The 72,089-nt window shown below is 46.5% G+C and overlaps 1 protein-coding gene across 2 annotated transcripts; it reads right to left on the bottom strand.

Annotated features, from left to right (window-relative positions):
- Window positions 1-36,239: 36,239 nt before the first annotated feature.
- On the bottom strand, window positions 36,240-70,652 carry LOC140395408 (phosphoinositide-interacting protein-like). Of its 2 annotated transcripts, XM_072483132.1 has the most exons (4): window positions 70,455-70,652; window positions 57,384-58,335; window positions 55,261-55,302; window positions 36,240-36,709 (listed from the first exon to the last, which is right to left on the bottom strand). In XM_072483132.1, the coding sequence occupies exon 2, from the start codon at window positions 58,328-58,330 to the stop codon at window positions 57,899-57,901; it is 432 nt and encodes a 143-aa protein (XP_072339233.1). In that variant the 5' UTR covers window positions 58,331-58,335; window positions 70,455-70,652; the 3' UTR covers window positions 36,240-36,709; window positions 55,261-55,302; window positions 57,384-57,898. The 2 variants fall into 2 exon arrangements, 1 of the variants encoding a protein (XP_072339233.1); XR_011936180.1 differs by lacking the exons at window positions 55,261-55,302; window positions 57,384-58,335; window positions 70,455-70,652 and adding an exon at window positions 45,873-46,486.
- Between the last annotated feature and the right edge of the window lie 1,437 nt (window positions 70,653-72,089).

Here is a 72,089-nt window from a genome sequence, read left to right as displayed (position 1 = left end):
GGAAATATTAGAGGCAAATACCAGGATGCACAAAATACTGGGAGGGACATAAAGCACTAATTGAGAGAATAGTAGGTTAATAGGTGAAGTCTGAGTAAGGGTGACTGTGCATTTATGTGAATGCACAACGTATAGTAAATAAGATTGGGGAGTTACAGACACAGATTGCCATGTGAAAATATGATGTTGTGGCGATAACAGAAACCTGGTTCAAGGAAGGGCAGGGCTGGGTGTTAAATACTCCCATGTACAAGGTGTTCAGGAAAGATAGAAAAGGAAAGGAAGACAGATGGCATATTGGTTAATGAGAGTATTGCAGTGCTGGAGAGAGAGGATGACCCAGAGGGTTCAGGGACAGAATCCATTTGGCTGAGCTAAGGAACAAAATGGGTGCAATTATACTGCTCGCCGTAATTTATAGACCACCAACAAGTGAGAAGGATGTAGAACAAATCTGCAGGGAAATTACAGAGAGATTAAAACATTATCGAGTAGTTATAAATGGAGACTTTATTTACCCAAATATAAACTGGGACAGTGGTAGTGTAAGGGGTGGAGAGGGGGTAAAGGTTCCTAAATTGTGTTCAGGGCAGTTTTCAACAGCAGTATGTGTCCAGTTCAACAAGAAAGATGCACTGTTGGACCTGGTTCTTGGAAATGAGATGGGCCAAGTAGATCAAGTGTCAGTGGGGAAACATTTATGAGACAGTGACCATTGTATGGTAAGCTTTAGGACGCTGACAGAAAAGGAAATTAGGCAATCCAGAGTAAGAATAATTAATTGAGGCGAGCTGATTTCAATGGGGCAAGAATGGAGCTGGACCGGTTGGGTTGGAAGGAATGATTGGCAGGAAAGACTGTAGCTGAACAATGGACTACCTTCAACACAGAAATGGTCCAGACACAGTCAAGGTATATACCCTTAAAAAGGAAAGGTAGGGAAAACAAATCCAGAGCTCTCTAAAAAAAGGAGATATTAAGATAAGGAAGAAAAAGTGCGCTTATGACAGGTGTCAGGTAGAAAATACAGTTCAGAACCAAGCGGAATACAGAAGGCTCAAAGGGGAGGTGAAAAAGCACATTAGAGAAGCGAAGAGGGATTGTAAGAAAAGACTGGTAGCCACCATAGAGGGGAATTCCAAAGCCTTCTATAGGCATTTGAATAGTAAAAGGGTGGTAAAAGGAGGAGTAGGGTCAATTTGGGAACAATAAGGGAATTTACACATGGAGGCTGGGGTATTGTTGAGGTATTAAATTAATATTTTGCTTCCATCTTTACCAAGGAGGTAGCTGCTACACAGGGCCAGCGTGACAGATGAGGAAACTCTGTCCCTCGAAGGATTGAAAATTGATAAGGAGGAAGTGCTGAATAGACTGTTGGTAATTAAAGTTGACAAGACATTGGGACCCGATGAGATGCATTCAAGAATATTGAAGGAAGTGAGAATGGAAATTGCAGAGGTGCTGGCCATAATCTCCCAGTCTTCCCTAGACTCAGAGGAGTTGCCAGAGGAATGCAGAATTGCAAATGTATTGCCCCTTTTCAAAAAAGGTTGTAAGGATAAGCCCAGCAATTACAGACTAGTCAGTTAACTTCAGTGCAAGCTTCTTTGGGATAGAAGTGTCACATGGAAAAATTTGGGTTGATTAGAAGGAGCCAGCATGGATTTTTAAATGGTAACTTGTGTTTAACTAACTTTCTGGAATCTTTTGAAGAGGTAACAGAAAGGGCCGATGAGGGTAATGTTGTTGATGTGGTGTACATGGAATTTCATAGAGTGCGAACAGATCTGTAAGAAACATTGTAATTCATGGAACAAAAGGGACAGTAGCAATGTGGATACAAAATTGGCTGAATAATAGAAAGCAGAGAGTAATGGTCAATTGATATTTTTGGGGCTGGTGGAAGGTTTGTAGTGGTGCTCCCCAGGGGTGGTATTGGGATCCTTGCTTTTCCTGATATAGATTAATGATCTAGATCTTGGTATGCAATTTCAAAGTTTATGGATGATATTAAGCTTGGAAGCATTCTTAACTATGAGGAGGACAGTGCAAAACTTCAAAAGGACATGGACAAGTTGGTATAGTGGGCAGATAGGTGGCAGATGAAGTTCAGTGAGAAGTGTGATGCATTTTTGTCAGTAAAACATGGAGGGGACAATATAAAATAAGGGATGCACCTCTTAAGGGGATGCAGGAACAGAGGAATCTGGGTTTATATGTGCAAAGATCATTGAAGGTGGCAGGACAGGTGGAGAGAGCAGTTAATAAAGCATGTAGTATCCTGGCTTTATTAATATTAACAGAGTAAAAGGGCAAGGAGGTCTTGCTGAACTTACGCAGGACACTGGTTAGACCTCAGCTGGAATATTGTGTATGTTTTTGGATGCCACATTGTAGGAAGAACGTAAACACATTGGAGAGAGTGCAAAAGAGATTTACAAGCATGGTTTCAGGGACAAGAAATTTCAGTTTTGAAGATAAATTGGAGAGGTTGGGGCTGTTGTCCTTGAAGAGAAGAAAGCTAAGAGGAGATTTGATAGAGATATACAAAATCAAGAGAGGGTTGAACAGAGTAAATAGGGAGAAACTGTTCCCCCTTATAAAAGGATGAAGAAGGCACAGATTTAAAGTGATTTGCAAAAGAAACAAATGTGATGTTAGAAAAACTTTTTCACACAGTGAGTGCTTCGGGACTGGAATGCACTGTCTGGAAGTGTGGCGGAGGCAGGTTCAATTGAGGCACTAAAGAAGGTATTAGATGATTAATTGAATAGAAACAATGTGCAGGGGTACTGGGAAGAAGCAGGGGGATGGCACTGAGTCGGAATGCTCATTTGGAAAGCTGGTGCAGACACGATGGGCCAAATGGGCTCTTTCTGAGCAATTCGGTGATTCGCCACTGTGAGTTCTTCTCAATGTTTAACCTTTTCCCTTTATCTTTCTTTCCAATGATTTGTTTTTTGTTGACACAGTGAATGCCAGTTTGTAGTTGTGCCAAACAAAAGAATGCCAATTCTTCCTACAAACACTGTGCAATGGAATATGTTATGGGAATGTCTTTCCGCAAAATAGATGAAAACATTTACCGCAAAGTACAATGGTTGAATAAATGCATTTACGTGAATGAATTATCTTGAGAACCAGATTATAAATAAATTAAGAGAGCTATTTTTAGGAATTATTGGAAACTTAAGCCATGGACTGCAGTTTATAACAGTGTATATTGCTTCAGCTGCCTTAAAGTGTTGAGCTCAGTGATTCCTGCCATCTAATGCCTTCAATGATCAGAATAAATGGGTGGAACTTTCTGGAAAAATGACAAAGAGTCAGGCTCTGACTGAACATCGGCAGCTTTCTCCTCAGAAACACCTCGATCTGCTGACTCTTCGTCAGAAAAAAATCGGTGGTCGTGTTTTGCGGTGTCACTCTGGTGAGGTGGAGCCTCCTAGAGCCAGCAAGCCCGGCTACAGAGAGATTACTCCCCCCCTTCCCTGCACATTCTCCGGCTCGTGTCCCACTTCATTCCCACCCTGTGTGTTCTCCGGCATGCCCCATTCTGCCCTCCTCCACACATAAGGGAAAACCCCTCTCCTCCAATAGAAAGAGATTTTTCCCCTCTCAGTATCCCCAGTGCCCCCTAGCAATGAACCATGGTACTGCCCTCTGACAATTCTCCCACGGCACTGTGCCTGGCAGTGCACCCTGGCATTAAGGGGCAGTGTCTCCTCATCCCCGGGGCTTCCAGGTGCCTCCTCAACCCCGGTGTGGTCATCATAATTTCAGAAACCAGTAGTGACTGGCGCCGGTGTGATGTCACGTCACGGGGGGGGGGGGGGGGGGGGATCATCACATGGGGCTGGCAGATGCAGCATTAAGCCATTTAATTATAATTAAATTTATTTAAAATAATAGAATTCAGGTTCTCGCCCAAAAAAGACATGATCCCGAGATCTCCCTAGTGCCAGAGGGGGATTTACAATGAATCACACCTTGCCTAGGCACAGGGCCCTGACCAATGGGGGGGTGCCCTGTGCTGGCCAGTGTCTGTGGTCACCAATCAGAGCCTGATAATTCTACATTTGCTGATAGGCTCAATAAATACAAATGAGCTTGTCAGCAGGCAATGCAGAGTGACATCAGACTCTGATTGGTCGAGTACCCTCAGAATGGGAAAACAGACTGGTCTGACCATTGAGGCATGTGAGGAACGAGAGGCGACTAGGCGAGGGGGGAGAGAGGCAGAGGCAGACGGTCCTGTGTTTATTTTGTGGAAAAAGGTGCAGCCAACAGATTCTTGATCCAGAGCCGTGGGCAGGCCAGCCAGCAAGAGTGAGACAAGGTGTGAGGCACCAGGCGAAAGCCACGAGCCAAGCTGAGCAAGCCGTGAAGCAGCGAGGGCAGCATGCGAGGGGCGACTTGACCCAGCCAGGGCTGAGGGCAGTCCAGCCAGCAGCAGCGAGGCGTGAGGCGCTGAATCAAGCCTGACCAGCATGAGGAGATGACGGGTGAGGCAGAAGGCTGCCTTGAAGATGCCAGGCGAGTGAGGTTAATGAGATCATGAGAAAGGGACAGTATGAGGGTTGGGGGAGATTGCAAGGAGATGGGGACGGGGGACGGGGGGTGGGGGGGGGAGATTATTAGGGTGTGGGAGAACTGAGGGAGGCGAGTGAGTGAGGAGGAGGGCGGTTAGCCAGGGTTACAGACTTGCAGGGAAGGAGAGTGTGCGGGGTTGCATTTTGGAGGGAGGAAGAGTTTGTTAGGGAGGAATGGGCAGGAGAAGAGTATAGTGAGTATTGTTATAAATCCAGAGTCACGGTTCATAGTTAAAAGATGAATTCAATTTTTGCAGAGCTGGAATTAATGTGGGATTGACTGTGTGCAAAAGCCTGCTCTTTCAGAAAATACATTAAAATGAAGATAGTTTCTTTAGCAATATGAAGAGACATTATCAATCTGGCTGTCAAAAATACCGAAAATTGAAGGTGAGGCAAGCGGGCGAAGCTAAGCAAAAAGACAGTTGGTCATTTTACTTTAAGAAGTTCAACATATTGAACTGTGCACAAACTGCATATTCACTAAAGCAGTGAATGCTTGTGGCTTGAGCCTTTGGATTCTATGATGGGTGGATGGGTGGGTTCGGGAGGGGCGTGATGTCAGAGGGAGGGGCGGGGCCCCACAAAGTGTAAATCCATCTCTGCCCGGCGCAACTCCCGTTATGGCTTTCTTGCAAGATTTAGCGGTCATTACGGGATTTGCATGTGCATGAAATGGGCCCGAAAACTTGTGCCGAATAATTCAACTCAAAAGCCTGTAATTCAGGGAACCTTGTAACTTAATATATATATAACATACAGTGCAGAAGGAGGCCATTCGGCCCATCGAGTCTGCACCGACCCACTTAAGTCCTCACTTCCACCCTATCCCCATAACCCCTCCTAACCTTTTTGGTCACTAAGGGCAATTTATCACGGCCAATCCACCTAACCTGCACGTCTTTGGACTGTGGGAGGAAACCGGAGCACCCGGAGGAAACCCACGCACACACGGGGAGAACGTGCAGACTCCGCACAGACAGTGATCCAGCAGGGAATCGAACCTGGGACCCTGGCGCTGTGAAGCCACAGTGCTATCCACTTGTGCTACCGTGCTGCCCCAGAACTTGTTTCTTCTGTTGCCGTATTATTTAGCCCTGTTACCCTTCTGAGAAAGACTTTGCAATCACAGTTGTTATTCTGATTGCACATTGTCATACATATTTCATTTTCAAAATAAAGGCATCCAAAAAATTTTCTGATTAAGAAGATTCCTCAATGGTCAGTGGTAAATGGAAGGAGCGATCTGGAATGTACACCTGAAAGGTGGACACAGATTCAGGAATAACTTCCAAAAGCGGACTATACCTTAAAGGGAAAACTATTCACGGTTCTGGGGAAAGAACAGGGGAGAGGGACTGATTGTGCCTCGATGACGCTTTGAAAAACAAACCAATGGGCTGATCTCCTTCTGTGCTGTCCAGTCAGTTGGTATGTTTGATCTCTGTTGGGAGAGTGACAGGGATTCGAGAATTGGCTCTAAACTCGAGTTAGACACAGGAAAAAGAACATCAGCAAGATTACATGCTGTGGAGAGGTTTGGGGTGGGAATTCAAGAGCTTAGGGCTCGGGCAGTTGAAGGCACGACCATCTATGGTGTGGCAAAAGAAATCGGGAATTCAAAGGAATCCAGAGTAGGAGAAGTGCAGGGTTTTCAAAGGGTTGTGGGGTTGGAGAATGTTACAGAGTTCGGGGTGAGGCCATGGACGGGATTCCCTCAGCCCGGGGCCGGCGAATCCCCGCGACTGGCGCGAATCGCGCCACACCGCCCCGACGCCGCCATTGACGCTGGCATGGTTGGCACGGCGCCGGTCACGGGCCGCTCTACACGGCCGGCTGGCCGATTCTCAGGCCGGGATGGGTTGAGCGGCCGTCGTGGAAGCGCAGAGTCCCGCCGGCGCCGTCCACACCTGCTCTCAGCCGGCGGGAACTCAGCGTTGAAGGGTCGGGTGGTGGCCTGTGGGGGGGGGGGTCCAACCCCGGGGTGGGGCCTCCCATGTGGCCTGGTCCACGATCGGGGCCCATCGCGCCGGTGGGACTGCACATGCACGGGTTCGCGCCGGACCCACTGCGCATGCGCGCATCCCCCGGCACCCATTCCACGGCCGGATCAGCAGCTGGAGCGGCGTGAACCGCTCCAGCGCCGTGCTGGCCCCCTGTAGGGGCCAGAATTGCTGATCCTGGGGCCGTGTTGACACCATCGAGAAACGTGGCGGCGCTTCCGACAGCGTCAACACTTTGCCTCAGGATCAGAGAATCCCGCCTTATATAGGGGACATTATTTAACAATAAAGGTTCTCCCATTTAAGACAGAGATGAAGAGGAATTTCTTCTCTGAGGGTCATTAGTATTTGGAATTCTCTTCCCCAAAGAGCAGTGAAGGCTAGGTCGTTAAATATATTGAAGGCCGAGTTTGACAGACTTTTGATTGGCAAGGGAGTTAGAGGATTATGGGGAGAAAGGCAGGAAAGTGGAGTTATGGTCACAATCAGATCAGTCATGACCTTACTGGCAGAGCTGGTTCGAGGGGTTGATTGGTCGACTCCTCTTCCTATGTCTTAAGATCTCGGGCGGGATTCTCCGGCCTCCCAGCCATGTGTTTCTCGGCAGCGAGAGGCAGCGCACTGTTTTCTGGCAGTGGGATTCTCTATTCCTGCTGCTGTCAATGAGAATTCCCACTGAAGCCACCCTAGGCTGCTGGGAAACTCGCATGAGGGGAGTTGAGGGTGGGAGGAGGTGGCGGGAGAAGAGAATCCCACTGCTAATGAACGGCCAGAGAATTCTGTCCCCTGTGTTCTTCATTTATGTGACTCCCACATGAAGATTGGTGACATGAAGTAGTGGCGAGCTGCTGGCAAGAATTAAAACTTTTCAGGAAAAGGCGTGAGGCCGAAATCAGGAAAGAGAAATACCACAAGACCAACATTCTGGAACTCTGTCCTTAACAGCACAGTGCCTACACCCACATGATCGGTTCAAGAAGGCCACTCACCAAGCCTTCTTAAGGGCAATTGGACTTGAGCAACAAATCCTGGCCTTGCCCATGAAGCCACAATGCTTGAATGAATAAATAATGTCGAGAGGGAAGTAGGAGCCAGAAGATGAAGCAAGCTCCACGTTTTTGTCTTTTGCTTCTTTTCACTCAACAATTCTTTTGCCATTTTTTTGTTTTGTTATCATTTTAAAAAATCCACAAATTTTACCTGAATTTAAACTTTATTTCAGCTTCATGAATACCTAATTTTCCCTTCCTGCTCTGACAGAGTATTTGTTTCTATTTGATCTGCAGTCACTTCCACTAACCCCAGAGTGGATAGTATATGACTGAGATCAAAGAGGATTTTGCTGTTCTGTGTAAATTTGATGCAGGAGAGATCATAGAATTTACAGTGCAGAAGGAGGCCATTCGGCCCATCAAGTCTGCACCGGCTCTTGGAAAAAGCACCCTACCCAAGGTCACCACCTCAACCCTACCCCTATAACCCAGTAACCCCACCCAACACTAAGGGCAATTTTGGACACTAAGGGGAATTTATCATTGCCAATCCACCTAACCTGCACATCTTTGGACTGTGGGAGGAAACCGGAGCACCCGGAGGAAACCCACGCACACACGGGGAGGATGTGCAGACTCCGCACAGACAGTGACCCAAGCCGGGATCGAACCTGGGACCCTGGAGCTGTGAAGCAATTGTGCTATCCACAATGCTACCATGCTGCCCGTCAAAGAGAGCAAGGCACTTGTGAAAAATGTCAATTTCAAGTTGACTGCAGAGCAGTTCTCATTGAGGGAATAAGGGGACTGGCCCTTGGCCACCAGGTAACATCCTAAACTGGGAACTAAAACACGGAGCATTACAGTTGTGTTCTTTCAAGTGTGGCTATGAGAGACCAGAACACACATTATGAATGAGTTTGTTTGTGTAAAGTGCTTTGTTGGATAACTCATATATTTAGCTGTGAAGAAGCATTGGGGCTGAACTTACACTGTGGGAACATTGGCAGCACGACCATTTACTCTGATGTATTTCATACATCCACTGCGGGAACTCGGCTGATAATCCCACTGTCCCTCATTTAAAAACAGCTAGTAATCTCTCAGCATGGTTTAACCATTGGGGTAAAAGGCGCCTCAGCTGATGCAGCTTTTTAAGGTGGGAGCTGTACTTTTTGTTGGTGGCAAACTTCCATGTCAGGCACCTTCTAATTGAGGTTTGTGATTAAATGTATTCCTGGAGGTTTGAACACATGACCTAGCTCCTCCCCCCCCCCCTCTCATCTGGAGCCATTAATCGGTCAACGTATTCATCCTTGTGATGTAATGCCTTCCTGATCCAATTGGAAAGCAAAAAGACTCATTACCCAATTGGATGATGCTTGACTGTTGTTGCAGGGTGTTTGCTATGGATTGGAAGGTACAAAGAAGTCTTCACAGTCATACGTAGGTTAACTGTAAGTTTTTATTGACACTTAGAACCACAAATATACAGTAAAAGGTACAAGGTAGGAGTGGCCCCCATGCTTTCTTGTACACACAGCTCGGTCCAATATGTGACTGAACTTGCGTGCAGCTAGTTCATGTGCTCTCTTACGTCACTGTGTGGGTGGTGCTGTATTTAGTCCTATATTAACGCTATATGTGCCATGTCCTAATAGCACACCACCTCACAAGTCTTTCTCCAATGCATTTTAAGTGATTATAGTTTACCTTATGTCTTACATTGTTATTACGATCACACATTTACATTCTCATTACCACATTATCATTACTCCATTTTTCCCCTTCAAGTCCTTGAATTCCAAGGTTCAGGAAGTCCGGAGGCTTTATAACCCTTCCATATCCTGTTTACACTGCTGTTGGATGAATGGTAGGCTCTGTTGCTGCTGGTTCTTCCTGCATGTTTGGAGTTTGCTCTGACATACGCATGTCTTTTCATTGGAGCTTGAGGTTCAATGGACTCACTCACTCACTTACTCTTACATCCTCCACTGGAGGCATCACAGTTACCTCCTGGATGGATCTGACCATTGTAGGTGTTCCAGCGCCTTTAACAAGAGTGGACAAACCAGCTCCACAAAGAGACAAGACAGTTCAGAGCTGAAGTCCCAGTCAGGATACTCTTTTTTATTTGAGTACTTGGAACTTCCAGTTCTGCATACTTAACGACAATGCTTGTCTTGACATCTTCTGCCATTTTGAGGAGATTTATGGTTAGACAGACATCTCTGCTGAGGGAAAGAAAGACTGGTTACAGATGACATATATCAGCTCAAAGGTTTGTTTGTTGCCATAGCTTAATGGTTCCAGAATCATACCCATGACTGGAAGCTGATTCCTCTGGGATCATAGAGTGGTGTCTGCTATTCATAGCCGAGTTCTTTTAGCCATGGTTCTGTCTGACAGGACTGTTATGCTGGCTCCTGTGTCTAATCTAGAAATGTTAAATATGGGCAATGACTCAAATGTCTGCATTCCATGACCTCACCCAGGAAGCATTGCTGTTTCTGGATTGTTCAGTGTTTTATTTAAAGTTGTGAATTTGTTGAATGCTGCTGAATTGCTTTTACTCTGCTGAATTAGTAATCCCAATTCTCCCAGATTTTTAAATTATTTTTTCCATTTCAAAGTGATTACAGGTGCCTTGGGCTGGATTCTTCTGCCCCGGCCGCCACAAGATCGTCATGGGCAGGACGCGGACCATGTAAAGGTCCATTGACCTCGGGCAAGAATTTCCGGTTGCTGGGCGGGCGCAGCCGAAGGATCCCGCCCCAAGTGTTCATGCACCAACTTGAGGATTGGGTTTTCGCAATGGGTTTCTCCAACCTGCACTTCTGACTGAATTCTTTTAAGATTTCACAGGACTTGCTGTAACCTGGAATTTAAAAAGATTTAGCTCATCTCTACTTGGACATCTAATTCTGCACTTTGGGAATTGAGCTAGACTTCCAACGAGATTTAGTGGAGTCTTATTTTATTAGGGAATTTTTAATTTCTGCCTTCAGCTTCCAAGTCTTTCTTCGGAGCCTTTACTTGGTGATTTTTTAGCAATGCCTCTGCTTCTGCAGGTTCTTTTCATGTTAGAATGCTTTATTAGATTTTTTGCAGTTTTCCTGCATTTTAGCTTTTTTTTGCATTTTCTATGAATTCTTGGGCCTTTCTACAAGCTGCCACCATGTTGTATAGAGCTTGTTATAGTTCAGTAGTCCCTAAACCCATAACCTCTGCCATCAAGAAGGACAAGAGCAGCAGATACCTGGGAATATCACCACCTAGATGTTTCCCTCCAAGTTATTCACCATCCTGACTTGGAAATATATCACCGTTCTTTCACTGTCGCTGGTTCAAAATCTTTGAACTCCCTCCTGAACAGCACTGTGGATGTACCTACACCTCAGTAACTGCACCACCAGCCAAGCTAGGTTTTGGTGCTGGTTTGAAAGGTTTGATGAGGCATTTTGCCAAATGACTTTGACAATCTGTTCAGGGAACCATCCAACAATAAACCATTTCCTTTCTACATAAGGCTTCCAGGATGTTATGTACAGACCACTGACTAATGGACTTGTGGTCTAACGTGTTTCTCTACATAGATATTTTGACAAGGGACAGGTGGTATAGCATGGTCCAACTACTTTGAGCGTTCCACAGCGGCATGGCCAGACCCATCCTTCATAACACTAGGGACAGGTAGAACCACAGCACGTAGTGGCACTTGGTGTTTGAATATTGAGGGTCTATGCACAGCTTGATATACCCACACACAAAGGTGGCCATCAGGATTAGGGCAATGTTTGGCATTTCCACCCCCCCCCCCTTTATCTAGAGGTTTGCACATTGGGACGGCACTTCCTCACAGTGCTAGGGACCCAGGTTCAATTCTGGCCTTGGATGACTGTCTCTGTGGAGTTTGCACGTTCTCCCAGTATCTGCGTGGGTTTCCTCTGGGTGCTCCGGTTTCCTCCCACAGAGAAAGGATGTGCAGTTAAGTGGGTTAGCCATGCTAAATTGCCTCTAGGTGGGGTTACGGGGTTAGGGAGGGGCATTGGGCCTAGGTCGCGGGTCTTTCAGAGGGTCAGTGAAGACTCGAATGGCCGATTGGCCTCCTTCTGCAATGTAGGGATTCTATGATTCTATGATTGCGGCCCTTCAAACGTGGTCCATTTTTGACCTTCAGATGAAGCAGAAAACTGCTCGGGTGATTGTCACAGCGCAGGAATGAGGAATGCGCCAGACCTACGCCACGTACACCAACACCGAGAGTGCCTCACACGTGATGACCAGGTGCTTACCTACAATGGAGAGGGAGCATCACTCCCACATACCCAGTTCTTGGTTCATTATACCTACTCGACCTACCAGTTTCCAGCCCTAGTCCCTCGGAACCATATCTCCAGCACCTTCAGGCCATCTAATCTGATGGTGAAGGGGACAAGGGATCGGTCAGCCCATTTCCCAAAGAACATGGCCTCGCTCTTGCTACGATCTACCTTTGCACCTGAGGCCATTTTGAACTGTTCGCAAATGTTGATCAGCCTGTGCACCGACAGTTGATTCGAGCAGAAGATGGTGACAGGGAGGCTTTGACCTGAGGGCGTCTGCTACCTGGGATCGTCACTCCTCTTATGCCCAAATCCTTCATGATGGACTCAGCAAAGGGTTCTGTACAACACACAAACAAGATGGAATAGAAAGAGAGCAGCCCTGCCTGTCTCCAGATTTAATTGGAAACATTTTTGATTTCCACCCATTGAGTGAAACTGTAATGCTGATGTTTGTGCAGAGCAATTGGACCCAATTGCGAATTCCTTCCTCAAGCCCCATTTTGGAGAGAAGATACATCATGTCATAGAATTTACAGTGCAGAAGGAGGCCATTTGGCCCATCGAGTCTGCACCGGCTCTTGGAAAGAGCACACTACCCAAGGTCAACACCGCCACCCTATCCCCGTAACCCAGTAACCCCACCCAACACTAAGGGCAATTTTGGACACTAAGGGCAATTTATCATGGCCAATTCACCTAACCTGCACATCTTTGGACTGTGGGAGGAAACCGGAGCACCCGGAGGAAACCCACGCACACACGGGGAGGATGTGCAGACTCCGCACAGACAGTGACCCAAGCCAGAATCGAACCTGGGACCCTGGAGCTGTGAAGCAATTGTGCTATCCACAAGGCTACCGTGCTGTAGATGTGCGATTTTCTATCAAAGACCTTCTCCTGGTCCAGGCTGATGAGGCAGCTATCCACACCCCTGACCCACATATCGGCAATCCTATTCCTGTGTATTGCGAGGCTATTTGATAACTTTCTGCTGGTTGCAGAGCAGGACAGGTCTGGAGGAATCACCAACTCCAGAGCAGCCCTGACCTGATTGGCGATGTCCTTGGCTAGAATGTTATAGTCCACATTCAACAGTAAAATGTGTTGCCAATTTCTAATTTCTTCCCTTTCCTCCTTCCACTTGTAGGTACGGGTAATGATGCCTTTCCTCATGGATTCTGACATGCTCCCAGTCAGAAGCATGCTCTAGTATACCTCCGCAGGTCTGGGCCAATTCAGTCCCACAGAGCTGAATACAACTCAGCCAGTAAACCATCACTTCCAGGAGTTTTACTTTACTTGAAGGCCTTAGTCAACTCATCCAATGTTAGCGGGATGTCCAGACTCCTGTCTGCTGTCCCCCAAGACCTCCGTGATACAGGGCAGGAAGGACTGGGAGGCAATGTGGGCTTCACATCATATAGATCAGCACAGAATGATTTGCTGATCCTCAAAATGTCAGATTGTGATTACTGTACTGAGCTGCCTTCTTCCTTCGGCTACTGATCACAGAACTCTTTCTCTGTACCTTTTGGAAGAAGAAACATGACACATCTCATCCTGCTCCATGGAGCGGAGTCTAGACCCAGAAGGTGACCTTGGAGGCCTCCGGGGCAAAGAGCGAGGCTTCCTGGCCCTTCACCTTCTATGACATCCTCCTTGACATCAATTCCCATCCACTGCAACCGGAGAGCAGATTCTGCATGCCTTTCTGGAGTAGGGACATTTCCCCTGTCTCTCTCTCTCTCTCACCTTCTGAACACCTTTGAGGATGAAAACCTCTTGGTTGCTTCCCATCAGTGCGCCAGGACTCAAAGAGGGGTTTCATGGTTCTCCAACTTTTGTAATCCTTTTTGAGAGCCTCAATGTTCTCTGGGGTCAACAGTTTCACATTCAGCTACCACTTTCTCCTGCCAACCCTCTGATCATCCTGTAGGTGGCAGTCAGCCAGTAGGAGGCAGTGGTCAGAGAAACACACCAGCTTGATGTTGGTGGATCTGACTGTGAAAGCTTGGGGTACAAACAGGAAGTCTATCCTGGAGCGAAGAAACCCATCTGGCCGTAACCAGGTATATCTACGCTGTGCTCCATCTGCAGCATTCCTGAAGATGCCGTGAAGCTTGGCATGAATCCCGCTCCGGCGCCGGCTGCCGTATTCTCCAGCGCCAGTTTTCGTGCGGGGGCGGGGATCACGCCACGCCGGTCAGGGGCACCCCCGGCAATTCTTTGGGCCCTGATGGGCCGAGTGGCCACCCGTTTTTGGCCAGTCCCGCCGACGTGGATTGGACATGGTCCCACACGGCGGGACCTGGCAGGTAAGTTGGCTGGTGTGATCCTCGGGGGAGAGCGGGGGGATCTGATGGTGGCCTGGCCCGTGATCGGGGCCCACCTATCTGGAGCAGGCCTGTGCCGTGGAGGTACTTCTTCCTTCCGCGCCGGCCCCTGAAGGGCTCCGCCATGGCCGGCGCAGCGAAGACACCCCCCTGCGCATATGCCAGAACACGCCGGCGGTTCTGCACATGCACTACCTCGCGCGCTCCCTGGCGCGGCACCAATCTCTCCGCCGCCGGCCTAGCCCTCGGAAGCGCGGAGAATTCTCCTACTTCCGGTCAGCCCGACGCCGGAGTGGTTCGCGCCGTTTTTTACGCCGGCGTCGGGCCATCGCGCCGATTCGGGAGAATCCCCCCTCAGGAGTCTGGATGAGGCATCCAGCTTACTGCCGGATCGTCCAGTCACATCGATGATACAGTTGACGTCACCACCCAGAATGACCGGCCTGGGGGTCACCAGCAGCAGTGGAAGCTGCTGAAGGACAGTCAACTGCTCGCTGTTTTGAGATGGGGTATACACGTTAATTAATCAGAGTGGAGCATCCTTGCAAAGTACTCCTGAAACAAGGAGGCATCCACTTACCACCTCCTTAACTTGCACATTCATGGAAGCGATCTTTATCCCCATTTTAATATTCGATTGACCAATGCTCTCTTACCTCACTGTACTCAGTCGCACATTAACCCTATCTATGCCAAACCCTTAAACGACAACTACCAGCTAAGTAGCCTCCCCCCATTTTCAATATTTTTATATTTGGTCAAGAGAAAAGTTCAAAGACAGTAACAAAAAAACACAATCATTTTTAACGTCCCAAGTTCGCACACAACAGTGTCCTGGAGAATGATCTTCAATTCCTGGAGAGGCCTGGGTTGGCACTGCTACTTCAGATGCTGAGATAAAGTAGGAGATTGCTGATGGCCCAGGGGCAGACACGATATCCTGTGTCATGTAAAGAAGCCATAGTCCCAGATGACTAAGCTGCTTTCCCCTTTCAGGGTGGAGAGCTGACTGGTGGTGATTTAACCTGTGGATCACCACACCTCAGGCGAGGAGTTGGGTTTAGAAGGCTTCATGAATAACCTCAGCCGGTACGGGAATTGAACCCACGCCGTTGGCCTCGCTCTGCATCACAAACCAGCTTTCCAGTCAACTGAGCTATAATAGTAAAGTTGAAATCAAACAAATGGGACAATGAAAGAAGAAACAGTGAAGTACCAACAAATCAAATACAGTTAAAAAAAGACCGATAGCATCAACGCATGAAAGGATTAAATGGGTCAGGTTTCAAGCAAATTCTGCTTGTGTGTTTATAAGAGTCTTAAATACTTAAACGAACTGCACCAAAACAGGCTGCAAAAAAGCTTCAGCTGGATGATGTAATAAGGCTGGCACCGGAGCGCAACACAGCCGCTTGTGCCTCGGACCATGCTCATCAGAAAACCTGGGTGAAAATACCCAACAGACGCATTGGCACAGATCTCACTTCCCTTGCCCTTGGGGTCTTTCTCAGGTTGAAAGGCTGTGGTAAACACCACTGGTAACACACTACGCGTATTACGGTACTGTCACTGTATTACAGGTACCACAGTAATCCCAGCCTGCTGGCTCCTTCCCAACAGGCGCCGTATAAAAGTGTATGCTCTCCTGCGCTGCTCCCATTCTGGTTCCAGCTGCAGGAGGCTCAACACCTTGTGCAATAAAGCCTCAATTGTTTCACCAATCTCGTCTCGTGGTCATTGATGATACATCAATTTGTTGCACAAGATTTTACGAGATGATGTCTTAATCAAGCCTGATACGTCAGAGCAGCCACTAAAGAACTCTCAGACCCGCAGAAGCTCCAGATCCTCTACTCACGGATGAAAATGAAATGAAATGAAAATCGCTTATTGTCATAAGTAGGCTTCAAGTGAAGTTACTGTGAAAAGCCCCTAGTCGCCACATTCCGGTGCCTGTTTGGGGAGGCTGTTATGGGAATCGAATCGTGCTGCTGGCCTGTTTTGGTCTGCTTTCAAAGCCAGCGATTTAGCCCTGTGCTAAACAGCCCACAAGTTTTTCCCCTCATCCGGGACGCGCCCACCTACACAGAAGCAATGGTGCTACTAAAGGGACAGTACATCAAGTCGGTGAATCAAGTGTACGCCAGGCACCTCCTGGCCACGAGACGGCAACTTCCGGTGGAGTCTCAGGACGGTTTTTTGTGGGCTCTACGGATACTCGGTAGGAACTGTAACTGCCAGGCAGTTTCGGCATTCCAACACACCAAACTATTAATCAGAGATGCTTATGTCATGGGCATTAAGTCTACTTACGTTCGCCAGCGGCTATTGGAAGGGGGTAAGCTCGACCTTGCAGAGACTGTGCAGCTTGCGCGCGGCACCCTCGTGGGCATCGTGGGTCTCACCAGCGGCCGACCCGATTGCACCGCATGCCTGCGCCGCGCGGCAGTCGACCAACTCCGGAGGGCCCACATGTTACTTTTGCGGGCAGAGCAAACATCCCAGGCAGCGCTGCCCGGCGCGGAGCGCGACCTGCAATGGGTGTGGGAAGAAGGGCCAGGCCCAGTCGGTCGCGGCTGTTTCCAGGCCCAGCATTGCTACACCCCCCACGTGTGATCCAGGGGTGCCGCCATCTTTTCCACCACAAGCCACGTGTGGCCCGTGGGCGCTGCCATCTTTGATGACGCCCGCCATGTGCGCCCCATGGGCGCCGCCATCTTGCACCACGCCTCAGGACCCCTGCTCACCTGGCCGTTTGCGGCCAGCCGATACCTCTGACACCGCTGATTATCCCGGTACCTCCCAACATCTTCCGCAGCTCGCTTCCATCACCCTTGATCAGTCTCGGCACTGCAACCTCGTGACTGCTACGACGACGGTAAAGATCAACGGGCACGAGACGACCTGCCTCTTTGACTCTGGGAGCACAGAGAGGTCATCCACCCTGCTACGGTAAGGCGCTGCTCCCTCCTGGTATTCCCCGTCACCCAGAAAATCTCGCTGGGCTCCGGATCCCATTCCGTGCAAATCCGGGGGTACTGCATCGTGCCCCTCACTGTCCAGGGCGTAGAGTATAGCAACTTCAGGCTCTACGTCCTCCCCAATCTCTGCGCTGCACTGTTACTAGGTCTCGATTTTCAATGTCACCTCCAAATCCTTACTCTGAAATTCGGCGACCCCTGCTCCCCTCACCGTTTGTGGCCTCACGACCCTTCAGGTCGAGCCGCCTTCACTGTTTGCAAACCTCACCCCGGACTGTAAGCCCGTCGTCACGAGGAGCAGACGGTACAGTGCGCAGGACAGGACCTTCATCAAGTCAGAAATCCAACGGCTTATGCGGGAGGGAATTATTGAGGCCAGTAACAGCCCCTGGAGAGCTCAAGTGGTGGTAGTCAAGACTGGGGAGAAACACAGGATGGTCATCGACTACAGTCAGACCATCAATCGGTACACGCAGCTCGATGCATACCCCATCCCACGCATATCTGACATGGTCAATCAGATTGCGCAGTATCGAGTCTTCTCCACAGTTGACTTGAAGTCCGCCTACCACCAGCTCCCCATCCGCTCGGAGGACCGCCAACAGACTGCATTCGAAGCAGATGGCTGCCTCTATCACTTCCTTAGAGTTCCCTTCGGCGTCACCAATGGGGTCTCGGTCTTGGACCGAATGGTTGACCAGTATGGGCTGCGGGCCACAGTCCCGTACCGAGATAATGTCACCATCTGCGGCCACGATCAGCAGGACCACGACACAAACCCCCAGAAATGCCTCCATACCGCCAAACTCCTTAACCTCACCTACAATAAGGAGAAATGCGTTTTCCGCACCAACTGCTTAGCCATCCTTGGCTACGTTGTGGAAAATGGAGTCCTAAGGCCTGATCCCGACCCCCTCCTGGAACTCCCCCTCCCCCACTGCCCCAAGGCCCTGAAACGATGCCTGGGGTTTTTCTCATATTACGCCCAGTGGGTCCCCAATTATGCGGACAAGGCCCACCCACTCATCAAGTCCACAATTTTTCCCCTGATGGCTGAGGCCCGCCGGGCCTTCAACCACATCAAGGCGGACATTGCCAAAGCCACGATGCACGCGGTCGACAAGTCCCTCCCCTTCAAGGTGGAGAGTGATGCATCAGACGTGGCTCTGGCTGCCATCCTCAACCAGGCGGGCAGGCTCGTGGCTTTCTTTTCCTGCACCCTTCACGCCTCCGAAATTCGGCACTCCTCTGTTGAAAAGAAGGCCCAAGCCATTGTGGAAGCTCTGCGACATTGGCGGCATTACCTGGACGGCAGGAGATTCACTCTCCTCACTGACCAACGGTCGGTTGCCTTCATTGTTTAGCAATACACAGCGGGGCAACATCAAGAATGACAAGATCTTGAGGTGGAGGATTAAGCTCTCCACCTACAACTATGAGATCTTGTATCACCTGGGGAAGCTTAATGAGCCCCCAGATGCCCTATCCCACGGTACATGTGCCAGCGCACAAGTGGGCCGACTCCGGACTCTCCATAATGACCTCTGCCACCCGGGGGTCACCCGGTTCTTCCATTTTATCAAGGCCCGCAACCTGCCCTACTCCATCGAGGAGGTCCGGACAGTCACCAGGGATTGCCCAGTCTGCGCGGAGTGCAAACCGCACTTCTACTGGCCAGATAGAGCGCACCTTGTGAAGGCCTCCCGCCCCTTTGAGCGCCTCAGCATGGACTTCAAAGGGCCCCTCCCCTCCACCGACCGCAACGTGTACTTTCTCAATGTTATTGATGAATACTCCCGTTTCCCATTTGCCATCCCGTACCCCGACATGACTTCTGCCATGGTCATCAAGGCCCTGCACAGCATCTTCACCCTGTTCGGTTTCCCCACCTACATCCACAGCAACCGGGGATCCTCCTTCATGAGTGATGAGCTGTGTCAGTTCCCGCTCACCAAGGGCGTCGCCTCGAGCAGGACGACCACCTACAACCCCCGGGGAAACGGGCAGGTGGAGAGGGAGAACGGGACGGTCTGGAAGGCCGTCCAGCTGGCCCTTCGGTCTAGGAATCTCCTGGTCTCCTGCTGGCAGGAGGTCCTCCCCGACGCTCTCCACTGCATCCGGTCGCTTCTATGCACCGCGACTAATGAGACCCCTCACGAACGTGTGTTTGCCTTCCCTAGGAAGTCCACCTCCGGGGTCTCACTCCCAACATGGCTGACAGTTCCTGGGCCCGTCCTCCTCCGGAAGCATGCGAGGAGCCATAAATCCGACCCCTTGGTTGAGAAAGTCCACCTCCTCCATGCAAATCCACAATACGTCTACGTGGCACACCCCGACGGGTGACAGGACACAGTCTCCCTCCGGGACCTGGCACCCGCTGGGTCCCCACCCACAACCCCCGACCTGGTACCACTTCTCCCCCCTCCGGGTGCCTCACTCACCGCAGCCCCCACCCCAGCAGGATCCGTCCTCCCACTGGATCCACTACGGGGTGACGATGGAGAGGACAACACGCTCCCGGAGTCGCAGGTGACCACATCGGCATCCACACCACCACCAGGCCTGAGGCGATCACGGCAGAGGTCAAAGCCCCTGACAGAGTAAATCTGTAATGTTGTTCTTCACCCCCGCCGGACTCTTTTTTTAAAAAGGGGGTGAATGTGGTAAACACCACTGGTAACACAGTGGTGTTACCATACCATAGCATGGTACACGGTATTGAGAACCCATTCTCCATCATGTTTTCAACTCTTCAACAAAGTGTGCTATAGACTAAGTTTGTCGAGCAAGAATTTCACTTGCCAGCAACACATTCAAATTAGGGCAGGGTTTTTCTGTCCCTCACTGAACTGTGTCGTAGATCAGTTACATTTACATTTTCAGTTCGATTTTTGCAGAACTGGAACTACAGGCTAGATCATGACGCAATGTATTAAAAATAACTCTTTGAATATAGAACTGGCAATTCCGATGTTTCGTCAAGTTTCCTTAGCGTCAGTTTTCTCTGACAATACTTCAGCTAAAAGCAATGTTTGTGCTTTGTGAAAATTTTATTCTGGTCACCTATTAACAGCAGGTCAGTGAGTCATTGAATTACCACCATTTTGGCGCAGGAGCAAATGGCAGGATAAAGCAAGGAAGTGCTGTTTGTGATGTGGAATCAATTGATCAAATATTTTGCTCACAAGCCCCAACCAAATAAGCTTAAGGACTAGCAGAGGTTGACACCAATTTTGTATCACACTAACATCAAGGGCGGGATTCTCCAATAATGGGACTATGTCCCAACGCCGGCGTGAAAAGCAGCGCCAACCACTCCGGAGTCAACGGTCCCCGATAATGGGGAATGCTCCCCTTCCTAGGGGGCTATTATGGTGCCGGGGTGATCCCCGCAGCTCCAGCCAGCGCAGAACGGCCTGTGCGAGTTCGCGCATCTGTGAAACAGCCGGCGTGATACCGCGCATGTGCGGGACGGCCGGCTTATTTCCGCGCATGCGCTGGGGTTCCCTTCTCCGCGCTGGCCCCTGGGCAGTATGGAGGAGCCCTACAGGGGCACGGCGTGGAGTAAAATAGGCCTCCACGGAACCAGCCCACCATCCGATCGGTAGACCCCGATCACGGGCCAGGCCACTGTGGCCCCCGCCCCTCCCCTCCAGGACGGCCCCTGCAGAGTCATCTTCCAGGTCCAGCCGTTTGGGACCTGAGTAACCCACGCCAACGGGAACTCGGCCAAACTCGGCGGCCACTCAGCCCATCAGGGCCCGGAGAATTGCTGCGGCGGCCGCTGTCAACGGCCCCTGACCGGCGCGGTGGGAATCCCGCGGGCGCCCGAGAATCAGTGCCGGAGAATTGAGAAGCTGGCGTCGGGGCACGATTCTCGCGTCCCCCCGGGGATTCTCCGACACGGCGCCGTGTCGGAGAATCCGGCCTGTGCTGAATTCTCCGCCATCAGAATTCTCCAGTTTGCTGGCAGCCTGGGGTTTCCTGATGGTGTAGGGCTGCCCCACAATGGGAAACCCCATTGACCAGCCGCCGAAATGGAGAATCCTGACGGCGTGCCGCATCAGAAATCTGGTGCGGCGGGACGAAGAAATCCGCCCGATGTTCTTCTGTGCTGCTTTGGAGCTGGGTAGCCTTTTCTGGTTTCTCCTTTCCAAATCTAGTGGGAATTGATAGAACAAGCACATGGTGCCCCCCAGCAATGACAAAAGATGAGGTAGCTATCCACACAAACTGCAAAGACAATTTGGACCCAAGACAGTGAATCAATAATCTTTCTCCCCAAGGACAATCCTACAATGGAACAAGCTGCCAAAGGAAATAGTCACTGGAAATCTTCAAGACTTGTCTTTAGGCTATTTCCATTTAAAAGTTTTCACTATCAGGGCTGTTATAGCCTCGCCTAGTTTAGCTAGTACCACCCATGTAAATGTTGGTGGAAAACAAATATTTGTCTATGATGCTGACACAACCAAAGCAGAAACAGAAATGCCCGCCCAACTCCCAGCTCCCTTGAGCAGGTAGTAAATTATTTTGAGAAAGGGGGAACCAAGTGAGGAATGACTCGCACCTGGGCAGAAGCAAGTGGAGGAGACAGGAGTTAGGAGAGGAAGCTCCCTGTAAACCCACAATTTGATTGCATAGCACAAGAATAATTTTGTCCACTGCACCTGCCTTTATGCCTGAAGCGATGCAAAAATATAATGCTTCTATCTGTGTTGCCCAGTAACAGGGATGACAGAAATGTTCATAAAGCAGTTCGTTCACAAGGTGGCCATGTGTCCTCCCAGCAAGATTCTACAAATGGTTCAATTCAGCATGTTTTTCAGAGTTGTGGTTACAACTGCCTTGTGCACATTGCTCCAGTTGTTGCAAGGCTATGTGGAGTCCTTGCAAGCTGATGATCATGGCTATGAACAAGGCAGGAAGATCAAAACAACACAATTCTTCCTGCCATGAGGTTACAGATTGTGGTTGAGTACAGTTCAGTTGCCACTGATGGCCCACAGCACCTCATGGTTGCCCAGTCTCAGATTGCTAGATCTGTTAAAAATCCGTTCCATTTAGCATGGTGGTAGAGCCACTCAACTCAATGGAGGTATCCTCAATGTGAAGACAAGACGTTCTCATTCTTACTGATAAGCTCATAAATAGATAGATGCATCTTCTGCAGTAGGCAGGTTGGAGTGAGGATGAGGTCAAATATGTTTCCCCCTTGCCGGTGGAACAGGACATATCCAGGGATGGTGAAGGTGGTGCCTGAGACATTGGAAGGTATGATTCTGTGAGTGTCAGGCAGTTGCTTGACTAGTCTGTGAGACAGCTCTCAGAACTTTGGCAGCAACATCCAGATATTAGTAAGGAGGACTTTGCAGGGTCAAGAGTGCTGAGTTTGCCATTGTTGTTTCCTGTGTTTAGGTTGATACCGTGTGATCTGTCCGGTTTCACTCCTTTGAGACTTCTTACCAGTTTGATACAACTGAGTTGTTTGCTAGACCATTTCAGAGGGCAGTTCAGAGTCAACCACATTGTTGTGGACCTGGAATCACATACAGGCCAGACCAAGTAATGACGGCAGATTTCCTTCCCATAAGTGCATTAGTGAACCAAATGGGCTTTTACCTATACTTGATAATCCTTAGATTTTTATTTCCAGATTTTTTATTAAATTCAGATCCCACCACCTGCTGAGGTGGAATTCAAACACGGCTCTCTGGATTGCTAGTCCAGCAACAATAGTGCTAGCATCTCCCCTGGTTAAGTTCAGGAGGTTGAGTGTCTGACTTTATAAACTCTGCTGGCTGCCTGTAACCCTCCCACCATTAGCACCCACCTTCACCTTCAGAATTCTCCACCCAGCCATGTTTTGCTTGACCAAGCTCTTCAACTTTCTTGCAGAACCTTCTAACCAAATGGTCAACAGAAATCCCCATCACACGGTGTACCATGTTCCCTGAGCCATTTGACAAATTTCCACATCAAAGGTGACATGAAAACCTGTGCGTTTGGTTGGACTTTAAGAATGGGGCAAGCAAATGACTTAAAGGTGGAAGACAATGAGCAAGACAATGGGCGGCATGGTGACACAGTGGTTAGCACTGCTGCCTCACAAAGCCAGGGACCCGGGTTCAATTCAGACCTTGGGTGACTGTCTGTATGGAGTTTCCACATTCTCCCAGTGTCTGTGTGGGTTTCCTCTGGGTGCTCTGGTTTCCTCCCACAGTCCAAAGATGTGCAAAGCTTGCAGGCGGACTTTCATTCACGAAATTAGAACAAAGAACAAAGAAAAGTACAGCACAGGAACAGGCCCTTCGGCCCTCCAAGGCTGTGCTGACCATGCTGCCCGTCTAAACTAAAATTTTCTGCACTTCCGGTGTCCGTATCCCTCTATTCCCATCCTATTAATGTATTTGTCAAGATGCCCCTTAAACGTCACATATGAATCACGCCTACCTACAGTTGGAGCTGGACACTGCCTCCTGGCCATATGTAACTATTAATACACACCGGGGCCTGTATGAATATCCACGGTTGCCCTTTGGGGTATCCTCTGGCTGCGCTATTTTTTAACGCGTCATGGAGGGCATCTTGAGAGGTTTACCACGTGTCGCTGTCTACTTAGACAACGTTTTGATTACAGGGTTGTCGGAGCAGGAACATTTGGAAAATTTGGGGGCTGTCCTTAGATGCTTTTCGGAGGATGGAGTCAGTTTACATCGCACAAAGTTCGTCTTTCAGGCAAAGGAAGTAGTCTATCTGGACTATCGGGTGGACCGTGAAGGTTTCTGCACTTCCGGGGTCCGTATCCCTCTATTCCCATCCTATTAATGTATTTGTCAAGATGCCCCTTAAAGGATGGGAATAGAGAGATACGGACCCAGGAAGTGTAGAAGATTGTAGTTTAGTCGGGCAGCATGGTCGGCACGGGCTTGGAGGGCCGAAGGGCCTGTTCCTGTGCTGTACATTTCTTTGTTTGTTCTTTGTTGTTTGCACCCCGTCGCAGAGAAGGAGCGTGCAATTCAACAGGCCCCCGCCCCGACTGACACTTCGCATCTTCGCTCTTTTCTCGGCCTTGTAAACTATTACGGGAAGTTCCTCCCCAATCTGGCAACTACGCTGGCCCCGTTGCACTTTCTGCTAAAGAAGAATCACACCTGGGTTTGGGGTCAGCCGCAAGAAACCACTTTCCCAGCCTCCCGCACATTGACTGCAGCAGAAAAGAACTACGCGCAGATCGAGAAGGAGGGCCTGGCGGTGGTCTTTGCGGTGAAACGTTTCCACCAGTACGTGTATGGCTGCCACTTCACTATCGTGATTGATCATAAGTCTCTGCTGGGACTTTTCAGAGAGGATAAACCAATAGTGCCCATTGCTTCCACACAGATCCAGCGCTGGGCTTTGTTGTTCGCTGCCTACAAGTATTCTCTGGAGCACAAACCAGGAACCCAGAGAGCGAATGCCGATGCACTGAGCCGATTGCCTTTAGCGACCGGCCCCATGTCGACCCCCACGACCGGTGAGGTGGTTGCAACCTTACATTTTATGGACTCCTTGCCTGTCACGGCATCACAGATCCGTGAGTGGACCCAGACGGAGCCAGTCCTGTCAAAGGTTCGGCACATAGTCCTGTATGGTGGGCAGCATAGACAGCTCCCAGGCGAGTTGCGGGCATTTTCCTCCAAGCTGTCAGAATTTAGCGGGGAAGACAGTATCCTCTTGTGGGGGATGCGTGTGATTGTCCTGGAAAAAGGACAGGAGCTGATACTAAGGGACTTGCACAATGAGCATCCGGGTATGACCAAAATGAAAATGCTGGCCGGAGTTATGTCTGGTGGCCAGGCCTCGACACCGACATTGAGAAGGTGGCCCAAAACGGCTCCACTTGCCAAGAGCATCAGAAGTTTCCGCCGGCCGTGCCCCTACATCACTGGGAATGGCCAGGGCGGCGTTGAGCGCGCTTGCATGCGGATTTTGATGGCCCTTTTCAAGGATCCATGTTTCTTCTTTAATCAATGCCCAGTCTAAATGGTTAGAGATACATAAGATGGTAGGCACAACATCCTGCGCAACAATCGAGAAGATGCGTTTGTCTTTCAGTACGCATGACCTCCCCGAGGTGCTGGTCACGGATAACGGCACTCCGTTCACAAGTGTGGAGTTTGCACGGTTCAAGAAGATGAACGGCATACACCTATCCGCACCGCTCCAGACCACCCGGCTTCCAATGGGTTTGGTGCAGCGCGCAGAGCAGGCATTCAAACGGGGCCTAAAGAAGCAGTCTTCCGGTTCTATGGACACGAGACTGGCTCGTTTTTTGTTTTCATACAGGACCACGCCACATGCGGTGACTGAGGTAGCTCCCGTGGAACTCCTAATGGGCCGTAGACTTCGCACCCGCCTTAGCATGGTTTACCCGGACATTGGCGCAAAAGTACGCAGCACTGAAGAATGGCAGGGACATGGCTTTTCTCGGCATCGGCCGATTCGGCAGTTTGCGCCCGGTGACCCAGTGTTCGTTTGAAATTTTGCTGGTGGTGCTCAGCATTATTTTTCGCCGAACGGGCCCTATCTCTTACCAGGTGCAAGCCCAGGGTCATCTTCAGCGCAAGCATGTAGACCACATTCGGTCCAGAAGACCATTTCTTCCAAAGATTCCCGCCCCCGGAGCTTATTTCTACAGCCACAGAGACCAGACACAGTGGAGAGTATTCCTTACAATCTTCCTCTGGTGCCGCACTCAAAGCCTACGCAGGTCGTTGCAGAACAGAGTGGAGATAAGAGACGCCAAGATGACGGAGGCAGTGGACCCCGACTCCGAGATGGAGCCACAGGACGCCTCAGAGGGAGTGTCCTCAGGGCCACGGGCCTTGGATGTACAACTGTTACGCCCTACATCACGGAAGCGCCATTCTCCATCTCGTTACATGTCACCCAATCCAGCGCCTCATGCAAATGGTGTCTGGCCTGCGGCAAAATGAGTCCGATGCCCTCCTTCGCCAAGGTCTTTGGTGGATTCCTTGGACTTTGGGGTGGGGGGGGGGAGAGATGTTATAACCTGGCTGCTTACCACTGGCTGGGGACTAATGGCAATCCCACAATCCTTAGGGAGTATGAGCTTCCCCAATGAGGAGGGCAGAGAAATCATTAGCAGATTCCCTGCATAAATAGAGCTGGCCAGTTTGGAACCAGCTAGAGGGGAGTGAGCAGCAAGGGAGTTACTGCTGCTGTTGTGTATATGTATATATGTTATTGTAAATAAATGTTATTTCTTTCCATCCTTCAACTTGTGCTGGATTCTTCGTGGCCCTCACAATACATATATATATATATATATATGTTATTGTAAATAAATATTTTTTCTTTCTATCCTTCAACTCGTGCTGGATTCTTCGTGGCCCTCACAAAAACCTTCCTGGACCATCAAGTCCTGGAGTGCGATTCGAACCTGAAGCTTCTGGCTCAGAGGGAGGGAAAATGTTCATTGTGCCACAAAACTGACCATTTTAGATCAAGCGTTATTTCTTTAATAAATTTGTTGCTACACAGAAAGAACTATAGTTATACAAAGATAAAATACTGACTCTGGGTTTTTAACAGCTTTTGTATCATATCAACAAAAGATACAGATCAGAGGCATGAAGAACTAAGTCCGAGATTCTCCGATCCGGCACTGGGTCGGAGAATCCTCGGGGGAGTGAGGGGGGGGGGGCAAGAATCGCGGCCCACCGCCCCTGGCTTCCCCATTCCCCATTCTCCGGCGCCGGATCATCACCACGCCGAATGGGGGCCATTGACAGCGACCCCCCGACGATTCTCCGGACCCCGATGGGCCGAGTGGCAGACGGGTTTGGCCGAATCCCGCCGGCGTGGATTACTCATCTCCCACAGGCGGGACCTGGAAGGTGAGTGTCAGGGGGCCTTCCTGGAGGGGGGAGGGGGCGGGGGGATCCGAACCCGGGGGGGGGGGGGGGGGGGCCCAGGGTGGCCTTGCCCACAATTGGGGCCTACCGATCGGTGGGCGGGTTGGTTCCGTGGGGGCCTACTTTACTCTGCACTGGGCCTCTGTAGGGCTCCGCCATATTGCCCGAGGGCTGGCGCGGAGAAGGGAAACCCCGCGCACGTGCAGATATACGGCGGCCATTCCGCGCATGCGCGGAAATACGCCGGCCGTTTTGTGCATGTGTGGATTCGCGCGGGCCGTTCTGCCCTGGCTGGAGCTGCAGGGACCTCTCCGGTGGCAGCCTAACCCCCTAAAAATGGTGTAATTCCTCACTTTCGGGGGCCGCTGACGCCGGAGTCGTTGGCGCTGGTTTTCATGCCGGCGAGGGGACATAGCCCCATTATTAGAGAATCGCGCCCTAAGTCTTCCTTTATAAGACGTGCATTTTAATTATTGTGGATGCATACTGATTATACAAGGTGAAATAACAGAGATAACATGCACCTGTCCTTACTTCTATTGTGTTAGCTTTTCTCCTGGATTCCACAAGAATATTAGTCTTTCATTTTTCTTCCTGTTATTTATCTATTTATAATAGTCCCAAAATATCCAACCTCTAAGAATTTTGGCAAATTTCGAGATCAAAAACAGCACTAAGTATGAAAGTACATTAGCACTGAGATTGAATTCTGGTGCTTTTTATTGCAAGAGGAGGTTTAATGTGCAATAAAAGCCCAATCTTAAAACAGAATTCAATTAGCAAATGGAAGCAAGTTCTCAAGAGAGAATTTGTCACTCATCCTTAGCATCACATTTGAACCTTAGAGCAGACAACTATGACCCAACATTAAACCTAGCTACTAATATTAATGACACACATTCATGCGTTTTACATTCTTCTCTGCAATTCAATCAACTCACATTTTTATTCAACCGAAAACCTCTTAAAAATGTTTTGGTAGAAGCTCCTGTCATGTATTCTGCAATTATATTATTATGCACTAGAAAGAGCATCAACAACTTGCATTTGTACACCTATAACTTTGCAGTAGCATTATCGGACAGAATATGATTGAGCTACAATGGGGAGATACCGGTGAGCAAAAAGCCGCTCGGGGGTAGGTTTTAAGGAGCATCCTAAAAAGAGAAAGGTGGAGGGGCAGAGAGATTTAGGGAGAGAACACGAGACCTCAGGGCCTATGGTCACTGACGATGGGGTGACTTAAATCAACAAAAGGCCATAATTGGAGAATCCAGCAACATGATCTACTTACTGAACCCGATTATAAATACAGTACGAAGTCTTACAACACCAGGTTAAAGTCCAACAGGTTTGTTTCGATGTCACTAGCTTTCGGAGCGCTGCTCCTTCCTCAGGTGAATCACCTGAGGAAGGAGCAGCGCTCCGAAAGCTAGTGACATCGAAACAAACCTGTTGGACTTTAACCTGGTGTTGTAAGACTTCGTACTGTGCTCACCCCAGTCCAACGCCGGCATCTCCACATCACGATTATAAATAGGCAGAGCATTTTGGGGAGACAGTGGCAGAGTGGCAATGTCATTGGACTAGTAATCCAGAGGCCCAGGCTGATGGTCTGGGGGAATGTGGGTTCAAATCCCACCATGAAAGCTGGCGGAATTTAAATTTAGTTAAGAAACACACATCCCAGAAAGAAGAGGCAAGTGTGTGTCTTCCCAATAGCTGGAACAGCTCAACACAAAATTAGCTCAAGAGCTACCAATCCAGTTTCCTCTGGATATTCCACAGCATGCCATTTGGTCATAAACAATTTCAATTAGAAGCCACGAAGATGTGTATGTAGCAAGTAGAAATATTACAAGAATTGAATGAAAGGAGCAAAGAAGCATCCTGATGATATGGTTGAGGCTGATTACTATGAAACAGAAAAGGGTCATTTTCACTGCTTGTCCTAATGGTTCGCGTCGCGTTGCACTTTCTGAGACATTGCTCTGCCTCAACAGCCATGACATTTCAAAGTAATTTATTATGTGTGAAATATCCAGAGACATTTCTGAGAAATGATAATGAGCTCTATCAATATTCTTTAAATATCAAACTAGTCACGAGCTGCCTTTACTCGTTCCAAGTAGCTTATGGAATGTGATTTAAATATAGAACTATCAGGAATAGTCTCATATTTCCTTCCCAACACAGACTTGGCATCTCAAATGCCACTCCCAGCGCCGAGTAACTGGTGTACCTGTGGAACAAAGGTGCTTGCATATTCTTAAATAAATCAAGCAATATAACAGTAAAGTTCTCTTGCCAAAAATCAGAATGAACTGGGGGTCAGTGAAAGGTGTGACATGCTGAGCTCTTTCTCTCAAATTTTTATAAATTAAAAAAATTAATTTATGGGATGTGGGCATCGCTGGTTAGGCCAGCATTTATTGTCCATCCCTAGTTGCCCTTCAGAAGGTGGTGGTGAGTTGCCTTCTTGAACTGCTGCAGTCCCTGAGGTGTAGGCACACCACTGTGATGTTAGAGAAGGAGTTCCAGGATTTTGACCCACTGACAGTGAAGGAATTGCGGCTTATTTCCAACTCAGGATCGTGAGTGACTTGGATGGGAACTTCCAGGTGGTGGGTTCCGAGGTATCTGCTGCCATTATCCTTCTTGATGGTAGTGGTTGTGGGTTTGGAAGGTGCTGCCCTAGGAACCTTGGCGAGTGATTGCAGTACATCTTGTAGATGGTACACATAGCTGCCACGGTTTGTCAGTAGTGGAGGGATTGAATGTTTGTGGAAGGGGTAGAATTCAAGCGGGCTGCTTTGTCCTGGATGTTGTCGAGCTTGTTGTTGGAACTGCATCCATCCAGGCAACTGGAGAATGTTCCATTACACTCCTGACTTGTGATTTGTAGATGGTGGACAGGCTTTGGGGGCGTCAGGAGGTGAGTTACTTTTACTAGCAGAAGCAAATTACCGAATATTTTAATTTGTGCATTTTGCAATGCAACATCAGTTTCTGACTTGCTGTCACAACTTGTTGGCAAATACACAGAAAACTGGATGGTACCACAAAGTGCAAGGCTCAAAAAAGTCTACAGCCCACCATAATAAAATTTGTCTTTTCAGTCACCATGATCTACTGGTCCTAATTATCAATAGACATAGGGGGCAGGATTCTCTGACCGCCCCCCCCCCCCCCCCCCCCGGGTCGGTGAATCCCCGGGGCGGTGGTGCGAATCCCACCCCTCCGCCAGCTGCCGTATTCTCTGGCGCCGTTTTTCGGGCGGGGGTGGGATTCCCGCCAGGCTGGAACGGCCCCCCATCGATTCTCCGGGCCCCGATGGGCCAAACGGCAGTCCATTTTTGGCCAGTCCCGGCGGCGTGAATCACTCAACTCGTGTACCGGCGGGACCTGGCAGGTAAGTTGGCGGGGGCGGTCCTCGGGGGGTGGGGGCGCGGGAGGATCCGGCCCAGGGGGTGGCCTCGACAGTGGCCTGGCCCGCGATTGGGGCCCACCGATCTGCGGGTGGGCTTGTTCCATGGCGGCACTTCTTCCTTCCGCGCCGGCCCCGTAGGGCTCCACCATGGCCGGCGGGGAGAAGCGAACACCCTGCGCATGTGCCAAAATACGCCGGCCGTTCTGCGCATGCGTGGAACCACGCCGGCCGTTCCGCGCATGCACGAGATCACGCGGGGGGCGGGGGGGGGGGGGGGGGGGGGGGTAGCTCAAATCCCAAAATGAACGCTGGTGGAATTTAAATACAGTGGAGCAAAATATCTGGAATTAGGCTCATCTCAGAAATGTTGACCACAAAATGATAATTGACTGTTGTAAAACCCTACCTGGTTTGCTTAATTATCTTCAGGGAAGGAAATCTCCAGCCATTACCTGGTTGGCGACATGTGACTCCAGACTCACAGCAATGTAGTTCACTCTTAACTGTTCTCAAGGGCAGTTAGGGATGGACAACAAATGCTGGCCTTGCCAGCAACCCCCACATCCCACATGAATGAATTCAGATAAATCGCTTTTTGGTCTATCGGCGAAGATCAAGCATAGTCCCAAGCTTGAGATCAGGTGTAATGCCTGCTCCTGTCAGCTTGAGCCTAGTTTCTCTCTTTTGTGGGGACCATACATTGGATGCAGCAAGCAAGGAGTTGAATTCAGGGCTTTCCCTGTCCACTCTGCGCATTGTTTTGTAACTCTGAGAAGGGAATACATATTTAAAAAAAATTAATACATTTAAATAAGTTGCAGAATGAGATCCCTCAAATGTAGGGTATCCCATGCAGTAAAAATGGAATTTAACTTGGTCACCGCAATTTGATCTTGCTATTGCAAGCTATCTTATCTGTAGAATTTTGGAGATCTGACCTCATGCTTTGGAATAGTGGACTCAACGTATGAATAAAATCTTGTGTTTTTCAGAGTTTAAAATGTCTTGGGTTAGCATTCATTGCTTTCCTTAATTTTCCAAGTGTAGCAGATTACTTTATCGAATAAATGCAATGCCCAGAAGGGGCTCAAGCAAATCTGATTACTGTGATTTATTTCAGTTACAATTTATACTGGAGCCGTATGTTTCTTCCATGGTCCTCACTTGAAAATCTGGAACTATTATTCACACAAGTCTCTTTTCTCATGGTTATCTGACTGGTTTGGAAGACAACACTCATTCACAAACAGGGCAACAACCTCAGTTCTTCTAGAAAGCACAATGTTGTGCATTCCTGAGACTGCATTGTATTTTTTAAAAAGTTTAAACATTTTAAACACAACACATTTAACATGCTCTATCTTTGAAATAAAAAACATTAACAGGATAAGAGGCTGCCATTCAGCCCTTAATGTCTTTGCTGAAGACATTCATCTTTCAACAGCCCTGTAGCATCATCTGCTTCATTTAGCCAACTTTCTCCTTAAAAGATACAATAATCCTTATTTCAATGGAGCGGCACAATATTCCAGTCATCATGGGCCAAAGAGGTAAATTTCAGAGAGGAGGTGAGAGTAGCTGCCCTTGACATCAAGGCAACATTTGACATGAAGGAGCACTAGTAAAATTGAAGCCAGTAGGAATTGGAGAAAATGAAATTCTCTGCCCCGCCACATTTCCATTTCACCCTGCCGCCGGGATGCTCCGTTACGCCAGCGAGTCAATGGGGTTTCCCATTGTGGGGCGGCCCCACGCTGTTGGGAAACCTACGGGCTGCCGGCAAAACGTAGCCGGCGGAGAATCCAGCCCATGGTCTTCACAGACTGGAGAAATATCTAATATGAAAAGGAAGATGATTGATATTTCATGGTTTATCTAGGGAGGATATTTCCTCTTGTACGCGAGTATAGAACTAGAAGACAGTTCGGGAATTAGATGTTTCTCTTTAAGACTGGGATTAAGTGAATTTTTTTCACTTGAGAGTCGTTAGTTTGTGGAATTCCCTTTCCGGAAAGCCATGGAGGCTGGGTCATTGAATTCATTCAAGGCAGAGTGATAGACAAGGAAGAGCGGCGGGAGACAGAGGAGAGCTACATTCCATGGATATTAAATAAAGTGTTTATTCTATTCAAATCCTGGAGCAACATCCCTAACAGCACTGTGGGTTTACCTACACTACAGAGACTGCAGCGATTCGAGAAGGCAGCAAAATGCCACCTTCTCAAGAACAATTATCGATGGGCAATAAATGCTGGCTTGGCCAGTGACACCAACATCCTGTAAAAGAAAAAAAAAGTTTGATTTTGTAAATAACATGGCTCTTTCAGTGAGTTTTGCAATGTTTAATTTCTATCATAATACAAGTTTGAAGTCAGCTATTGTCTCTTTCAGTTTCTTGATCAACAGTTTAGTTGCAATTTTGGACATCATTCCCGCATAGATAAGGACTACTTGATGATTTGGGGTGGGTCTTTGGGAGATTAGGAATTCACATGCATATACAACAATTATCTTAACTTAATTTTCCCCCAATAAACTTGAAACCTAGTTCAGCCTAGTTCATTGGATTTTCACAATCACACACAACGATGCAGCAAAGCAAAAATGTCACCACGTTGGAGTCACTTGTATTGCTTACACCGGAAGACAACTTGGGATGACTGCCTCCAGCCACTAGCAGCTGATGAGCTGGCAATCAGTGCCAACAGGCTTTCAACTCTATGGAGGATGAGTGTCCATTGGCTCGTATCAGTCTGGTTTCAACCTGCTGAGGGCAACAGCGCTTGGATTTCAGACGGTTTTTAACTAGCCAAAGGCAACTGCCCATTAACCAGGGATCAACCTCCTTCCGACCTGCCAGGGCAGGCATGTGTGCTGACCAGTGGTCAACCGTGGCTCAATTGTCCCAGAACACAGTCTGGTGATGTTTTTCTTTGAGGTGGAGAAGTCAATGGTTATGGGAGGCAGGCAGGAAAATTAAATTGTGACCACAATCAGATTAGCCATAATCTTATTGAATTGTGGATCAGGCTTGAAGGGCCAAATGGCCGACTCCTGCTCCTAAGTCGTACTTTTCTATGGTGGAAACCAACCATTTCAGTCCCAGGACAGTTTGTCAAAGCTTCATATCTTGCACTCATCCAAACAATTGCAACATTTACCAATGTCAAGTGAATGTCTTTATTTTGCATGGGAAGAGAGTGCTGATTGGTTGGCAAGTGGACTTTGATTGGTAGAGGCATTGCCATGGGGAATGCACCAGTTAATGGTGACTGCCAAGTATTTATCCAAAAATTTGAACAAGGCACTTTGAATCTGATTGGTCAAGGCATTGCCCAGAGGCATGAACGTCGCTGGAGAAGATCCTCAGGCTCGTATCCTGGACGCAAACATCTTCAGCGACTTAATCAAGAGATGCACAAAGATCTTTCTTCATTCTGTGACCATTTTAAATTGACGACGCTTTGTGACCAACTCGCCAACCATATAAAATGTCTTTGCAACAATCATTTACATTTATCTAGTACATTTAGCATTATAAAATGTCCCATTAGGTTATCACTCTCAGAAAAACCCTTCATAATTAAATATACATCTTTTAAATCTCATTTCTCTTCTCTGCTGGATATACCCTCCATAATTCCTTCCTCATAATTATAAGTTTTCCATCCTTGACACATCATGTGCAGTCAATAGGGATGAATGATGAGCCCCACAAGGCTGCGCTCTTAGCCCCCTACAATACTCCCTATACATACATGACTGTGTGGCAAAATTTGGCTCCAACTCAGTCTACAAGTTTGCTGGTGACATGACCATAGTGGGTCGGATCTCAAACAACAATGAGTCAGAGGAGAGGAGGGAGATCCTGTGCAGGTGCAACAACAATCTCTCCCTAAATGTCAGCAAAACTAAGGAGCTGGTCATCGACTTCAGGAAGCCAAGTGTCATACACACCCCTGTCTGTATCAATGGTGCCGAGGTGGAGATGGTTGACGGCTTCAAATTCCTAGGTGTACACATCACCAACATTCTGTCCTGGTCCACCAACGTCGACGCTACAACCAAGAAAGCACAATAACGCCTATACTTCATCAGGAAATACGGCATGCCCACATTGACTCTCACCAATTTTTACAAATGCACCATAGAAAACATCCTACTTTGCTGCATCACAGCCTGGTATGGCTACTGCTCGGCCCACGACCGTAAGAAACTACAGAGTTGCACACAGCCCAGTCCATCACGCAAACCCACCTTCCATCCATTTACTCTGTCTACATCTCCCACTGTCTCGGGAAAGCGGGCAGCATAATCAAAGACCTCTCCCATCTGGGGTATTCTCTTCTAACCTCTTCCATCAGGCCGAAGAAAAAGTCGAGGAACACGCACTAACAGATTCAAACAAGCTTCTTTCCCACTGCTACCAGACTCCTGAATGGTTATCCTTATCTCTCATGCATCTTCTTTACTGTATTGCATTACACTCCATACGCTTCATCCAATGTTGATGTATTTACATTGTGTATTTACCATATGTCCTATGTTTTTCATGTATGGTACAATCTGCCTGGACTGTACGCAGTCAATAGGGATGAATGATGAGCCCCACAAGGCTGCGCTCTTAGCCCCCTACAATACTCCCTATACATACATGACTGTATCGCAGTACACGTGACAATAAATCTAAATCTAAAATCCAAGAATGATGGGAAGTGGAAGGGATTTTGATTGAACTTCTAACTTGCTGTCACTCTAACTCATGTAAACAATGTTGTGATCTATCTTACTCAAAATTAATATCATGACGAGTTTGAGAAAATCATGTTGTGCAATATTTCTGTTAGCTATTACGGTAAATTGACAGCAAAGCCAACACTAAATTATTCAAATAGCAGTGTCACGGTAGAGATGGCAGCTGCCTCACACAAGTGCCAATAAAGTTCATCATCACATTGAAGTATTGTGCTCATCCGATCAACGTTATGAATTCCATGAAAAATGTTTAGTCCAATTTTATTACATAGTTGGAGGAAACATGTTTCATATTTCTCAAAAAGAAAACATAACTCACCATTTATAAATCCAACTGAATTTTCAGCTAAAAAATAAATGCATGTGATTTTTGAAATGTTGTAGTCTTGCATGTATAATTTTCTTTTAAAAGGTTCCTGCATGTGGAACATATCTGCATTATCGAGAACCACAATTTACCTTGGTCAAGCCCTTTACCTTGGTCAAATAATAGTGTTACTAGTTATTCAACCTCTTACCCTAGATCAGGAGAAATTACATGAACCTATTTTGGATTTATGCTTCCCTCCCAAGAACATCGCTTACTAAAGACTGCTTTTTACTGATCTTTGGTTTTGATAATACAACACAAAGAGGTAATACATTAATCCAATCTAGAAGCATAAAAGGGATCTTCTACGTAACAGAGTTCCTGTTGTCATTTTGCCAAGAACATGCCCCTTTTGAAATCATTCACCTTTGTCACACAAATCCTTTTCCCAGCACCAGTTTCCTGGTACGGTTGGTAAATATTCTGCATGATATCAATCGTGTGAATTAGCCAAAACGGTTTAATGCTAGACTCTTTCCCCACCCAGTTAGAATGAAATAACTTCACACTATTAAAATAGCTTGGCAAATGGTCAAAATGTAAAAAACAAAACTTTTATTCATCAAAGTCTATTATCTACAGTTAAATACACATCCTGCCATGTTCAAATGCAAAATATTGAATTTAATAGATTACGCATTGGTACAAAAGTAAACAAACCCTTTCAAGTGTGATCACTGAATGGTTATTATCCCACCATGCTTCTTGTATTGTGACTTTATAATGAGAAAAATTCAGTGCTGGTTTGAAGTTGGCTGCAGGAAGCAATATTGTCCTTCTAAAAAGCAAAGGCAACTGAGGCGAGGACAAAGTGTGTGGGGCTCATCCAAAATTTAAGATGGATTCTTTGCCCGTGCGTTTTGAGGTATCAGAGCTTTCAGTGTTTGCAGAAAGCAAATTGCTTGCAAAATTTAATCAATAAACAAGTGGCTTTCATTCTTTCGTGAAACAGATTCTCCTTCCCCTTCAAATCTTAGGTACACCCGAGTGCCATGTGACCACCTGTAATCAAGAAGAGATAAGATCATCAATTAGTAACTCGAAGGTGTCCATTTTCAAAATTAGAGACATGAAAAGCAGGAAATTAAACGTCTTAAACTCTGTAAAACAAGTGAATAGTACATTCAACAAAGTCTTCTTTTAGTCTTAAGGGCAGGACAACAACTTACATTTATATAATGTATTTAAGCTACTGAAATATCCCAAGGTGCTTTTCAGTAGTGTTATTGAAACAAAGTATGACGTCAAGCTACATAAAACGATATTGGGCTTGATCGTCCTTTTAGAGTAGGGAACCACAAATCATGCTTTGCAATCTCGACTCCCATCACGGTTTCCCCACCCCCACAAAATTTCTGTCTCCATAAGACGCGACCAGGCAATGTTCAGTTCTGTTGCCTCCCAAGGCAGGCCCAAGGAAGTGACGAATGGGTCGGATGGCAAGGCAGGCTGGTTAGAAGGCCCATTTTCATTTACACCAGTCCAGTTCAATTTCAGGTAGACTTTTAGGACCTCTCGCCATCACTTCTTACTCCAACCCTCACCTCACCCACGCTTCATTATGTCCACTTGACTCCTTCTATCCTCCTATCCCTTGGCACAGTGGTTAGCACTGCTGCCTCACAGCTCCAGGGACCCGGGTTCAATTCCGGCCTCGGGTGATTGTCTGTGTGGAGTTTCCACTTTCGCCGCGTGTCTGTGTGGATCTCCCCTGGGTGCTCCGGTTTCCTCCCACAGTTCAAAGATGTGCAGGTTAGGTGGATTGGTCATGCTAAATTGCCCTCAAGTGTCCAAAACGTTAGGTGGGGTTACTAGGTTACGGGAATGGGGTGGAGCATAAGTAGGGTGCTCTTTCCAAGGGCCGGTGCAGACTCGATGGGCCGAATGACCCACTTCTACACTGTAAATTCTATGATTCCTACTGAAAACTGCTTCTATAGATACAATTGGCACAGTTTTACCAGGTGGCCTTGTTACAATTCTGAAGGGAAACATGAACCACAATAACCAACGTTACCAAATAACGGCCAAATGAAAAATTTACCAATAAGGTTTCACTATTTGTTAATTGAAGAAGTCAAATTGGACTCTAAATATTAACTATGTTTTTCCTCTCTTCACAAATGCTGTCAGGCCAGCTGCATTTTTACCGCATTTTGTTTATAGATGCAGAAAGGATGTTTCATTTGGCTGGGATTTCTCGAACCCAGGGGCACAGTCGCAGAATTAGGAGTAGGCTATTTACGACTGAGATGACGAAGAATTTCTTCACTCAAGCGGGTGGTAAATCTTTGGAATTCACCACCCCAGAGAGCTGTGGAGGCTCAGTCATTGAGCACATTCAAGACAGAGATCGATGGGCTTATATATAATAAAGTCACCAAGGGATACAAGAATAGTGCAAAGAAAATGGTGTTGAGGTACAAAATCAGCTATGATCTAACTGAACAGCGGTGCAGGCTCAAAGAGCCAAGCAGCCTACTCCTGCTCCTAGTTCTCATGTTTCTAACAAATTCATGTTTGCAAGATGGGTAACAAGTACCCAGGAAAATTACCAGCATCAGTGGAAAGAGGTGGCTGAGCAGGTCAATGGCAGCAGCATGGTTCCGGTAGAACCTACTTGCAGACCAGAAATAGGACTTTAATCCCTTGTGGCTGCCTGGAAAATGATCTTGTCCTTATCTGTCACAGACAATGCGGCAGCAGAGTCCCTATTCCAGAATTCCACAAATCCCTCTACTGACTGTGGTATTATCATAAATGTAAGAACTGCAAATGTTAATGAAATGTCTAGAATAGCCACTAGAGGGACCTACTGTTACAAGTATATAAAGCATTGATGCGAGGCCTTGTGGAGAGTGTGCAGGAGTTAGCTAGAGACAGAGACAGTCAGAAGTACAGATAGCGTAAGAGCAGATCATAGTTTATATCAGTATAAAAACTAATTGTAGATGAGTGTAGTTGATGTGTTAATAATCAACTATGTTATCTTTAATCATAGAATCATAGAATTTAGTGTAGAAGGAGGCCATTCGGCCCATCGAGTCTGCACCAGCTCTTTGAAAGAGCACCCTACCCAAGCCCACACCTCCACCCTATCCCAATAACCCAGTAACCCCACCCAACACTAAGGGCAATTTTGGACACTAAGGGCAATTTAGCATGGCCAATCCACCTAACCTGCACATCTTTGGACTGTGGGAGGAAACCGGAGCACAAGAGGAAACCCACGCAGGCACGGGGAGGACGTGCAGACTCCGCACAGACAGTCGCCCAAGCCGGGAATTGAACCTGCGACCCTGGAGTTGTGAAGCAATTGTGCTAACCATCATGCTGCCCTTACTCACACTTAGGAGTAAGTGTAAGAGCAAATCACAATTTACATCAGTATAAAAATTAATTGTAGATGAGTGTAGTTGATATGTTAATAATCAACTATGTTATCTTTAGGAGTACGTGTCAAATTCAAATTAGTGTGAATAAATTTATAGCTTTGTCCAAGTTACAAGCTATTTTGTGGTCTTAGTGAACACTACGCCAACCATCCTGAATTTAGCAACACAAAGTACACCACACTGACCGTCTTTGTAAGTCGCAACCGCCTCGTGCACTGGATTTGGGATGACCCGAATGTAGAAGCATTGGGTGGATAGGGGTCACTGCTCTCTCACCTTCTTGTCCTTCCCTCTTGCAGGAGTTGGTATTGCTCTGCCTAACCTCATCATATCCTCCAATTCCACATGTAACGGGTGATCCCCAGCAGGATGCCCATGACCAAAAAAAACCTTTCTGTCTAAGAAGGCAGAATATCACAGCACTCACTTTTAAGACCGTGATGTGGAGATGCCGCCGTTGGACTGGGGTGAGCACAATAAGAAGTCTTACAACACCAGTTAAAGTCCAACAGGTTTGTTTCAAACACTAGCTTTCGGAGCACTGCTCCTTCATCAGGTGAATCCTGAGACCGTGACAGCCTTAGAGGGCAGGAAAGAAAAATTTCAGTGCTCGCCCTTGGAATTTATTATTAAGGCTGAGGGGAATACCTTTGGATTCTGAATTCAAGTAAGAAAATAATCTCCTTTTCACTCAAAGTCACTTAATTCAAATTACTGGTTACGTGGTGGCTTTATCAAACTATTGGAAGGGGTATCACCTTTCTTCATGTTTACAAACTCCAAATTTAACTTCTCGATGCGAATTGCTCAGTATTTCTCCAGTTCTGCTTTACATCCAGCACAATTTTGTTTACATTATAGAACCAGATCAGTCATACCGTTACAGGTTTGAGATTCTTTATCTCACAATATGAAATACCAGCTGTGGTCCAGTGGTAGCCTTCGAGTCAGACGGTTGTGGGTTCAAGTCACACACCAGCACAAAATTAAACCTGAACTCTCACACCAGCGCAGCTCTGAGAGAATTCTGTTGGGAGGCGAGACATTAAACCGAGGCCTCGCTGCCTTCTCAGGTGGAAATAAAAGATTGCATTACAACGGTGACTACACTTCAAAAGTACTTCATCGGCTGTAAAGTGCTCAGGGATGCCCCGAGGATGTCAAAGGCCTATATAAATGGAAGTTTTTCTTTCAAGTCCTGAAGAGTGGTATTGCCCAAAGGTCTTCTCAATTCACATTAAGAAGTGCATCCTACCAGGGCTTGTTAGCTCAGTTGGCTGGACAGCTTGTTAATGATGCAGAGCAAGGCCAACGGAGTGGGTTCAATTCCCGTATTGGTGGAGGTTATCCATGAAGGACCCTCAGGTTAAATAACCACCAGTCAGCTCTCCCCCTCAAAGGAGAAAACAGCTAATGGCCATCTGGGACTATGGCGACTTTACTATTACTCTACACATCACACTAAGAAATTTATAAGTCTAAAGATTCAGGATTACGAACCCCAGGCAGGTCCCAGTAAATCCCGTGATGACTGTTTTTGTAAGTTCAGGGCTGTCATGTGTTACTCAACCGGACAGTTGCTCGGTTTAGTTTAAAACAAAAGTCTGTTTTAATGAACGACACTTAATTTCAAAAATGTTGAAAAATTTACCGCACAGAAGGAGTTCACTCTGCCCGTCATGTCCGCGTTGGCCTAAAAACAAGCCACCCAGCCCAACTCCATTTTCCAGCATTTGGTCCGTAACCCTGAATGCTACGGGGCTTCAGGTGCATATCAGACACCTTTTAAATGAGTTGCGGTTTCTGTCTTTACTCTCATTTCAGGCAGTGAGCTCCATATCCCTACGAACCTCAGTGAGAAAATTCCCTCATCTCTCCTCTAATCCTGCTATCAGTCACGGTGCCCCCTTGTCACTGATCTCTTTGCTAAGGGAAATAGGTCCTTCCCATCCACTCTATCCAGACCTCTCATAATTTGGTGCAGCTCACTTAATCCTCCCCTCAGCCTCCTCGGTTCCCAGTCTGCCCAATTTATGCCGACAGCTGCAATTTCCCAGTCCTGGCAACATCCTCGTAAATCTCTTCTGTACCCAATTACATCCTTTCTGTAAAGAGGGAACCAGAACTACACACAATACTCAATTTATGTAACTGTTTTATTTCCAGCATAATCTCCCTGCCTCAGCAAATAAAGGAAAATATTCCTTATGCTTTCTTAATAACCTTATGACCTGTCCTGCTTGCTTCAAGGATCTGTGGACATACAGTCCAAGGTCCCTCACTTCCTGTCAGTATTCTCCTATTTATTGTGCATTCCTTTGCCTTGTTTGACGTCCCCAAATGCAGCACCTCAGCCGGGATCCTCCCCTACCCGGCGGGGCAGGGGGTTCCGGCGGGATGGAGTGGTGGGAACCACTCCGGCGTTGGGCCGCCCCAAAGGTGTGGATTTCTCCGGACCTTTAGGGGCCAAGCCCTCACCTTGAGGGGCTAACCCCGCGCCGGAGTGGTTGGCGCGCCGCCGGCCGGTGGGAAAGGCCTTTGGCGCCACGCCAGCCGGGGCCGAAAGAACTTCGCCGGCCAGCAGAAGTCCGCGCATGCGTGGGAGCGTCAGCAGCTGCTGACGTCATCCCCACACATGCGCGGGGGGGGGGGGGGGGGGGGGGTCACGTCCGCATCGGCCATCATGAAGGCTATGGTCAAGGTGGAAGGAAGAGTGCCCCCACGACACAGGCCCAACTGCGGATTAGTGGGCCCCGATCGCGAGCCAGGCCACCATGGGGGCACCCCCCGGGGCCAGACCGCCCCGCTCCCCCCCCCCCCAGACCCCGGAGCCCGCCCACGCCGCCAGTCCCGCCGGTAAGGTAGGTGGTTTGATTCACGCCGGTGGGATTGGCATGACAGCAGCTGGACTTCGGCCCATCGCAAGCCGGAGAATCATGGGGGGGGGGGGCACTGCGCGATTCCACCCCCCGCCAAATTTCCGGTGCCGGAAAATTCGGTGGCCAGTTGGGGCGAGATTCACGCCGACCCCCCTCGGTGATTCTCCAACCCGTCAGGGGGTCGGAGAATCCCGCCCCTCATATTTCTCTGGGTTGAATCCCATTTGCCACTTTTCTGCCCATCCGACCAGTCCTTTGATATCGTCCTGCAATCTACAGCTTCCCTCCTTACTATCAACCTTGTGGCCAATTTTTGTGCTGATGCAAACTTTTTGATCATGACCCCTACATCCATAACCAAGTCATTAATATATATATCAAAAATCATGTGACCTAGACTTAGCCTTGCGGAATCCCACTGGAAACAACCTTCCGTTTGCAAAAATATCCATCAACCATCCAAAATAGGAGCAGGGGTAGGCCATTCGGCCCTTTGAGCCTGCTCTGCAATTCAATATGATCATGGCTGATCTGATTGTAACTTCAACTCCACATTCCGAGGTTCACCCGAGAAATTTGATTTTTCAAAACTTCACCCGAGAGATTTGACTTTTCAAAAAAACACGAGCAATGTAAATTGTAAGATGAATGAATTAATCCATCTCCCGGTCAATAAGACATATGCACTCTTTCAAGTATTAGGTGGTGTGCTCTGGGGAAAGATGTGGGCAATACAGAAACCCGCCAGGCGGAATGTGTAGCAAGTATATAAAATAGTAAGATGTGGAGGAAACTTTGTTCAATGTCCATTCTGCCTGATTAATGACAACCAGAACAGTTAGTTTGTCAGTTGTCTATGGGCCAGTTTTAGTGTTGTCCGCATTCATCAACTTTGATGAACTTATTTTTAAGTTGAAAAAACTTGCATCAAGCAATTGAATTGCATTTAAGTCAATTATAAATCAAGATTTTAATATCACTATCTTTAGATTTATGGCTGTTTCATTCATAAGAACCACATAGGGTTTTCTCCTAGCGATATCTGTTCTTTGTCCGCCATTCCTCTCAGTCTCTTTCCTTCACTTCTTTTTCCTCGAGGCAGTGTCTACGATGAATGTGGGTTCACAATTGTTGGCAGCTCTCCAGTATCTCTTGAGTAACTATTTTTCATGTATGACCCTGGACAGTGAACCTTTATAGATAGGAGGACATCACAGACGTGTCTGCTCCTGTCCTCACTCAATGCATCAGGGGCTACTGGATAGTGATTAAGAACAGGAAAACTAAATGATTTTCTTTCCCCACCTTACTTGGGGCAAGAAAACTTTATTGTCCCAAACACTCCCTTGACCATGGATAGGCTGGTAAATGATTGTGGTGTGGGTCCTGCAGTTCAGCCAACGTGGGGCCCGAAGGTGCGCCAGTGTGGGTCCTGAAGGTTGGCCAGTTGGCAAAAGTGGGTCCTGGGGAAAAAAAATAGTTTCAAAAACACTGCCCTACGCTGAGCTTTAATTTTGTACAATAAAATTTGATGCAGTATTCTATCAAATGTCTTCTGAAAATCTAAGTACAGTACATTCTCCTTTATCTTCAGTACATGCGAGTCCTTCAGGAGAGCGCCAATAAATTGGTTAAACATGATTTCCATTTCACAAAACCATGTTCGCTCTGCGTGCTTGTTTTGAATTTTTCTAAGTGCCCTGCTATAACTTCTTTAATAATGGCTTCTAACATTTTCCCCAAGACAGATGTTAGGCTAACTGACCTTAGTTTCCCACTTTCCAACTCCCTCTGTTTTTGATAAAGAGGTTTTATTTGCTATTTTCTAATTCAATGGAACCTTTCCTGAATGAAGGAGTATTAAAGCCAATGTATCAGCTATCTCACCAAGACTCTAGGATGAATTCCATCTGCACCCAGGAATTTGTCAGCCCGCAGCCCCAACTATTTGCTCAATACCATTTCCCTGGGACTGTAATTATTCGGAGTTCCTCCCTCCCGTCCATTTCTTGATGTAACGAATATTGGGAAGTTTCTTGTATAGTGAAGATGGATTGCAAAATTCCTGTTCAATTCAACCAACATCTCCCTACTTTCCGGACAAGATTCTCCGTTTCACCAGCTGTGTGTTTCTTGGCGGCACGATTCTTTACTCCAGCCGCCTGTCAATGGAATTTCCCATCGAAGCTGCCCCATGTGGCCAGAAAACTCATGGGCGGGGCTGCACTGCCGAAAGCAACAGAGAATCCAAAACAGCTTGGGAATTCCGGCCTCCATTATCAATTCCTCAGACGCACTTTAAATAGAACCAATTCTAACTTTGTTAACTTTTATTTAAACATCTATAGAAACTGTTATTATCTGCCTTTTTGTTTCTAGCTAGCTTTCTCTTGTACTCTAATTTTTCCCTTCTTATCAATCTTTGTGTAATTCCTGCTGTTCTTTATATTCTGTCCAATCTTCTGACCTACAAACTGTTTTTGCATAATTATATGCTTTTTCTTTTAAGTTTGATACTGTCTAACTTTTTTAGTTAACCATGGATGGTGGGTCACTGAAATATGTCTCTCTCATTGGAATGTATCTACTCTCTTTATACTGAAATGCCCCTTTAAAAGTCTGCCACTGCATCTCACTTGACCGATCACTTAATCTCATTTGCCAGTTTACTTTAGCTAGCTCTGCTTTCATTCCCTCCTAATTTCCCTTATTTAAGTTAAAATGCTAGTATCTGACTCTCTCTAAAATGTAATGTAAAATTCAATCATATTACGATTGCTACTACCCAGCGATACCCTCACTATGAGGTTAACGATTAATTCTATCCCATTGCACAATTTCCCATGGTTATAGCCTGCTCTTCGATTACCTCCAGAACATGTTGTTCTGAGAATCTATCGTGAAAACATTCTATAAATTCCTTATGCAGGCTACCTTTGCCCATCTGATTTTTCCTGTCTATATGTAGATTAAAATTCCCCCCATGGTTATTGCTGTACCTTTCTGACAATCTCCTATTATCTCTTCCTTTATGCGCCGTCTGACCATGTAGATATAATTCAGGGCCTATACACCATTCCAAGTGACTTCTTGCCTTTCTCATCTTAATTCAAACTGCTTCTGCATGCTAGTTTCCTGAATTGAGGTCATCCCTCTCGAATGTGATGATGCCATCATTAATTAACAGTCACCCTCCCACCTTCCCCAGCTTCCTAAATATCACACGCCCATCAACATTCGGGTCCAAATCGCTGTCGTTGTGCAACTATGTCTCCATAATGGCTAGCAGATTATCGTTATTTATTTCTATTTGAATGCTACGTGCATTTAGATACAAAGGCTTTGTTCTATTATTTTTGTAACATCTATCTTGATGCATTGATCGCTTTGTACTCTTTGTCCCTTCCGGTCATATTCTGTTTATCAGTGGAAATCAGTCCTAATTAAGCACGTTAACTCTGGATATCAGTTCTCACCCCTTAAGAAAATCTGTTCTTTAGAAAAAAACTAATTGGCCAAGAGAATATTAAACTGCTACTGATTGCTTTGTTATACTGAAGACTCAGCTGGGCTCAAAAAGGCTTTGCGTTTATCTTCACAAATTGGACTCCTTACCTGGTGTTGTTTTAACTTTGTGAAGCTAAAAAGCTTGCCACCAGGGCAGTGTAACTCCCCAGCAAAAGCAGAAAATACTGTACAATCTCAGCAGGTCTGACAGCATCTGAGGAGAGAGGAGGGAGCTAATGTTTGGAGACTGGATGACTCTTTGTCAAGCTAGAGAACTGGATACAGGATCAGATTTATAACTTCCCATTTTACCATGTGAACAGCCAGTGGTATAACTCTACATTTATACCCTCTGGTTGATAGAAACAATTTGGAAGATCTCACCGTTTAGACCAGCCGTTCTCCATTCAGCTGTTTCCTTGGTAAATGTTGGGCAAGCCTCACATGATTCAGCTCCACGTATCTAGGCTCCTGCCTCTGGTGCGGCGACATCTCACTGAAGTTCCTCACCATGTCCCAGCTGATGGCTGTGGCTCTCTCCCCCACACCCAGCTCCCTTTCCTTCCCCAGTTTATCCGCCTCCTCCGGCGAACCCTGGCTTTTCACGGAGAGTCTTTGGGAAAACCTGCTGGTCAGTTTCCGCTTGAACACGTGCTCTTTCTCCAGTTCCTCCAGGGGCACCTCGATGTTGCCCGTGCACCAGAAAAGCCACCAAATCAGGCTCAAGAAGACGATGATGGAGCCGCTGTAAACGAGGCAGTCCCCAAATCCCCTGCCACCCACCCGCACATTGGCAAAAATCCCAATTAAGAGCAAGGTCAAGCCGGCCACGTCCAAGCTAACAGCCGTCCAGAAGAAGCCCGGGCACCGCCCCATCCCGCTCAGCACCATTGCCTCTAGTATGCAACCCACTCTCCTGTGCAAAAAGTTCTGGGGCAAAAGGATACAAACTCATCCAGGTGTTTCTCCCGGGAAAACCCGCTTCCCGTGACGTAAATCCTGTCCTGCTTGGACGGAGAAATAAATTGTGGGGTTAAAGTCTCTTAACAGTGTTGCATGCAAAAGTAAACGTGATAACATCTAAAACTTTAAAAAATATATAGAGGAATAGTTGTCCCTTTCATTTTATTATCGTTTTGAATTGAAATATGCAAAGCTTTCACCTTCTCACCTGTGAATAATAAATCTAAAGTAAGTTTAAAAAAACGATTTAATCTTTTTTTTGGTGAGAATGACTAACACGAAGTTAGGCAAATGAGTGTGCCATAGGTTGTGTCATTCAGTGTGTTTCTCCAGATTTGGGTTATAGTTTGAGGAATGGTCTGAGTAATACCAACAATATATTTTTAAAATCACCTGCAAATCTGATATCAATCCAAATATTACAGCAATAACTTGTATTTATACAGCACCTTTAACATGGTCCCAAGGCCCTTCACAAGAGTATTGTACTAAATTTCAACACAAACATGATTGAGACAAATAAGATCCTGAGGGGTCTTAATGGGATTACCCGGTCCCCCAGCCGCGGGTTTCTTGGGTCGCATCGTTCGCCGGCGGTGGGATTCTCTACTCCTGGCGCTTGTCAATGGGATTTCCCATTAAAGGCACCCCTACACCGTTGGAAAACCCATGGGCGGGGGTGTGCTGCCGGCGGGAACAGAGAATCCCAATGGCCGGAGAATTCCAGACGACATTTCCTCTTGTGGGAGAATCTAGAACTAGGGGTCGCTGTTTTAAAATAAGGAGCCACCCATTTAAAATGGAGAAAAGGCAATTTTTTTTTCACACAGAAAGTTGTGCCTCTTTCTGAAAATACGGAAGAAGCACAGTCTTTGAATATTTTTAAGGCAGAGGTGGATAGAATATTTCTAAGGGAGTGATAGGTTACCGGGGGTAGGCCGAGTACATATTTGAGGTTACTATTAAACCCCCATGATCTTATTAAATGGTGGAGCAAACTCGAGGGGCTGAAGAGCCTATTTCTGCTCTTTGTTGGTACGTAAACCGTTAGCTTGGTCAAGCGGTCCAATTTAAGAAACATCTTCAAGAAGTAAAGGAAGGTAGCGAGCTGGAGTGATATCGGGAGGGAATTCTAGACCTTAAGCAGCTGAAGGTGGAGTGATTAAAACTGACAGTCCCAAAGAGGAACAAAGATATCTCCGATGTTTGTAGGCTGTGGGAAATTATAGAGCTAGGGAGAGATTTGCAAACAAGGATAAGAATTTTAAAATTGAGAGGTTACTTCATTGAGAGGCCCTATAGGTTTCATTATTCCTATAGGTTTTATTGAGAGTCCCTATAGGTTTCAGTATTCCTATAGGTTTCATTGAGAGTCTCTATATGACAGCAAACACAGAGGTAATAATGAACAGGACTTGATGACAGATAAAACACGGGCACTGAGCTTTGGATGAGCTTAGTGATAGGACAGCCAAAAATACATAGGAATAGTCAAATTGACGAGTAACAAAGGCATTGATGAAGGCTCCAGCAGCAGACGAGCTTACGCAGAGGTGGATTTGAATGGTCAAGGAGGTGGAAATAGGCGGCTTTTAGTGATAGTGTGGATATGTGGTCGAAAGCATTTATAAAGGTCAAATACGACAATAGGGTTGCAAACAGTCTGGTTCAGTCTCACAAGTTTGCAGGGTAGTGGGATGGGGTCAATGTCTTGAGGATGGTTTTGTGAAGGGGGTTGAAAATCATATCTAAAGTTTAGAGGAGGTTCACCAGGATGTTGCCTGGGATGGAACATTTTAAGTTATGAAGAGAGGTTAGATAGGCTTTGGTTGTTTTCCCTGGAGCAGAGAAGACTGAGGGGCGACCTAATCGAGGTGTACAAGGTCATGAGGGGCATGGACAGGGTGGATAGGGAAAAAGCTGTTCCCTTAGTTGAAGGGTCAGTCACAAGGGGACACAAGTTCAAGCTGAGGGGCAGGAGGTTTAGGGGGGGATTTGAGAAAAGGCTTTTTACCGAGAGGGTGGTGACGTCCTGGAATGCACTGCCTGGGAAGGTGGTCGAGGTGGCCTCACATCCTTTAAAAAGTACCTGGATGAGCACTTGGCACGTCATAACATTCAAGGCTATGGGCCACGTGCTGGCAAATAGGATTAGGTAGGTAGGTCAGGTGTTTTCCATGTGTGAGTGCAGACTCGATGGACCGAAGGGCCTCTTCTGTGCTGGATTATTCTGTGATTAAATGTCGTGGATTTGTCTTTTTGCCATGCAATTGGTAACTGTGTGTTTATAACTGATTGAAAACAAGTGCAGCGCAAACCGGAAATTATGTTGACATATGCGCAAATCGGACAGCAATAAAAAGCAGCCGACTATTTTCTTCAATTGTAATTTTACAAATATTGCAATATCTAAGTGAAAGGCTATGGAGCATCCGGTCCAGGGCAAGGTTTAGGTTAAATCAGCAAGTGGTGATTTGGAGGTGCCAAGCTTGAGTTTTGAAAGTTTGAAATGAATGTTGAAACAAAGGTAAAATAATGGTCACAGGTATGAAATATGGGAGTGACGAGAGCAGTGTCAGTTTGTGGTTTCACAGGTCGGCGCAACATCGAGGGCCGAAGGGCCTGTACTGCGCTGTAATGTTCTATGTTCTGTGTTCTAAGTCTGCCACCAGTGGCAGTGAGGGTACGTGCATTGCACAACATGCTGCCTGCTCTCAGGAGTCAATGGTGATGCCACTATTGAAAATATTGCACCAAATATAACCAGTAATATTAAACCCACAACATAAGTCCTTTAAAAAAAAAACTTGGCAGTAAAACTGCTGTTCAGTTACTATGACAGGAAATATCTCCGCTTATCATGTTGTAACTCAGAATGCCACCGTTAATATTATTCCAAGGAGGGTATATGTTCAAATAAGGAACACTCATAAAATCTTTGCCAGACATCAATTTAGCCCTGCTCAGTCTGTATTTGCTAGAAGGGTGAAGTGTCATTCTCAAGCAGCCATACAGTCTGCCTGCTGACCTGTACAGCCCATTTACTCTGATGAGATGCTGGTCATCTTTTTAGAGGCAAATAAAGCCAAACATTTTTTTATATCATACAAAAATTACAAAATAATTGGGGGAATAAATTTGCATAAATGCACAGCAGGTTAAATTGACTGTTTTAATAAATTATTGTTTTAATCCCGAACTAATCTGCACACATGATTTTATCACTCAGTGATCCTGCACATATCAGAGAAAGTGAGGTTATAACACTACCGGTTGTATTCTACAAACTGTGTTTAGCCACAACCATGAGGAATGATTACAACTATCCTGATTTTTCCATCATACTGCCTTGGAATATATCCCAGTTATATCTGGATGAGACCAAAAGGACAGTTAGTCAGGATTCATGATGTCCAATTTATTGCAGAGTCTGTGTCTGATTAACTAAAGCACAAGATTATTAGTATAATTAGGAAAATGGTGCAATTATGTTAACTTAAGTTTTTGTTAGTCTTTTGGTTTTCTACAACATGTATAGTTAGCCAGACTGGGCATCTGCCAATGCCACTCCATAGCTGAGCATTAGTGTGTGCAGTATGACCTGGACTGTTTTGTCTTCTGTGTGTTTATGCACATGATCTCCTCTGCTCTCACTGACAATTCCATCAAATGGACAATCATTCATGCTACAGCAGATTAGTGAACAAACCCCTTGACATCGCTCAATCTTTCATCTAGTGTTGCTCAAGTTAGATTATCGGTAAGTGATTTGGATGAAAGGCACAGCCTGTAATCACACATTAAGAATGCTGAGACTGTCTTTGTTTTCTTTCCAAAGTCTGCACTTCCTTATCAAATATAAGCCAGGCACAATGTTATGTTAAAACTGCCACTGTATTTTGCACGCATGTTCCATCAATGTCATCCACCCATTTGGGTTCTGTACAGACTGACTGCTGATACCAGTTTATCTTCATGTGATACCGATGACATTTTTAGGAGGCAAGTCAAACTAAAATGTAACATCTATGTTATGAAAGCAATATATGATTGGGGATAGTTTGTATTCTAAATCTTTGCTTACATAAAACCAAGTTGGGTCCTTATTCCCTATCGTGACGCTCCATTATCTTATTCCAAGTGTACTGTTTGACAGTCACTACAGTTTTCACTAAGACAGTTTTTCAAAAAGGAACTCTGTAAAGTAGTGAACTTACTGTTCTATCAGACACACATAAATCTTACAATACCAATGGAAAAAGAGTAAAAATGCACAAACATGTTTTCTTTTTGCTAAGTCAATACGTGATGACCATTTAAAAAATGTTTGAGTTCTTTATGAAATTTATTATACCATTTTATTAAACAACCAATTGGTTGCAGGAAGTTCCATCTGAGAGCCAAGGCAATTTGTGCACTTATCCAGACAGTTATAGATTTCAACAGATTTGCTTCGTAGCCAGAGAACAACTTAGAAGATAATAAAATATTCTCAACTGTCAGAGCATGCAATATTAGGTCATCTTCTAACATAAAATACATGGATTGGGACAGGCTCTCCAGTTTCTTTTTAATTTCGCTGGTTAGTTAAATAAACTTCAGTGACTTTTCTTATGGAGCTCAGTGTTAGTTTCCTCTCTTTTCTTATTTTGCTATCTTCCAGTTCTGTGGCCTCCTTGCATTATACATTTTTTTTATCCTCAAGGGGAATGAGGTGTACAGGCTTTCCTGGATTTTGTTCTGCAATTGATGGCGAACGGGTACACAAGAATGCCCTTAGTGTGAGCTGACCTCCGAATTCGCCTTGATCTCAGTGGGAAAATATCTTGCTCCACCTTGTTCAATTTTTGGCTGTAATATGGACATTGCTGTCTGGAGACTAGTGGCTACAGACTTCCCACTACTTGGTGCAATGCATGTGCTCCAGTTGATTGCTATCGTGCTCAAACTTGGAATTATTCTTTCTTGCATTTTTATTTTCCCTTATCTCTTCTCATCTGAAGGTATTAGTTCATATTATGGTAGTGCTATACAGACAGTAGGCTCTTCAGTACTTGTCTCACACGGGCATCCTTCAATTATAAGCCCAGACAGTAAATGTCAGGATGCTATTTCATGACAGATTCTACCTTACATCCTAACTGCATTTGTGCATTGGTGGGTCATTGGATGAAGATCAGTGGCTGGATTGCCACACCCTGATGCCGAAATCACGATCGGCGACGGGCGGAGAATTTGTTTTGGCGCCGAAATCGGGAGTGGCGCCGGTTTTTAAATTCTCCGCCCTCCGAAAATCGGCATACTCCTGGCGAGTATCCACCGCCTCAAGCCATTGCCTGAGGTCCGTCCCTCGATGCTCTGTCCCCGACCGGCCTAATTCCCGACGGCGTGTGATTGTCATGGTCCCACCGTCCGGGATCCTCGGGTGGCGGCTGTGGACTTAGTCCGGGGCCTCCACAGTCGGGAGAGGGCCGATCAGTGGGCAGGGCGGGGCTTCATTCGGGGCTAGGGGCAATGTGTGCGGGTGGTCCGGAGCATTCGAGTGGCCGATGCGGGGCACTATTTTGCTGGTCCAGGTCCGCGGGCTGAGTCCACCATGTAACACTGCACGGCCACTGCAGGCTGCCATCGTACGCATGCGCGACCTCTGACCCGAAAGTGCAGGGGGCCGTATCGGTAGCTAGAGCTGCAAGCTCTACAATGGCTAGCCCCAGCAAAATGGGGAATCTGTGGCCTTTTGATGCCAGTTTTCCTGCTGTAAAAGACCACAGTTTTCCCGACAGCGTGGGAACTTAGTCCCAAAAACAGAGGGCGCGATTCTCCACTCCCGCGCCGGTTGGGAGAATCACCTGGGTCGCCAAATTTTCCCACGACGCCGGTCCGACGCCCTCCCGCGATTCACCCAAGCGGCGAGAACGGCCCCGTCGGGTTCCACGCGGCGCAGGCCGGAGAATCGCCCGAGACACCCAAAATGGCGATTCTCCAGCATTTCTGCTATTCTCAGGCCCGGATGGGCCGAGTGGCCTGCCCAAAACGGCGGGTTCCCCCCGGCGGCATCCACACCTGGTCGCTGCCGGCGGGAACAGCGTGGGAACGCTGGGGGGGGGGGCGGCCTGTGGGGGACAAGGGGGGATCCTGCACCGGGGAGGCCTCAAATGGGGTCTGGCCCGCGATCAATGCCCACCGATCGTCGGGCCGTCCTCTCTGAAGGAGGACCTCCTTTCTTCTGCAGCCCCGCAAGATCCATCAGACATCTTCTTGCGGGGCGGACTCGGAGAGGACGGCAACCACGCATGCGCGGGTTGGCGCCGGCCAACCCGCGCATGCATGGGTGACGCCAGTTATGCGGCGCTGGCCGCATCATGTATGCGGCGCTGCCTTTACGCGGCGCCAAGGCCTGGCGCGCGCTGCTCCTAGCCCATTATCGGGCCCTGATTCGGTTGGGATAGGGGCCGTTTTGCGCCGTCGTCAACCTCTACGGCGTTCACGACGGCGCAAACACTCTGCCTCCATTTCGGAGAATCCCGCCCAGAGACTCCAGCCCAAGAAGTGGGATCCTGGCTTGATCTTTTCCTTCCAAAGCAAGTGACACTAAGACCAATTACAGTGTGCTCACAACATCTTGGCTGAGATCAACTAAATTAGTCCACAACAGAGTGGATGTACTAAAGGCCTATGGGTCATTTTCTTTGAGTATCTGTCAGGCAGGAAATAAATAGCAAATGGCACTAAACAGCAGATGAACACAACCAGAAAGATCAAGCAGGAGTCTTATTGTAGACACAGGGTCAAGTACCTACTTTTAAAACACTCAGAAGGCAATTACGTTCCATATATTGGCGAGATATTTTTAGCGCAAAAAAAAGGATAGGAAACAATACAATAGAACAATGGTCGGAATTCTCTAGTCCCACCCCCCCCCCCCCCCTACACCCGCAGTGGGTTTTTCCTTGGTGGAGACGGCTCGCTGTTAGCTTCCGGACCCTCCGAAGTTGATGGCGATTTACATTCCTCACCCGTGCCACCTTTGCGGAACTCATAGTGGCGTTCAACTTTGGTGGGAGTGGAAGATATCGCCAGCGGGAAGGGTTGAAGAATTCTGCCCAATCTTATTGCCAGTACGGCAATAGATACAAGAATATAAACTGAGAAAAGTTATGATTCTCTCTGGAAGCCAAACATTAAAATCACATTGTTCCTCAGTGCTTAAAGTAAAAAAAAAATCACTGTTCAAAGTTGAAAAAGATATTCTTATGACTATGATAGAATTAATGACTTAACCCAAACCAGTCCAGAGTACTAAGGTGTAGACTTCAGGGGCGCGACGGCGCGATTCTCCGACCCCCCGCCGGGTCGGAGAATCGCCGGGGGCCGGCGTGAATCCCGCCCCCGCCGTGTCCCGAATTCTCCGCCACCGGAGATTCGGCGGGGGCGGGAATCAGGCCACGCCGGTCGGCAGAAATCCCCCGGCGATTCTCCGGTCCGCGATGGGCCAAAGTCCCGCCGTTGTCAACCCGCGCCAGCCGGCGTGGATTGAACCACCTTTCGAACGGCGGGACATGGCGGCGCGGGCGGGCTCTGGGGTACTGGGGGGGGCGTGGGGCGATCTGGCCCCGGGGGGTGCCCCCACGGTGGTATGGCCCGCGATCGGGGCCCACCGATCCGCGGGCGGGCCTGTGCCGTGTGGGCACTCTTTTCCTTCCGCCTTCCCCATGGTCTCCACTATGGCGGAGGCGGAAGAGACCCCCTCCACCGCACATGCGTGGGGATGCCGTGAGCGGCCACTGACGCTCCCGCGCATGCGCCGCACGGCAAAGTCATTTCCGCGCCAGCTGGCGGAGCACCAAAGGCCTTTCCCGCCAGCTGGCAGGGCGGAAATCAGTCCGGCGCGGGCCTAGACCCTCAAGGTGAGCGCTAGGCCCCCCCAAGATGCGGAGAATTCCGCACCTTTGGGGCGGTGCGATGCCGGACAGATTCGCGCCGTTTTTGGCGCCGGTCGGCGGACATCGCGCCGATTGCGGAGAATCCCACCCCTGATTTTGATTTCTCATGTTGTGAGTACTTGACTTTTGCCCACTAGTTCAGAGCTGCCATGGGAGGGGGGGGGGGGGGGGTAGTATTGATTGTTATGTGAGGCGGAGGCAAGGTAAAATCTGCAGCCAGTTTTAGATTCCAAGATGAAAACTAGCAAAGAAAGTATTACTCCAGAAGGCACGCACAACGTTTTGGGGAGACACCTTTCATAAAAAGAGATGGTGGCATATGGTAATGTCACTGGACTAGTAATCCAGAGGACCAGGCTAATGTTCTGGGGCCAAGAGTTCATATTCCCCCACGGCATCTGGTGGGATTAATAAATTAATAAATCTGGAATTGAAATGCTAGTCTCAGTAATGGTGATCATGAAACTATTGTCGATTGCTGTAAAAACCCATCTGGCTCACAAATCTCCTTTGGTCATGAAAATCTGCTGAGCTTACATGGTCTGGCCTACAAGTGTCTCCAGGCCCACAGAAACTCTCAACTGCCCTCTGAAATGGTGCGGCAAGCCACTCAGTTCAAGGGCAGTTAGGGATGGGCAACAAGTTTGGCAGTAATGCCCACATCCCATGAAAGAGTAAATAAAAACTGGCTCCTGCACTGTCACCCTGTGTGGATTCCGAGCTGGGCCGTCAGTGTGTGGTATAAGGAAACTGAAAGCTAACAGTTGGAAAGGAAGAATATCATCATCCAATCAAATAAATACTCCTCTCAACATGGGGCAAAATTTTTTTCAAGTATTTTGTGTTATAGTTCTTCCCAAACCTACCTGTGGAAATCACAGATGAAATCTCAAATTCTAACCTTCACTCTGTTCAAACAAAAAAACAGAAAAATTGGATAAGTTTGTAAATCTGATTATACTTTGTGTCATTTTTTTATTACTTATTTTATTTCTTAGCTGAGGATTATTGAATTTCACTAAAACTGAAATGTGTGCAGCTTTAATCTTTTTTCACCTAAGATGTAAGGAAGCCATGAAGATTTTTTTGTCAAATTTTGGTGATGCTTTGGTGAAGCGCCATAGGATATATTCCTCTCGTCATTTGGTAGTACAGAGCTTTGGCATTGCTGAAAAAAGAAATTTTGTCAAAGTTTTTCATCTGGCCTCATCAGGACAATTCGCGAGAATACCAATGTTCGGGGAACAGCAGTATTGTATGAGAAGATAGCTTTAAAAAAATTTGTTCATGGGATGTTAGCATCGCAGGCGGTGCCAGCATTCATTGCCCATCCCTAATTGCCCTTGAGGGGCAGTTAACAGTCAACCACATTGCTGTGGGTCTGGAGTCACATGTCGGCCAGGCCAGGTAAGGACAGCAGATTTCCACCCCTAAAGAACATTACTGAACCAGATGGGTTTTTACGACAATCGGCAATGGTTTCATGGTCAGCATTAGGCTTTTAATTGCAGATTTTTATTGAATTCCAATTTCATCATCTGCAGCGGTGGGATTTGAACCTGGGAACCGGGGAGTGCTCTGGATCTCTGGATTACTAGTCCAGTGACAATACCACTACGCCACCACCTCTCCAATAGTGCGGATTGATTGGCAAGTGGATTCTGATTGGCTGAGGTGTTGCCATAGAGAGTGCACCAGTTAATGGTGACTGATAGTTAATTGGCAAGCATTATTTGAAAATTTGAACCAGGCAGTTTGACTCTTTATGTTCTTTCAGTCTGTCGTGAACATGGCCCTGTGTATTAATATATGTAGCTTCCACTACAGTTGGGCTCACAGTGTGATGCATGTGTGTGTACTGGAAGGTACATATATTCATACACAAAGCCCTGTACTTTGCAGGCGAAAAGAACATGTATGCACATTGCCTCTGTTTCAGCTAAACAAAATAAGTGATCATCACTCACAGGCTCATTCTTCAGGGCAATGCCTTCACCAATCAGAGCCAAGCTGCCTGGTTTAAAGTTTCAACCAATGCATGGCAGTTGACTGTGTGTACATTTTCTTTCTGTCTGCAAAGAACAGGGCCTTGTGCATGAACGCATGTACCTTTCAGTTCACACAAATGCATCACACTGTGAGCCCAACTGTACTGGAAGCTACATATATTAACAAACAGGGCCATGTTCATGGCAGACTGAAAGAACATAAAAAATCAAACTGCCTGGTTCGAATTTTCAAATAATGCTTGGCAATTAACTGTCAGTGTGTTCTCCTTGGCAATGCCTCTACCAATCAGAGCCCACTTGCCAACCAATCAGCAATCTCTTCTAATACAGTATTATGTTGATGTTTCCTTAATATTGGTATTCCTGCGATTGTCCTGATGAGTGCAAGACAAAAGCTTTGGCAAATTGTATTTTTTTCAGCGATACTCCAATATGTTCCAATGTTAAATGTGTTATGTAAATGAACAATATTGTTGGAATGTCCAATTCATGCTTCAAATAGATGTGTTTATGATTTATTTTAGATTAATGTTAAGGCATTCTGTGCAATGGTCAATCATTTACCCACTTAAGAACTAAGAGAATTGCATCATATTGATTCTAACAGCAGATGCTGTAGCAAACGTGATGTCTCATTAGAAATCCCATTGGATATGATGGACGAACTTGAGTGATTCTTGGACAAACATATCGGAGTGCAAGCATTTGAAATAAGGGTTTACACATCATTGTGCACGGATAATTTCCAATGGAGCGAGGCAGGTTTTAAATGATTAGATGCAATTTTTGGCTTGATGCATGTTTTTGTCTCAGCCTGAGACATCCGAAGATATGCACCATGTGAAGCATGCATTTCTACCATGTCACCTGTTGATTCACTGACTTATTTCTATGACAATATTTACAAATAACTTTATGTCATAAATGATAACCTTTTACCAGCATGGTTAATTTCATGACTTCAGAAACTATTTGCTTACATACTAGATAACTCGATAGACTTGTGATGCAACAATTCTTGGTCCTTAGTTAGTTTGTTGCTTAAAACAGCTTTACAGACAGAACTGGATTGGCCCGGAAAGCCAAACAATTAAATTATTTAAAGTTCAACCAAGTAGAAATGTTGAAAAAAATTAAGTTATCCATTGAAAGAAGGCATCCATTTTTTTCGATGATCATCGAATGAATAAAGTTCATTAACGGTCATATTGTTACATTATCCCATGTGCTACGATCTATCATTGTGACTATTCTTAATTGGCTATACAGCACTTTGAAATGTCCTCACATCACAAAAGTTGCATTATAAATGCAAGTTTTTTTTTTCTTTCCAACCAGCTTCACTGATACCAAGGAATACATAAGGATGTAGTGAAATAGACCTCCATTAACTCCCACGGGTCCAGGTAAATGTGGATTACAGTGAACATCAGGAGACATCCATTCACGGAAGTCATTAGTTCAGCAGTAAGCTTCTCTGTAATTCAGTTTTGTTTCACAGGTTAAAGAACGATGGTGGTTTATGGTTCCGTAAGTACCTTGACATGGACTTTTGTTTTCGTTTCTCTTTGAGGATCGGCAGCCAGACTAATCCAAATACAAGAAACATCATCCCAATGGACAGAAATGCAGGCCCCAGCACGTTACATGTTTTCTTTGTGATCTGCGCAAAATACAAGCCAGTCATTATGGACCCCAAAAAGAAAAAAGCCCCTCCAACTGACATGACAAAAATTGGCTTGTGGTAGATTTCCCAGGCAGTCTGTGGCGCTGAGGTCCAAATGGATACACTTCTGGAACTGCTGTAGTAGGTGCTTCCTGTATGGCTGGTCAACAGATCTTTGGACTCAGAACATAATCGTATGCCCAGATCGGTGTTCTCAGTTGAACTTGATGTCATCATTGGGTCTGGAGTGGACGCCAGCATGAAATCTGTGTTTAAACAAACAGGCACATTATTGAATGTGAGCACTGGCTACATTGACAGAGAATACAGTTGAGAAAATGAGGATATTCATCGTAAGAAGTCATCCAGTTTCTTTAATGCTCATCGAGCAAATGAAATTCATTAAATGTCACATTGCCATTTTATTCCATATGTTCCATATCCTTCTGACATAAGTTCCTCATTTTGATATATTTCTCAATGTCTAAATATTTTTCAGACACGGATGTAGATATACAAAATACCTCACCACCAATGCTGAATAATTGTATCATCAGAATAGGGTGCTAACAATCCCCCCCTCAGAAACCAAAATGGAAATGAACTGCATACCTTCTCAGAACATAATGAATAAGCAAATCAATGGGCACATGCTGTCATATTTATTCAACCAAATTAGATTATACAGCTGGATGAAACCTCTGAATTTAAGCCTAGCTTAAACAGGAACTTCAGCAAGCTGCAACCATCCACCTGCTTTGTACTGAGGCATTGATGAGTATACAAATGGCGCAAACACACTGCTTAACATCATGGGGACGGTGGAGCATTATCAATCCCATTAATCACATTTTGTTTTGATGTTTTAAGTTTCCTTGGCGATTCTGTTCACCTTGATGCAATATCCCTTTAAAGAACCGCATTTTGAATTTATCCCACAGTCCGTCGATTTTGTTTATTTGGTTAACCAAAAGAAGCACACAGTTTAATTTTTTTGCTCTAGGTTCAATTATTATAACCCAGCCTATAGTATTTTTGAAAAAAGTGCCATTTCAAATGCTGAAAGTTGCTTTCAATATCAGACGTTCAGTCTGTAGCGAATGGCTTGTCACATCAGGGATAATATTTACTCGGGGAGAGCGGAGCAAACAATGAAACAACCTCAATGCCATGCTGTTAGTGAGAATATCATGGCTTCTACAATGCAGGAGCAATTAATCAATGTGTGAATCCTACCTTGAGCTAATTAGTATTTGAACATTCTGCATAGCATACCGTATCCTTTGATGGTCTGATCCATCCACCATACTGTTCAACAACTGCTGAATGAGTTAACTAATAAAAGCTGTGTTTTTTTGATCAGTTGGAGGATATAGAATGCTTGATGTGACTTATTATGCTTTCTGCAATATAAAGACCAGCAAAGTTACTTTGAAAAAGGATCAGTGGGATCCAGTGCTAAATGTAGTGGAAAGTGAAAAGATGAACAGCGATTTTCTTGAATGACGGTAAGAGATGGGTTTGAGAGCAGATCAAGCAGTCATAACCCACTTCCTCAGAGTTGTGAGTGCATTCTGCAAAACTGCCCATAAATTTGTTCAAATTTGCGCAAAACTGACAGCCTGAATTCAAGATGCTATGAGACTACATGGGTAGGAAGGGTAAAAAGTCAAACATATACAATGGATGATCATTTTCTGAGACACTGAGCTAGGTTGTTCTGCTGGGGCAGGGTAAAGGAGATTGACCTCCACAGGCTAAAATTTTGATTAAATTCATTCACAGAATCATAATGCAATATTAATCAGCACCCAGACCACAATACTTTGTGCTGCCCGCTCACCACTATGATTGTGCTGGGTTTCTCAGCATGAAACATGCCGCTGCCTGTTTACGCATCCAGCAGGGGACCAGGCCCACGCCTTGTGAACATGACCAACTTGCAATTCTTAAAGGCAGCCTGCTTCTTAAAGGGGAGGTACAATTAGGCTTCAGTTGCTGTTTGTGAATGTCTTTGAGGGAAGGCCGAAGACTAAAATAAACATCAGCAATGGAGCAACAGGTCAGAGAGAGGGTTCCCAGGTTCTCTGATGCTGCACTCAAAGCCTTATTCCAGGAGCTTGAAATGGGAACAGCGAGCTGATGTTTTTTCAGGGAACTAGGAAGCCCTCAAGGTATAACCCACAAAGGGAATGGGAATAGGTGTCCAGGGAGGTGAATTCCAAAGTCTGGCCCACAGTACCTGGCTGCAGTGCCACAAAAGCTTCAACAACCCCAAGGCGTCAAGGTCAGTGAAGGAATCTTTTAATAGCATCAGTCTACTGTACCAGTGACCTCTCACACTGTTCAATATATCAGAGCCTCATCAAACAGCAATCAGGACCCATGGTTAGCATTGATTATGCTCCACCTCACCTTCGCACACTTACCAATGCTGCAACCCTCAATCCCACATATCACAGCTTTCACATACTTCCAGCTATTCAGCTACGATACATGGCAGAATGAACAACAGTGAACTGACGGGACAGCTCCAAGCTCTTTGGAGCAGATGCTGCTGTACCTTAAGACCATAAGTGACTGCGGTGCAGGTAAAACTTTCAGTTTGATGGTATGCTCCTGGCTTATTCCCCTTCTTAAATCCTACTTTACCCTTTTCCTCCTATATGGCATGAAGTTAAAGCTGCATATGGTGTCGCCATACACCTCTTGTTTTCCGCCCCATCCTCCTTTTCAATAATAATCTTTATTGTCACAAGTAGGTTTACATTAACACTGCAATGATATTACTGTGAAAAACCCCTAGTCGCCACATTCCGGCGCCTGTTCGGGTACACAGTGGGAGAATTCAGAATGTCCAAATGACCGAATAGCACGTCTTTCGTGACTTGTGGGAGGAAACCGGAGCACCCGGAGGAAACCCACGCAGACACGGGGAGAACGATCAGACTCCGCACAGACAGTCACCCATGGTGTAGCCTCACCATGAAGGGCATGAGCAAGAGCAGCACTCTCAGCCTCAGCTCAGGTTCTTGAACTGTGCATACCTTAGGCGGTGGGATAGCATTGTAGTGTGCCATTAGGCAAGAGTGGGTTGCATCCAGGCCAACTCTCTGATGGGTGAGATTGCGAGCCAAGTCTTCTGCAGAGGACTCGGATGAGGACTTTGATGGAGCAGCATACAGGAGAAAGCTAACGTGTATGTTCACAGAGATGGTCACAGTGTTGGATGCACTGACATGCCTACCATGAACTTGTTGTCACCGTCAAGGAGCATGGAAGAGTCTAGTTCCAATTTCGCACAAGAGTTTGCACACAGCTTGGGGTCTGCCCTTTCCAGTGTGAAAGAGCTGGTCATCGCCATGACAGCACTTGTGGGCCTAGTTCTGTTGCAGTGCCTACTAGCTGACACACGCAGAAGCCACTCAACGTCCGTGTGCTACAATGGAGGCTCAAACCACACACAGAATTCAGATTTGCTGACAAACAAGACCAGTTTTGTCCCACATAGGCTCAGAGTTGCCATAATGGCTGCAGGTACCAATGCTCAAATCCCAATGCTCCACATCAATCCCTCACAGCAGTCCGCAATCTGTCCTCAAACAGACTACTAGGATTGCCGGGCAGACTCCATTGTGACAGTATTCCTGCTCCCATCGCTGCCACTCCACCAATGCCCTTGCTGTTGCCTCTCGGGCAGCCAACACAGACTGTTGCTTCCCATGCCAAGGTAATGCAGTCTGAAGCCCGGCCTTTACAGTCTCCCCCTAGTGAAAGTCAGCAACAATCCACCAGCCAGGTTGCAGCTAATGGAGTAGCACTGGGCAGCACGGTAGCACAGTGGTTAGCACAGTTGCTTCACAACTTCAGGGTACCTGGTTCGATTCCCGGCTTGGGTCACTGTCTGTGCGGAGTCTGCATGTTCTCCGTGTGTCTGCATGGGTTTCCTCTGGGTGCTCCGGTTTCCTCCCACAGTCCAAAGATGTGCAGGTTAGGTGGATTGGCTATGCTAAATTGCCCTTAGTGTCCCAAAAAAAAAGGTTAACACGGTTTTGGGCATAGGGTGGAGGTGTGGACTTAGGTAGGGTGCTCTTTCCAAGGGCTGGTGCAGACTCGATGGACTGAATGGCCTCCTTCGGCACTGTAAATTCTATGATTCTATGGTGTAAGAGCCCAAGGACAGTTGAAGGCAGATGCAAGAGAGGCACTAATGGAATGCCCAAAGGTGACTAGTTAAGTTCTGTAAGTATTATTGCAAGTGTTGTTGGGTAAAGTTGGTACGGAAAAGCTTTCTGTGGTGTCTTTTATTTCAAGATATTGGCCAAGAGGATGCTATAATGTTACACAGCAGAGGAATAGAAGAATATAAGTAAGAGCAAGGGTAGACTGTTGTAGTACGAGGGAAAACAATGAAGGAAAACGACAAGGCAATGCTAAATCACAAAGGTAATTTAGTTAACAAAGAAGAACTTTATATACAGAACAGTACAACTCACAACACAGGTCTAGTTCCCTCGACTCCCAAGCTTACTCTGATGATACCCCAACAGCCAGGTCCGTGCCGAGACTCCCGATAGGCTGAGGTTTGCATGTTCCGTCCCTATAGGCTCCAGGTGGGGCACGTGGCCTGTGAAGGATTGCCTCTGAAGGGGACCACGCTACCATGTAGACCACATGTCTCCTTGGGCTTGCAAAGTTGGGACTTGTGGAGCAAAAGCGATGTGAGGATGAGATTTTAAGGTAACCGGAGTTTGATGAGCTGCTCACAGACTACCATCAAGAGTGAAAGTGTCCCAGATCCATCCTCCCTTCAAGCTCCTCCTCCTCCTATTTGTAAGGGCCGCAGCAAAGGCCTGTAAACATGCCCTCATGAAACCAAGCCATGGATAACATGGCAAGCAATGATTGTTATAACTCGGTGTTCATTTACTCAGTAAAGGAAGAATCTGGAGCCAGTCTTTCCCTCAGCCACCATTGAGTCTCTGGGCTTTGGTACTGCTGACATCATTGGCACTATGCTGTCAAATTCTGTAGCATTCATCTTTGCTGAATGAGCATGTTTGAATGCTGGCATTGAATATGGAAATTTTAAAAGTGCTCTCTATTTCTGAACTGTGATATCCTTCAGCCTCATTAGCAGAACAATTTGGAGAAATTATGTAAAGTTGTGTTTATTTTGAATGCAAATCTGATATATTGACAGGATTGATGTAGAGATTGTGTGAGATAATAAAGTGATGGTAGCAGTGCTGTATGGAGGAGGATGTATAACCCACTGAAACCTTATTGCCAAAATATGCATTCCTTTCATAGTTAATAAATGCAACAGACCCAAACACTTTTTATTCATCTTGGTATTTGAGGAAGGTATTTTGAAGTAGGAATTGTTTTCATTGTAAGACCACCTTTATATTTTCCTCTCTTTAATTCCTTTGCACCTTCTATATCTCTGATTTCTCTCTCTTACACAGCATTCAACAAATATTTTGGGGGTTTGTAGAGGGGAAGCAGGTTATAGTTAATACTGAGGGGGAATGCAACAAAATACCAGAAGGCATTAAGTGGGTGTGTAATTGGTGAATGAACTTCACCATGGATAAATATGAGGTGGTACATTTTGGTAGGGAGATGAATGAAAGCTCATACCTGTTGGAATATAAATGTCTCAATGTGATAGAGGAGCAGAGGGATCTGGGTATACGGGATTCAATTTAGCAAGTCCATTAAAAAAACTCAGCACTGGGATTCATTTCTAGAGGAATAGAATTGGAAAGGGGGGGGGATGTTATATTAAACTTGTTTGAAAGCTTTAGTAGACCACACTGTTTACAGTTCTAGTCTCATATAAAAAAATATTGAGACACTGGAGCAGGTATAGGAAGGATTTAAAAACATGGCAACAGAACTGAGAGGTTACACCTATCAGGAAAGATTGAATAGGCTGGGGTTCTTTTCTAAAGATAAAAGAAGCTTGACATGATCAAGGTTTTAATAAAGGCAAAAAGGAGTCAGACGAGTAACATTAAGAAGACGTTTATTCATAACACGTACTTATAACATGTACTATGTACAAAGGGGCCCATCAGACTTTACTCTCTCTGGGGTTGGTTCCTATCCTGGCTGACCTTATACACACAAGGCAATGGCCCTGTAGTTGGCGGGGGAGCTCATATTCCCCGAGCCACACGGGGAAAACAATCAAGCCAACCTCAGGTCTCTGTGCAGGTTATTACAAAGGTCTTATGATCTTAGCAAAGATAATGAAGAGGTTTGGTACAGTAGATGTAGAAAATATGGTTGGTGGGGAGTGGGGGGACGGGACCAAAATGGAGGACCATAAGTACAAGATGAATAAATCATACCGGGACATAAACAGAAAATATTGGACGATCTCCGCAGGTCTAGCAGCATCTGTGGAGAGAAAAGGGAGCTAATTTTTCGAGTCTGGATGACTGTCAATCATACTGGGAATCCAAGAGAAACGTCTCTACCCAGAGAATGGTTGAATTATGGGCCTCGCTACCTTAAGGGGTATTTGAGGTGTAAAACACTGATACATTTAAGATGATGCTGTGTAAACTTGTGAGGGAAAAAGGAATAAAACGTTATACTGATAAGAGTTAGATGACGGCCGCACAGTGGTTAGCACAGTTGCTTCACAGCTCCAGGGTTCCAGGTTCGATTCCCGACTTGGGTCACTGTCTGTGCGGAGTTTGCACGTTCTCCCCGTGTCTGCGTGGGTTTCCTCCGGGTGCTCCGGTTTCCTCCCACAGGCCAAAGATGTGCAGGTTAGGTGGATTGGCCATGATAAATTGCCCTTATTGTCCAAAAGGGTTAGCTGGGGTTACGGGTAAAGGGTGGAGGCGTGGTCTTGGTGCTCTTTCCAAGAGCCAGTGCAAACTCGATGGGCCCAATGGCCTCCTGCACTGTAAATTCTCTGAAAATTCTATGAAGAGGGTTTGAAGGAGGCTTCTGTGGAACATTGGACAGTTGGTTGATTGACCTGTACATTCTATATAATTGTTTTCTAGGAACTGAAAGAGTCCTGCAATATTTTTGTAACCTTCATGTCACATACAGGCACTTAATATTCTGTTTTCAGAGGATTTACATCATCACATTATGCAAAGAGAAATAGACCATCAAACACTTAACCATGAAGATAATTCTTCCTTAATAGCACAAATTAGCACTCAACTGACAAGAAAATATATACACATATGCACTTTGGCAAATGTCTTGACACACTGTTCCAGAATAAGCAATGGCAGTGTTTTTTCACGGTAACCAAATTTAGATTGGTACTGTGGTAAACTCGCAATGGTTACGTCAGAATCAATAATGCTTAAATGATGCAGTCATCATGGATTCCATGTTTTAGCATCAACGTCCATGTGACAGTAGCAAAATAAGCAAATTGGCAACAGAATAAAATGGCTCCTAGTAACATCACTCTTTATAACCTAAGAAAAAGCAAACACAATGGAGTGATTTCAGACTGTGACAGAGATGAAGATTATCAGTTACACCAGCTTAACATAGCTGGTTTAAGGTGCTATGCAGACCCCTCTATAAGAATGAGAATATTCCCCATCTGATACATACAGTTACTGATTATTCAAAATAAGAAATTGTATTTAGGTAAGCTATCAAGGGAAGCAGGAAGTTTGTAAACTATCACATCTAATGAATTATAATCAATTTACTTCTGGAAGGAGAATGCGAGAATTAAGTTAAGTGAGTTGGTTATCACTCAGTTTAACTCAAAATCTGGCATTTTCACTGCAACCAACACTCGCTGTGCATAATTGTGGTATTTGATCAGATAATTGTACTACGCATGGTTCGTACAGAGGATTATGAATTTTATCATGGGATGTCAAGCAGCCTTGGATCTAAGGGATATTATATTTTAATAATAGTTTAAAAACCATGAACATTTAGTTTAAAACGTTGACTTAATTCTGTACAAGACTCATTAATTATGAATCTTTGACAAGGAAATTGTTTTACAAGATGAGGTAATCAGAAGACGACTCTCTCTGAGAACTATAGCTGAGGGCTGCACTTGGATACCAAAGATTTGCATTTCTATTACAAGTGCACATCCTTTTTCCTGCATAATCACATGAAGGGATAATGGCTTTGAGCGATATTTTAAAAACCTAAACTGATCAAAAAGTGGATCAACTCATGCAATTTAGAAAAATTCTAATTCAGTGAAATGTTATGCCCCAGATGATGAGCTTGTCTGTTTTGTTCAATGGGTTTCAACTGACTTGAGTTCTGTCACTACTGAGCACTACCTAAGCAGCCTCCACTCTCCCCACTACTTCAAACACCACAGAAAGGTGAACAATACACGTTGATATAGCTGTGTTGTTACTGACAAAATCTTCAAAGTCTTGCTTTGATGTAAATAAATTGGATTTATTTTTAGATATCATCTAGTTTGGTTTTCAGCTTTTTAAAGCATTTTTTCATTCACACCATATTTGGTGTTTTAATAGTGATTTTTCATTATTGGTATTGTTAAGAAAATGAGATGTAAGAACAAAGCTAATTGAAATCTGAAAATGTTAGGTAGTGACCTTGGGATGTGACAAATTGTGGATACATGCATTAGAACAGTGCTGGTGGTGGAATATTCAATTGGGGAGGGTTACAAGGCAGATGTTGACAGTGAGGGCTTGTAGCAAGGCATCAGCATCTTCAATGACGAACTATTCAAAACTGATGGTGGTTTAAGACATCACCTTTACACAGACCATCAAATCAGCCCCATAAATTGTCAATATAGCTAAATTTAAATGTACCGTGACAGGTTAGCAGAAGTTTACAACATCAATTGTACAAATTTAACCAGTGAGGGAAGTGCAGGGTTGACGATTTTGAATACTTAAAATGTTAAATGTGGTTCCAGGAAAATGTATTTGGTTCTACCAATCATTTCCAAATCTAAATCAAAACCAAAATCCAGAGGAAAGCAATATTTAACAGTGCAGTCACACACCGCATGCTCGAAGTTTGCAGAATCAAAGAAATTATGGAAATGCAACTTGTTGTTGAAAGTTCTTCAGTAATGGATAGAATTTTTTGATTATCATTCTCCCTTTCCCTCTGATATTTATCTCTATGATATACGTGCTGTACAAACACAGGTTGTTACAGTTATAACAGCCCTATTCTGCAGAACAATCAGGCAAAGTGGTCAATGGACTAAAAGTTTACAGAATTGACATGGAATATGACCGTAGAGAAATGCATTGCCGAGGAAGTTTAGAAATTGATCTTCCGACTAATTGTCTAATACAAATGCTGTGCCTTCAAAACATTACATCTACATGCAATCAGATCAAAGTTGAATCATACACACAGCTATACTGAATACTGTGTGTTGATACAAAGCAGCCTCCACTGTATAAGAGCTGCGTTGATAATTTGACTGATTATAACGATGAGTGAAACTATACCATGCGTATTGTATAACCCTTTCTGCTACATGAAATACAGACTTTAGGTCACACGAACACAAGGAATAGGAGCAGGAGTAGATCATATGACCCGTTGAGCCTGCTCTGCCATTCAATATGATCATGACTGATCTTGTGCCTCAAAACCATTTTCCCACTCATTCCCCATGTCCCTCAATTCCCTGAGATACCAAAAATCTGTCTATCTCAGCTTGAATGTATTCAGCGATGATCAGGTATACAGCAGGGCAGAGGCCTTCTTGATATCTGGAGCGACATAAGCAAGGTGCCTCATATTGAAACATTTTCCAAAACAAGTCCAATGTTTTTATCATAAGCAAGCCTTTTATCCACTCCAGATTGCATAACTTTTCCAAGTTCATTAGTCGTAGAGTCAAACAGCACAGAAAAGGCCCTTCGGCCCATTGAGTCTGCAACGGTCAAAAACAACCACCTAACTATTCTAACCCTACTTCCCAAAACTTGGCCCATAGCCTTTTATGCCCTGGGATCGCAAGTGCACATTTAACTACTTCACAAATTGTTGCCTCCACCACCCTTCAAGCAGCAAACTCCAAACTCCCACCACCCTCTGGATAAAAAAGATTTTTCTCACACCCCCTCTAAACCGTCTTCCCCTTATCTTAAATCTATGCCCTCTGGTCATTGGCCCATCCACCAAGGATAAAGTGTTTGTTCCTGTCTACTCTATTCATGCCCCTCATAATTTTATACATCCCAATCATGTGCGCCCTCAGTCTCCTCTGCTCCAAGGAAAACAAGCAAAGTCTATCCAATTTCTATTCATAACTAAGGTTCTCCAGCCCTGGGAACATCCTGGTAAATCTCTTCGGCACCCTTTCCAGTGCTGTCACATCCCTCCTATAATGTGGATTCCAGAACTGCACACAACACTCCAGTTGTGGCCAAACCACCATTTTATACAGTTCCAGCAGAGCCTCCCTGCTCTTGAACTCTGTGTCTGTCTAGGCAAGTGTACCATATGCCTTCTTAACCAGTGTATCTACCTGCCCTGCTACCTAAGGAACTGGTGTCTGTGAATCGTCACACCATTACCAATAATTCATGCATTTCAAAATGCCTTTCAGAGTGCCTGTTCACCTCAGGATTGTTGAAAATCTGTTCCTTAGCCACTGATTCCATCACCCTTCCTGGCCTCTTTCTAAGGCTGAATAAGACTGTTGGAAACCTTGGTGTTCTGTTGGACCCTGAGCTCAGCTTCCAATGCCACATCCTCCTCATCACCAGGTCCGCTCGCTCCTACTATGGTAATGTGGTTCCTTTCCACATCAAATCATCCACTGGATAAAACCAGTCCCCTCCACACTCGACTATTCAATGCTCTCCAGACTGGCCTCCATCTTCTGCTCTAAGAAATTTCAGTTCTTTTAGAACTTTGCTGCCCATATCCTACCCCCTACTCGTCCTCCCTTCACTCCTGTGCTCACTGACCCACATCAGCTTTCAATCTAGCAATGCCTCACGTTTCAAAATTTCTATCCTCCCTTTCAAATCTCCCACAAACTTGCTCTTCCCCATCGCTGAAACCTCCTCCAGGACGACAACCCTCCGAGAATACTACGTTCCTCTAAATCTGACCTCCGACAAATTCCCCATTTATTTTGCTTCATCCCAGGTCAGACTGTCAGCTTTCTAGGTCTGAAGGGCTTCACCTTTCTTCCTCCCCCCCCCCCCCCCCACACACACACACACACTTTAAGATAATCTTTAAAACCTAACACGTTGACCATCTGTCCAAATATCTCCTCCGGTGGCTCCATGCCAATTGTTGTCTGCTTACGTTCATGTGAAGCAGCCTGGGGGCATTTACCATGTTAAAGGAACTATATAAATGCAAGTTGTTTGTGTGGGGTCAATGTTTTTTTTTATCGCCAGAGAATGCTTACTGGGGGATGGGAGATATATAGATACAAGGCATATTTACAAATACAGCTGTGTTTTAACTACACTGATAGCTTCCTCAATGTCATATATTGATTTACGCTGCAAACCTGCTCCAATTGACCAATTATTTTGCAACTGGCCAATTTTGACTTCAGTAAGATTCCATGATTTATTATTGGAGAAGCTTTGGGCGCGGTAGCCAGTTTCCAGCTCACGTATGCTCACTTCTCCGCCTTAGAAATATTTGCATTGGGTCGCAGTGGCTTCTGCACAGGCTCCCACTTCTTAACAAAAATAATAATTTATGGGATGAGACCAGCATTTATTGCATCGCGCTCTGCAGCCCTTATTGACATCCCCACAAAGGCAGCTTCACGGAGTAAACGGCACGGAGGGGCAGCTCGACACATCTGCAATCAATGCCCCCATGGCACTCTCACGGTTTCACCTTTGGCCGTGCCAAATGCAGGTGGCTCAGTCAGCTCACACTGGCACCTGGGTCAGACTTCACTCAGTTTGTCTACCAGCCCCACCCACACCCTGGACCTGTCTTTGAGATTGCAGCAGGGTGGGGATCCTGGCCCTGGTCTCGAAGACCTAGATCATTTATCCCATTCTGGCGACCAGTCTCTTACTTCGATTGCATTGCAGGATGTTTAGAAGTTGTGAATCTCCATTCAGCCTAACATTAACCATTTCAGTGCCAGCCTTTATTTCTGTACTAAAAAACATTAGGTCGTTAAAATGTGCTCGGCGATTGTTTAAAAGAAGCCGAGTGGCCACACGCCAGTGTGGTGCTCCTGTTCCCCACACACACACCCCCATCCTGTGAGCAGCTCTGACTCCCGTGGCCAATTCACTGGCGATGACTTCCCTCTGCCCCTCAGCCCATCTCTAGAGTTGCTGCTCCCTCTCCCCCTCTCTCTCCCCCTCCCTCTCTCCGCATTACTTTCCCACAGTAGCCACGCCTCGCAAGAGATACTCACTTTATTTCACCACTTTTCCAGCAGCCTTCTCCCTCTTTCCCGCTCCAGGGTCCGCCTCTGATTTAAAACGAAAAGGGGCCAAAGGCTGTGAGTGTGCCCCTCTGATCAGTGTCTCGCACAGGAAAGCTCGGACCAACTCAATGCCAGAGAGCCAGACATGCTGAACAGCGAGGCTTCATAATGTGAAGAGCCGACAGGGAAGCCCTTCCCCAGGGCGGAGGAACTCAATTACATCATCGATGGCCTGCCCTCAGATTGGGAACTGCAGCTTGACTGAACGCTTCTTCGGGTTCTTTTTGTTGTTGTTGGTGACACACTTCCTAAGTTATTGCTACAATCGAATGAATAAGAAATTTCCCTAACTTTTCATCAGCATTATACACTCCCTGGTCAGGTCTCATGGGCGGAATTCTCCCCCCCCAAACCGTTTGTAACGGGCGAGCGGCGATTCTCCGGCCCGAATGGGCCGAGCGGCCTGCCCAATACGACGGGTTCCCACCGGCGCCGTCCACACCTGGTCGCTGCCGGCGGGAACAGCGCAGGAACGCTGGGGGGGGGGGGGGCAGCCTGTGGGGGGGAGGGGGCGAGGGGGGTTCCTGCACCGGGGGGGGCCCTCAAATGGGGTCTGGCCCCCGATCGGTGCCCACCGATCGGCGGGCCGGCCTCTCTGAAGGAGGACCTCCTTTGTTCCGCCGCCTCGCAAGATCTATCCGACATCTTGGGAAGGAGGGGAACCACGCATGCGCGGGTGGCGCCAGTTATGCGACGCCGGCCGCGTCATTTATCGCCGCTTTTATGCGGCGGCAATGCCCGCCGTGCGTAAGTGACGCAACGCCGCTCCTAGCCCCCTGGGGGCGGGAGAATAGGGGGCTGTGAGCGGGCTCCGACGTCGGAGTGAAACACTCCGGTTTTCATTCTGCCACTGGCACTTAGACTCCCGATGGGAGAATTGCGCCCAAGGACTTTTCTGCACTACTCCAGCAACACTCCATATGGGTGAGGAAGAGGAGACCACTGGGATCTTTGAGCCTGCCCTGCCATTCAATAGGATCATGGCTGTCCTGAATTTAACCTCGTGCTTACCCGCCACCGCCTCCCCCCCCCCCGCCCCCCCCGCCCTCAAACCTGTCATCTCTATCTTGCTTATCAAGAATCTATCTATCTGCCTTGGAAACGTTTGAAGACTCTACTTCCAATGTCCTTTGAAGAAGAGTTCCAAAGATTCACAACTCTCTGAGAGAAAACAAATTCTCCTACTCTCTGTCTTAAATGAGCAACTCAATTTTAAACAGTGACCCCCTAGTTCTAGATTCCCCTACAAGAGGAAATATCCTTTCCAGATCCACCCTGTATGGCCCCCTCAGGACCTTATATGTGTCAATCAAGTCACCTCTTACTTTTTTAAACTCCTGTGGGTAGGGTAGAGTCTAGCCTGTCCAACCTTTCATTATGAGCCAAGCTACCCATTCCTGGTATTAGGTTAGTGAACCTTCTCTGAACAGCTTCTAACGTATTTACATCCTTCCTTAAGTAAGGTGACCACAGTACTTCAAATGTGGTCTCACTAATGCCCTGTACAACAGAAGCGTAACCTCCCTGTTTTTGTATTCAATTCCCCTTGCAATAAATTATAGC

The sequence above is a fragment of the Scyliorhinus torazame genome, chromosome 18, assembly GCF_047496885.1.
Source record: "Scyliorhinus torazame isolate Kashiwa2021f chromosome 18, sScyTor2.1, whole genome shotgun sequence".
Lineage (NCBI taxonomy): Eukaryota > Metazoa > Chordata > Chondrichthyes > Carcharhiniformes > Scyliorhinidae > Scyliorhinus > Scyliorhinus torazame.
The sequence above is the reverse complement of the archived record's forward strand: the minus strand, read 5'-3'. Positions and strand labels throughout refer to the sequence as shown.

Excerpts from the sequence above, each read along its gene's own strand:
- LOC140395408 (XM_072483132.1), bottom strand. The coding sequence starts at position 58,330 with ATGCTGGCGTCCACTCCAGACCCAATGATGACATCAAGTTCAACTGAG.